At 36.6% G+C, this 72,089-nt stretch overlaps 2 protein-coding genes and 2 long non-coding RNA genes across 4 annotated transcripts; all 4 read left to right on the forward strand.

Moving 5' to 3' along the window:
• The first annotated feature begins 4,797 nt into the window (after positions 1-4,797).
• Positions 4,798-5,342, forward strand: LOC142640459 (non-specific lipid-transfer protein 2-like). Its single transcript, XM_075814571.1, has one exon. It carries the CDS (start codon positions 4,806-4,808, stop codon positions 5,157-5,159), a length of 354 nt encoding a protein of 117 aa, XP_075670686.1. The 5' UTR covers positions 4,798-4,805; the 3' UTR covers positions 5,160-5,342.
• A 26,651-nt stretch (positions 5,343-31,993) lies between these two features.
• LOC142622692 (uncharacterized) lies at positions 31,994-34,009 on the forward strand. The gene is made up of 4 exons (XR_012841945.1): positions 31,994-32,063; positions 32,169-32,291; positions 32,396-32,498; positions 33,998-34,009. It is a non-coding gene; the product is annotated as an uncharacterized LOC142622692 (long non-coding RNA).
• A 787-nt stretch (positions 34,010-34,796) lies between these two features.
• Positions 34,797-35,308, forward strand: LOC142622691 (uncharacterized). Its single transcript, XR_012841944.1, has 3 exons — positions 34,797-34,837; positions 34,930-35,067; positions 35,184-35,308. It is a non-coding gene; the product is annotated as an uncharacterized LOC142622691 (long non-coding RNA).
• Positions 35,309-35,337: 29 nt separating this feature from the next.
• Positions 35,338-36,480, forward strand: LOC142622690 (serine carboxypeptidase 1-like). Its single transcript, XM_075796218.1, has 4 exons — positions 35,338-35,454; positions 35,957-36,070; positions 36,230-36,284; positions 36,369-36,480. Exons 2-4 carry the CDS (start codon positions 35,970-35,972, stop codon positions 36,450-36,452), a joined length of 240 nt encoding a protein of 79 aa, XP_075652333.1. The 5' UTR covers positions 35,338-35,454; positions 35,957-35,969; the 3' UTR covers positions 36,453-36,480.
• Positions 36,481-72,089: the final 35,609 nt, after the last annotated feature.

Here is a 72,089-nt window from a genome sequence, read left to right on the forward strand (position 1 = left end):
GAAGATGATTAATTGTATAGAAGATAATGTGTTTGAATTGCAATGGTTCCAATATCAATAGGAAAGGAATTGTGATTAGTTTTATAAGCACATTGAATGTCCTTTTGCTCGCAATATGACAAAATGTAACTCTATGGTGGCTGAATTTTATACAAGTTGTAATTAAGAAAAGTAGGTTATGAAAATGAAGCCACAGTACCGGTGATGCCTATATAGAAGGTTACCTAGGGCATATGCTAAGATGCGCATGTTAGAAAGGGCCTGATGATAAAGATGTAAGAGGACGAGCTGCAACTTTCAAGAACTTATTAATTGTGCCAACTCCCAAGTCCAAACAAATCAGTAACTTCTATATCCAAGTTACCTAGGGCATAGGCTAAGATGCGCATGTTTGAAAGGGCCGGATGATAAAGATGTAAGAGGACGAACTGCAACTTTCAAGAGCTTATTAATTGTCCCAACTCCCAACTCCCAACTCCAAACAAATCAGTAATTTCTATATCTAAGTATGGAATGTAGGCGAACTTAGTTCTCGCGGCTAACCGGAAATTTAGGGGCTGTTTGGAAATTTAGGAGCTGTTTGGATTTGCTATTTCCATAACTCATAACTATGTTTCCATAACTCATAACTCAAAAATAGTGGGACTCATGGCTGAGAAGTCCGTTTGGATTTTGTTTCCAGTTTTTGTTTCCATCACTCAATTATCTGATTTTTAAGTGATGAGTTATGGAAAGTGAAAACACATTTTAGGTGTTTTTAGTTTTCATAACTCTATTTTCAATGACAGTTCTGTAATTAAAACTACATACTGAGCCTCACGGTCAGAGTCAGCCGCAACTTTTGACCTTTTTTTTTTATTTTTTTATTTTTCTTCACTAGGTTCGGTGAGTTTGGTTTCTTTATCTTTTTTTTTTTTTTTTTCTTTTTCATTTCACACCAGGTGGCTTCTTCTTCTTCTTTTTTTACTTTTCCCTTTCACGCTGGGTCTTGGTCTTCTTCATTAAGTTTTTTTTCTTCTTTCACTAGGTTTGGGTTTTTGGGTTTTTTTTTCTTCTTCTTTCACTGGGTTCGGGTTTTTAGGTTTTTTATTTCTTCTTCTTTCACTGGGTTCGATGAGTTTGGGTGCTGGGGGTTGAAGGGGAAAAAAAGAAGAAGTAAAAGTTGCACCAAGTTATAGGTATGGGGCCCACAAACAGTTGAAAATTTTGAGTGATGACAAGTTGAGTGATGGTGCCAATCAGATTTCGTGTAGGGAGTTGGGGTATTTTAAGTGATGAGTGATGAGTGATGAGTGACGAAAATTGAGTGAGGAGTGATAAGTGAGGAAAAAAAAAATTCCGAACAGGGCGTTATGGTCCCTAGTCCCTAGTCCATACTTTTTTTCTTTGGCTGAAAAGTCCCTAGTCCATACTTTGTCCCAAATGGATTTGGAAAATCCAATCTTCTATGGTTCTGGTAGGATTTTTTTTTTTAAAACCTTTTCAATTGGATCTCAAAGAAAAAGGCCAAAATTTTGTACTATTCTCCTATTATTCTATTTTATTTCAACATCCCATCTCAATTTACTTTCATTCTTCTTTGAGCACGATCGACCTCCATTAATTTTAAGAAATTTAGTTCTATAACTGAAGTTAGTTTCATTTCTAAACATTTTATACAGCATTGTGATAAGCAAGTAGCAATTTTTAGAATATATATATATATATATATATTCTATGGATTTTGTTAATGTGTGCCCTAAGGGCACACAATAATTATTTATTTTTGAAAATTTTTTTTTTTCGGGAATTGAAAAAGTATTGACAGCTTTTTCAATTCTTGAGAAAATTTTACCACAAATAGATGACTTAATATACACATTAACCAGACCTATATTCTATAGGTCAAAAACCCATTGTTGGTTGGTGTATTTTATTGTTTAGGGATAAGAGAATAGATTCATCTGAGAGATATGGATAATTTGGGTTGCAATGCATTGTAATGGAAATTGGCATTTTTTATAGCAACCACATCAATTGCTCTAAAGTCTTCTAAAATAGAAAAAACTACCAATTTTACACATTTTAAGCAAAAAAACACCCACATCAGTGGGTGTAAAAATGTGCAAAATTGTGCAAATCCATCCACGAGCTACAGTAACCGTGTATATTTACACGGTTATTGTAGCTCGTTTATTTATTATTTTATTAATTTCCGTTTGCTCCTTTTTTTTTTCTCTCTTCTCCGTGCTCAACAAACTCAGTTAACTTCTCCTCTCCTCATCTTCTTCTTTGTCCTCAGATGCACACAAACACAAACACACACACACACAAACACATCCATACAGACAAATCAACAGAGATACACTTGCTTAAAATAATAAAAAAACACACAGAGAGATAGATCGGTGCTTGATCGGAGCTTGAAGCCTGTGGGTCTTGCCTGTGGATCGGAGCTCGGAGCTCGTTGGGCTTGCCTGTGGATCAGAGCTCGTGGATCGTGGATCGGAGCTCATGGCTCGGAGCTCGTGGATCGGAGCTCGTGGATCGGAGCTCGTGGCTCGAAGCTCGTGGATCGGAGCTCGTGCTTATGGATCGGAGCTAGGGAAAGTTGATCGAGAGGGAGAGTTTTTCAAGGGAGAGATGGGTATAGAGAGAGAGAGAGAGCAACAAACAGAAATGGGTAGAGAGAGAGAGGCGCGTATATATATCCGGTTAGTTAGAGAAATAATAAAGAAATTGAGGAAATTGATTATCTAATTAAAAGAGGTGATAGAATAGATGAATTGATGTGAGTGTTTTGTAAAAATAGACGTGTAAAATAGAAAAAGTAAGTTTTTAGTATAAAAATGGATGTATAAAATAGAGGAACTGATGTGGTTGCTCTTAGAAATGAATATGTAAATGTTCGTTTATATCTCAAAACTGATTCTGAAAAAAAAAAAAAAAAACCTAAGATTATATCTCAAAACTAATTTTCAATCCCTCCTCTTGTTATGCCTCAATCTGAGCTCGTTTGGTTGTATTTAAGGCTAGGGAGGCTGTTACTTAAGTCAAGTATTAATTTCCGTCAGTTAAGGAATAGTCTTTCAGTCTTGCTTGACTTTTTTTTTTGGTAAATAGTCTCGCTTGACTTTAAGAATACAAAGCTGAAAGTTCATTATAAGGTTTAATCAGGACGCGGGATGCTTGAAGCATGTTGGATTCCTGATTTTGTAAGTACTATTTTAATACTACTTTCATACAAAAAATATAAATATAATTAAAAAAATCAGTTATATTTTCCCTTTCCTATAAACTTGTCTTAAAAGTATTTTTTTTAACAAAAGTTTGTATGACATTTGTTAATAAAATCTTATTTGTAACACGAGTTTTCAATTAATTTGCAAGACTAAATTATACAATATTACAATCCCATCTTTCTTTGTTTTTTATTTTCTGGCATTAATCCCATCTTTCTTCTAACTTAATTCTATAAGATAAGATATAATATATTATTATGTTTAAACTTGATTTATTAATAAAATATATTTTAAACTCTATTTTATTTTTATTTTTTGTAATTTATAGAATCGGTATAAACTTGATTCGGTAGCAATATATATACCAATATTAAAGATAATTTTTTGTTTGTTTGTTTGTTTTTTTTTTTTTTCAATCCCGAGTTAAATTCCAACGGGCTATTGTCTAAATGATCATTTCTAAGATTGAATTATAACATTATAGCATCTTAGATTTAACGAACTCATTCATACGAAGTTCTGGTCAAACACAAAAAAGAAAAAAGAAAAAGAACAAAGAAAAAAAAGAAGCTCATTCATGCGAGGTCGGACCTACCCACCAACCTTATTCCATTCAAGCGGAGAAAATAGTAAAATAGGCATAATTTTCTAACTATATAGTTAGTTGTTACGGTTTGCAAACTATATCTTTTACTAGCATCTCGAGTCTCAGAGGCTCGATTTTGGGTCAAAAATTGAGTTTTTGAGAGTTAATTTTTAATGTCTGATGTGGCATTTTTTTCCACGTGGAACCACCTGAAAATCGAGTTTCTATGACTCGATTTACAAACCCAAAATAAAAAAAATCCAAGTCTTTTGCCATTTGAAATCTACAGCCATCAAAATTCAAAAACCCATCAAAATTCATCCACCACCATGTGAAGATCAAGACTGAACAGAACCCAGCACGCACAAAAAAAAAAAAAAAAACCATTGCCCCAGATCCACGGCTGCCTGGGTCTCGCCGGCCGGGGTCGGGCGACCTGGGCGCGCCGGCCGGGGTCGGGCGACCTGGGCTCGCCGGCCCGGGTCGCGCGACTGGGCTCGCCGCCTGGGTCCGCGTGGGTAGGCGGCGGCTGGGCGTGCAGAGGAGGAGGAAGAAAGAAGCAGTGGTCGGCGGCGGCTGGGCGTGCAGAGGAGGAGGAAGAAAGAAGCAGTGAGAAGAAAGAAGCAATGAGAAGAAGAAGCAGAAAATGGAAGAAAGACTGGAGTGAAACGCAGATGGAAAAAATAAGAAGGAAAGAGGGATAGATATAGGACATAAATCGAGTTTCTAATTCTCGATTTCCAACTAGACGCCACGTGAAAAATACGCCACATCAGACAGAATTAGACCATAAAAATCGACCCTTAAAAACTCGATTTTTAGGCCCAAAATCGAGCCTCTTAGACTCGAGATGCTAGTAAAAGATATAGTTTGCAAACCGTAACAACTAACTATATAGTTAGAAAGTTATGCCTATTTTACTATTTTACCCTATTCAAGCAGTGGACCCTGTTACTTACAGCTGCTATAAATTGCGGGGGAGGCCTTAGCCAATAGCCATGTACCGTAGCCTATCTTCTCTCTCTCTCTCTCTCTTCATAGCTAGTGTAAGAAAGGTAAGGATGAAGAAAGCTTCATATGTTGTACTCTGTGCAGTGGTGGTGGTAGCCATGCTTCTATTTGAAGCACCACTGATGGCAAAGGCAGTGACATGCAGTCCCTTGCAGCTAAGTTCATGCATAGCGGCCATCACATCTTCAGCACCACCATCTAGCACTTGTTGCACCAAGCTGAGGGAGCAGAGGCCATGCCTTTGTGGGTACCTCAAAGATCCAAATCTCAGGCAGTATGTTAACTCTCCTGGTGCCAGAAAGGTCGCTAGTACTTGTGGTGTTCCCTTCCCTAGTTGTTAGGTTATAATTATTACATCTTTAAAGTGATTGTACTGGAAATATCCATATCCTATAGGAGTAATTCTCGTGGTAAAAATCAATGATGAATAATGTGAATGTTGTTCACAAGTACTAGTAAAACATATTCAATGAATAGACTTTGTCCTATAATGAATTTTATCCTATAGGAGTAATTCTCTCTCACTCTCTCATGGGTATGGGTGTGATTGTAACATATCATATTTTAATTTATCAATACGGTTGGTTTCACCGCTTCAGAAATATTCAAAGCATTTGTTCTTGGAGACGAGAATTAATTGGTTCCCCCTTTTCCCTATTTTCTTTCCAATCAATGATTAAACCACAATTCTACACCCAAAAAAAAAAAAAATGATTAAACCACAAACCTAAAGCGCACTAAAATCTAAGTGCTGATGATGTGAAGGAGCACCATTGCAATTTGCAAGACTATAATATCGATCGGAATTGGACTGAATGAGCTCAATAATTGCTGCAGGCTGCTTCAGTGTCACGATGTTATCACGAGTCACGACTTTAACTTTCAAAATGGACGTGTCAGAGTGATAGAGGTCAACACGTGGGAAGGAACGGCTGGTAGAATGGGAAGAGTGAAAGGACAATATCTGAACTAAGTGACAAAAGGGGTGAGGAGTGAGAGACAAGAAATTAGGCAGAGAGACAGATTATTGTCTAGGGAAAATATCTTCTTAGACTAGTTCGCGTCCACTGTTTTACACGAATATTTATAATTGGTAAAGAAATATACACATTTATTTTTTAAATGGAATGAAGAGAAAGACTTTACTAAAAAACTAAAACAACTGGTATACAGTCAGAACAGAAAGCTCCCTAAACCAATCAAAAAAGAAAATTACAGATGGGAGGCAAACTACAAGCAATCCTTGTTGAACCTGATAGAGAAAAAAAATGTGCACATTAATTTAAAACATGAAAGTGTATATATATATATATAGATGAAAAATTTAAATGAAAGAGTATCATTACCGTATTATTAAAAGGGGTGAAAGCATATTGTCCTCAAAAACTCATCAAAAGTCGAAATAAAAAGTACACAAAATATTGCAAAATCACCTCCACATCCAGTTAGCTATCATCATGGTCAAATTTTTGCAGAAGTCCTCCTTCACATTTAGTAACATTTGTATTTGTTAGTTCTTTTATTTGAACCCTCTCTCTTGACTCAGTTCCCCATTGTCACAATGGTGGTGGTTCATACTTTATGACTCATATCTGAGGGTTACTTAATCTTGACTTTAACCACACTCCTTCAACAAAAGGTTGCAGATCTGGCTATGGGACGTTGTTTGTTAATTGTGGGTAGTTATGAGTGGTCAATGGTTATAGTAGCTCTGAAGTCCCTCAATCTCGACCTCAACTTGTTTTTTTTTGGTCTGTGTGATCAATTTACTTTTCGTAAGCTTTTGAAAACGTTTTGTTTTTGATTGGGTCTTTTGATATTTTTTAGAATGCCAAATGTGAAGTATCCATCTTGTACAATCTAATGGAGGTTATAAAAAATAAAAATGTGTGTTATTGTTTGGGGGAGTTTTAGCGGAAAATTTTATTGTAAAATATTTATTATATGATGTATGGTAAAAAATTTTATTGTAATTTTCACTCGAGTCCACTGCTATCAATACTTTTATTATGAACAATTTTTTTAAGGAAATATTATAAACCAACTACAGGAAGATATTAACTTTTTATTTTATTTTATTTTTTTACTTTTTTAAAAAAATAAAGTTTCAACTTATGGTATTTGTTTTTGATGATTGTGCTAATTATCATTTGATCAAGACACCAATAGATTTTTGGTGTGAGCGAGAATTGAATCCTAAATTTCTTGTTCAATCATAAAAAACTTTACCAGTTGAGTTAACTAGAAATAACTATTTTTTCACATTAAATGTTTGGTACGGTTCAATGAAAATTGAATGGAAGAATCAAATCTTCAAGGAATTATTTATTCATTACACTATAGCTAATATAGATGAGAAAAGTTAACAAAAGTCTTAAGAGCATTAGTTTAGAAAATATTTTTATAAACTTTCTATAATAAAAGAAAATAAGCAAATGATTTTTATGACAGTTTCTTATATTTCTTATAAATTGGTATAAAAATTTTACAAAAATAGTCTATTAATAAATGCTCTATGAGCACTCTTGGACATGATATAGATTAGGTTGACCACATTCTAAATGCAGTTGGTTTTTTTTTTTTTTTTTTTTTGGGATTGCTAGTGGGTGGCATATTCAATGTGTTTCCGAGAATATTTCAGGGTAATTTAAGAAGCTAAGAAATTTGAGTAATTCTTAAGTACTTTTGGAGTATGGAGAATGATGCTCCATTCTCTCACATTCATGGTGGAGTTTATTCATTAAATTCATGGTGGGGTCTACCATAAATGTGAGAGGAGTTAGCACAATTTCTCTATACTCCGAAACAACCTAAGAATTTTTCAAGAAATCCAGGATAAGTCTAACAGACTAGTCATTTTCCTACTTTTTCCCTCTTGTTTCGAAGCAAAAATATCTACCAGTTATATTTACTATTTGGTTCCATTTTGTTCCTGAATGTTTCTTTGGGATCTCATCCCCATGGGTGTCCAATCCTCACCAAGAAAAAAAAAAAAAAAAAAATCCCACAAGGATAGATGGGTTTCAAGGTTTGTCAACCCACGGGATTCCACGTGATAATTTGATCTTGTAAAATGACTCACAATTATCCCTTGCCCCTTCCTATTCATTTACTTCTCATTATAGTTTTTAAAACGCAAGTAGTGTTTTGAATTGATTCTTTTTCTAATATTTTTTGAGACACCAGAAAAATTTATAAACAATTTTAAATATACACATATACAAAGAAGCATATATATTGTTGCAAACTTTTGATATATTCAACAAAAAAAATTGTATTTTATCATCACTTATATACAATAATATTTAAGAAAAATGATCTAATAAGCTAATAAGAAATACATCACTTAATATACAATAATATTTTAGAATTTTAACTAAATAAACCAATAAGAAATATATTCATAAGATCTTCACAGCTTCATGCTAAAGCTATAATCAGTGGTGGATCCAAATTTTTTTTTTTTCAAGAGGCCTAAGTGGGTAAGTTAGGTCGCTTTGATATGCCTTAACATGTACAGTATAATATAAGAGAAATATTATAATAATAAAAATTACATAAAAACTTTTTTTTTTTAATGACAAAGGTAGAAAATGTCCCAAAATTTTTAATTGCCTTAACATATACAGCAGAATATAAGAGAAATATTATAATAAAAAATTACATAAAATACGTTTTTTTTTTTTTTTTTTAAATTTTTTCTTATTGACAAAGGTAGATCATGTCCCAAAATTTTTAATTATGAAATCATAGCACTTATTTTAGGAAAAAAAATAGTATGCATTCGTATATCCTAACACTATATGAAAAATGAAAACGAGTAGTAAGATCAAAAAAAAAAAAAAAAGATAAAAGAAAAATGAAAAAAAAATTTTACTATATAGATTTACTTTGTTATATATTTTTATGAACATATCCTCTAGGTACTCCTAAAAAATGAGTTATACAAGGCAAATTAAAAGAAGTGAACATTAGAAAAACGAAACATTTAAAGAATATTGTAGGGATGAAGGGCCTAGATATAGGTATTGAGCTGTGGGCCGTGCTCAAGGACATCAAATAGTCTGAGGACAGGTATATACTAATGAAGGCATATAGGTCAATAGGCCATGGAAGAAGTTTGGTCATAAGGAGCTGGAAATATTGTCCAAGGAGAAGTACCTCCTTGGCTAAATAGACTAAAGGTCAAAGGTCCGACCCTTCATCAAAAACAAGGTAACAAGCAATCATGCTGGCAAGGATAAACATCTGATAGGGATAAGACAAAAGAAAGTGGGGAAATATCTGAGAAGAAAGTTGCTACCACCACATTGAATGCTCTGCAACCAACCCCCTGGTCGCATTAATATGGAGGTGATATCTAAACATTAACATTCAGCCTTACGGCTACCCACAAAGATTTCAAGAAGGTGCTAATGGGACAAGTATCAAAGTTAGCAATCTGATCTACACGTGGAGGGTTGAGATGAAGGAAGGAAGGGGAATATAAAGGAGAAAAACCCCATTACAAGGGAGGGGGGGGGGGATCTAAAAATCTAAGGAGAATCACTATATACTCAAGAGCTGCAATTTTGAAGTCTAATGAAGGCATACAAGTTAATAGGCCATGGAAAAGGTCTGGTCATAAGGAGCTGAAAATATTGTCCAAGGAGAAGTACCTCCTCAGTTAAATAGAGTAAAGGTCAAAGGTTCGACCCTTCATCAAGAACAAGGTAACAGGCAATCATGTTGGCAAGGATAAATATTAGATAGGGATAAGACAAAAGAAAGTAGGAAAATATCTGTGAAGAAAGTTGTTACCATTACATTGAATGTTCTGCAACTAACCCCTTAACCGCATTAATGTGGAGGTGATACCTAAACAGTAACATTTAGCCTTACAGCTACCCACAAAGACTTCAAGAAGATGCTGATAGGACAAGTATCAAAGTTAGCAATCTGATTTATACGTGGAGGGCTGAGATGAAGGAAGGAAGGGGAATATAAAAGAGAAAAACCCCATTAGAAGGGGGGGGGGGGGATAAAAAAATATAACTCAAGAACTGTAATTTTGAAGTCTAAGAGAAATATATAAGAACAAACCTTCCTCGGACTTGATTGAGGAGAACTTTTCTTGTTCAAGACTGTTTGATTTATGCTTTCCAATAACAACTAACCTACCGTGATCATTGTTCACCTAACTCATTGAAAGTTCAGTTTCAAGCCTACTCTCTACAAATTCATTGTTTTGGGCTATTTGGGCTATTGACCATCCATTTGTGGTTGCTATCCACCCATGTAGGGCATGGTTGGCCCATTAAACTCATGAGACTAGGGGCCTTCGAGTCTTCAACAATGCTACCTTGGAAATTCACACATAAATCCAACCACTTTAATGTCTCACTTGGTGACAAGTCTGTGTTACTTGGCTTGCCAGCCACACATTTTACTCAAATTATAAAATTAAAAAAAAAAGGAGAGGAGAGAATGGAGAAATTATATGGTCTTCATGGTAAATCATGTCACTTATCTACCATTCTACTAAAAGACTTTTACTTGTTTAAAATTGCTGAGTTAGTTTAACAAGGAAGTTAATTTTTGTTTAACGTTTATATTTGTATTTTATTTATTTATCATAAATTGATTCAACAATTTTAAACAGATTGAAATCTTTTATCGGAATGATAGACAAGTGACGTGGTCTACCATGAGAATTGTATAATTTCGATCTCCAAGGAGTGGGGGTCATATATCCGGTGGTACGTGTAGAAAAGGGGTGAACCAAGTAAAGTGGTACAGTCCCACCACATGTAAAAGTATAGCCTATATAGGTTATGTATTGTAACAAGTAACAACATTATAGAAACTTAGAAGCAAACAACTAGAAAACACAGATTAGAAAGAAACAAATAAATTTGAAAGAATATTTTGAAGCAATTCTCATACCTGAAAGGCAACGGTTGGAACGAAGAGGCTGACACCAATGAGCAGCTAAATACATAGAAATATTTTAAATTTTTTTTCCAGTGATGTGAACCAAAAAACAAAAAAAAAGGTTTTGAGCTTTATTTTTTTGTTTTTGTTTTTGGATTTTATGTTTTGTTTTGTTGAGAGAGTTTTCATCTTTTGGGAATGAGGAAAATTTTTGAGAATTAACCTTTCTTCTTTTTATATATATCTTTGTTAATTTTTATGGTGTACTTTATTACTCCTACGATGGGGATATTTTTTCCCTTTTTTTTCTTTGATGACTTTTTAAACTTATTTAGGGCTTGTTTGGTTAGAAGGGTGGAAAAGTGGGAGGATAAAAAATGGTGGGAAGATGGAAAAGTGGGAGGATAGAAAAGATTTTAATTTCCCTCATTTTTGTTTGGTTGGGAGTGAAAAAGTGGAGGGATGGAAATAATGAGTTTGTATAAATTTACTTATGTACCCTTGTTAAAAATGATGCCAAATTAAAACAAATAAAAGTGACAAACAACCAAAAAAAAAAAAACACAAAAGAAAGCAAAAGAAAGAAGAAAAAAAAAAGAATATGAACAACGTACACTTAAATCAAAAGGAAAAAAAAGAAAAAAGAAAAAAGAAAAGAAGAGGCAATGAGGGAATAAAAAAAAAAAGTAAAAGAGGAAAAACAAGAACAAGAGGAGGCAACATCTAGGAGGAAGGAAAAAAAAGGGCGAAGAAGAGCAATGTCCAAACAAAGCCTATGTGCAAGCGAAAAAGGGCATTTTTGTCCGTTAAGCAGTCTCATGTTGGAGAGAAAACTTTTTGGTTGGCTCGAGAAAAAAAACACCTGGGCCTTACAATTTATTTTCCTTTCTCCCCACTCAACCAAACACACTCTAAAAAAGTTTTCCTTCCCATTTTCTCTCCAAAGTTTTCAACCACCCTATTTCACTTCCAAACAAACACACCCTTAATATCTAAAATTTGGAGTTTAATTAATAGAGTTGATTTTATATAAAGGTTCATAGCTTGGACATTTGACAATTTATGCTTTATATAGAACCTTGCTCAGTCCAGTTGCATATTATCTCCTAACTACCTATAAGCATTAGGAATCTACTTGAGGCTATATATATATATAGGCACACGGACACACATTTTACTTCCTCTTTCTTTACTTACTACCTTTTTCCTTAAGACTTAAAACTATATTATTGCTGGACATTGGTTGTTATTGCACCTGACAACCAAATTAATATTCCTTTCTTTCTTCCCTTTTGTAACAAAAGATTTCTTAGAAACATATTAATTAATATTTTCCAACATGTACATTATGTGTGGAAAAGGGTTTTGTCTCAATTACATTTGACTTTTTGGGTACATTTCACTAGAGCTGTTTTGTAGTTTATGATTATAGATTATAGGGCACTGACATATGTGATAGTGTGGGTGTTTCTGTTTAAGGTTTGATTTTATTATTATTACTTTTTTTTGGGGGGGGGGGGGGTGTTGTTTGTGTGTTTGATTAAAAAATAAAAATCTTTATTGATTTATAATTGAAGTGCATCATTTGCCAATATTGCAGAAAAAACACAAACGCAGATCTTCAAGCCAAACAACATATGAACACATTCCATTGCTAGAGGAATGATCAACTGCATAGACCCGCAAAATTTGATATAATTTTGATAAAAATGTCATATTGATTATGTAGCCCAAGTTCAAAGTGCTGATGCTGGGACAGTCCAACAAATAATGATCATTCCAAAACACAAGGCTTCAAAGCAGCCTTAGTCGAAGATGAAACAGAAGGGTGAAGGGGAGTTGTTTTAAACATTTAGTAATAGGGGAATTGGTATAGTCATTGGATAAGGCTTTACATTTTGGTGATGGAAGTAGTTTAGTGGAATGGATTTGTGGTGTCTTGGATAATAACAAACTGAAAAGAAAAAAAAAAAAATCTCTTTCTTCCTTCAAATCTTTCTGGTTCTCTCAAGCCCAGCTAGGACTGACCTCTTTACCCCCACACCATTGTTGCTGGAGGTGCTCATCACTAGTGTCAGTCCGACAACCTTCCAGTCTCCACCCTAACCATGCTCCAATAGATCAACCACACCTTTATTCTAAAATCCAACCCCAAAAAAACTAATAAAAATTAACATGATTAAATCTAGTTAGGATATTATGATATTAGTTTTTTCCCTCTTTTCTTGATTTCTTTGCCAAATATTTCCCCTTTCTTTAATTAATTTTTTTTTGTTTCTTTGTTTTTTGCTATAAATAATTTCTTGTGTAATGTTTTGAATTTTTTTTCTTTCCTTGATTTCTTGTTTTTGTCCACAGACGTTTTTGTCCAACACAGAAGCTTTAAACAGTTAAGCAAACTGTGAATTTAATTGGCTTGTCTTGAAATAAAATTCATGCTAAAAAAATTTCACTTGCATTTGCCACTAAATACCTTGGAGCGTAATTTTGCTAAATTTGGATTGACTATGCAAATGGGTATTTGTTGGTGGATAATATATTTTGTTTCTTGTAGTTTAATTTTAAAAAAATAAATTGTGGCCCTTAATAGGTGAACTTGAGGGGAAAATATTTGCATTTTTGGTTTTTTGAATTGTTACCAATCATGCCTAACAAATTTACCCAAATTTTTAAGTAGTTCATTTAGATTTTTATATGTCAAGGCCTTCCAAAAATATTCTGGTGATGCTATTTTGGTTCAAAAGAATATTTGAAATTTTGATGATACGATTTTTCTTTTAGTAAAAAATTGTCAAATGTTTCTAGTTGAACTTTAATTTTTCTTGGGCATTTCTATGTTATACAGATATGGTATTCATTTATTAACTTTAATTCTACTTGGGCATTTCTATGTTATACAAATATGGTACTAATTTATACAATAAAGTAGAAATTGTAGCTAGATTTGGGCACAATTGAGCTTATGAGCAAGAGTTTGTTTTTTGCACTTTTTTATTTTCCATTTATTGTCGCAAAAGGTTATATGGAGTAATAACTAATAAATGTGTCTTGTTTTCTTGTTAACAGGACAAAATATTAGCCTTTGCTTCCATAAAGTTCAATGTATCTTTCCAGAAAATGTTTTGAAGCATTCCATGAAGTATCGACGCCATGTATCTTGCTGTCAATAGGCTAATTTTTAGTATCAACGAAACATTGAATGTATTCTTTAGTTTTGACACTTGAGTAGTTTCATGTTTATTTACAAAAACTTTTACAAGGATTTAGAGTACAAACCAAGAAGAATGTAATAGAATATAGTTATTCTTTTATTGATATTGATTTGAGAATGTAATAAAATGTAATTGATTGTGTGCCTTTTATTTCTAAATTCTTTTAATGCTTCAAATTGAACAATTTTTATGATCCTTGTACAGTCACAAATTGATACAAGAGTTTGATCCAAAAATAAATAAAGCTTTATTGAAATGTACACTTTGATTACAAGGCTATTATTTCATTCAAATACAACCTAAAAATATGCACATTCATGGAACCTAAAAATTACATTCACAAATCCTATAAGGATGCAAATTGAAGCTAAAGTGTAATGAATAAGATAATGCCTAAGCAAAATACTTACATTCAAAACAATTTTTGAATCATCCAACTGGCTACTAAAGGTAAATGTTGAAGTTTCTACATACATCCAAAACGTATATTTTTTTTACAACATTTCATCAGAATGGTAGAACTTGTGCAAGTGTGAGAACATGTGGTCTACACTATCATAAAACAATCTGAAATTTAGCATTAATCCCCCTTCAGTAGCTGTCTTTTCTCGCTCTGGTGATCAAACAAAGAATTGCATCCATTTAATCATGCCATTCAACCTAACAAAAGAACAAAGAGTGATTTCAAAATTAAACATATATCAAAATTTCAAACTAAAAGCAGGCACAGGTGAAGCTATAAGATCATTATCACTACTAATTATGTAAGTTTGTTGAGGGTTTAGCTTAGGAACTTCCTTTTAAAGAACTCAGCTAAAGGATCAACATTAACAGTGAAATACAAAGCAGATCATATAGTCTGAATGTTCAAGAGATACATTTAATTTCTTCGTAATCAATGACAAAATATAATAGTTGCATAGCCAAATTTTAAATGGGGGCAATCAGACAATAACAAATGTATTTTGCATTAAGGAGAAGCAGAGATGAGATATTCATCAACTAAAAAGAAAAAAGGTGCCAAAGCAAAATTACGCTCCAATAACAAAATAACTGAAAAGGGGTCCAAGGCAAGCTCCGAGGTATTTAGTGGCAAATGCAGTTAAAATATTTTTGGCATGAATTTTATTTTAAGACAAGCCAATAATTCACATTATGCTTAACTGTTTAAAACTTCCGTGCTAAACAAAAACAAAGCATAAATTGTCAAATGTCCAAGCTATAAACCTGAATGGTTTCTAAATAGCAAGTTAATATACTTGTCAGGAATCAGGATCAATGCATCACAACATTGTGGTGAGAGCATAACACTCCAGCCATAACGACAGTCATGTCACATAAGCTATTAAATAAACTCTGACCAAGAATTAGCTCACAAATAAGAGTGTGATTAGCAATGTAGCTAACAAAGCCAGTTGTACATAACATAGAACCATTATTCTAAGCTCACAAACATTGTACCTCATTACCTATTAAGAGCAACAGCTTATATCTTTTGTAAAGTTTTAGACCCCTTAAACACAAGTTGTTTGGCCTAGTTATTTAGCCAAGTGAATACTTAGGTAAATTAAATAGATCTAGATTAACACATATAAATCATATCATGTATATAATGCGGAAATATAAAGAACACAACGATATGATAACCCAGGAAAACCAAACAGGTAAAAAACCTGAGGAGGATTTAACCTAGCTATCCTCAAGGTAGAACCAGATCCACTATGAAAGAATTGAAGTTTTTACAATAAAACTTAGACCACTAACATCCTATTGCTACCTTGTGTAGAAAATTTACTACCATGACCACATGACAGCTGAGTCCACGGACTACTTCTTTCCTTGATTTGTTGCAACCACAAGTTCTCCTATTTGTGACTTTGAGCCACCACTCAAAGGTTTCAGATCTTCTTTAAGTTTTTTAAGCAGCAACTGAAGCGATCATCAAGTTCTTTACATGAATCTTGATCTTGATAATCCTAAGTATGTATGAAGGTAAACACCTCTAGATCTCACAAGAGATTCAACACACAGCACATCAAAGACCTCTAAAACGTAGCTAGGGTTTTTCCTTTTATACTTGGAGTAAAACGTAAAACCCTACATCATATGGGCTTGGGCTGAATTGGAAATTCTATAGAAAAAAAAAAAAACAATATGCGCGCGGTTCAATCGATTGAGTCTAATTTTCGATCGATCGAGCTTTGCAGATTTAGTCCAATAAATTCTGCAGTCACTCGATTCCAATTTTACAAATAAACATACTTTGAGCAAGTCTAAATCTAGACTCTATGTTTTGACATGGTTTGCCAACACATTACATAATGAAGTTCTAATAAATTAGTCCCTAAGGTCTTAGAACCTAATATCTTTAAAATGAACTACAAGAAACAAAATATATTTTTCACCAACAAATACCCATCTGCATAGTCAATCCAAATTTAGAAAAGGAACAGATACCTAAAAAAAATTAGGAAAAAAAAGAGAAATTTCATAATGATTTTTTAGCATACATCATGAGTTCATGACCAAGCAATATAATTTCTAGACTGATGTCAAAGACAACACCACACAACAACTACAAGTAGATACTTAATCAAAACACATTCAACCATACCCAAAAGCCCCAATTTTTCTGTTAACATGTATAATGTTGTGGGCTTTAGGCCCAACTAGTTTACTTGTATAGCACTCTTACTTATACTACACTCATATTTACTCGTACTGCACTCATATGCCTCCTATATAAAGGCACTCATGTATATTCTTTTAGTATGAAATACAATACTATTGAATTCAGTATTTCTAACATGGTATCAAAGCCAGTGCTCTAACCTTTTCTTAGCAGTATTGTCTTTATTGGTGTAACTCCATTCTCAATATTGCTTCCCCTGTCACAACAACTGCCACAACCTTTCGCCGTTGAACCTTTGAGTCTTCCAGACATCGTCCTCAGGTTCTGGACCTGTAGCAGCCGCCGTTAAGGAGTTCGAACACTGCAAAGACCACTGCCTTTTTCGGCACCGCTGTGAATATTGCTCCGAAAAATTTTCCGAAGGTACCACGAAGATCGTCTTACTCCAATCTACCTTTTCGTGAAAACCTCACAGTCATCGGAGGCTCCACACGCCCTCACGCGCCGCCCAAAGCTTCTGCACTGAAGATCACGCGCCCACGCGCTGCCACGCGCCGAATCCCTGCCTCCACGCGCCACCACTCGCCGCCACGCGCTGCCACGCGCCAGACCTGCTCCTGCTGACGTCAGCCCTAGGTGACGTCATCACGCCACATCATCGCTGACGCCATCCTCCAGTGCGCTGCTGACGTCATCACTGTTGACCGTTGACCGTTGATTTTTGACCGTTGACTTTTTTCGGAGTTGACTTTTTTGCAGTCCAAGTTCTCCTTACTCAGCTTTTTTGCGTAGATTTCTTTTTTTGCAATCCATTTTTGCATATTTTGCTTCTAAATGAAGCATAAGGACAGGTCTTCTTCCTTTTGTAACAATCGTCACCGACAATCCAGCAAACGTTTTTGCAATTTTTGCAAACGTTTTGGCCATAATATTGAGACTTGCTTTCAGCGCAATAAATCAGCTGTTTCAATTTCTGCTGCCACTATTGCTAACATTGAGAGTGTCCAACCAATGACTCCCGTCTCTGCACAGTCTAAGTCTTCAGGTCGCACTTTCACCATGACCACAGGTGACCTTAAAAACATCATCGCCAATGTCATTCGTATGGTTGGTAATGCATCTTATTCCTCTTCTCTCTCAGCTTTATCTGGTATGTCTCCTTCCTCTTAGCTTATGGATTCTGCTTGTTGCAATCACATGACACCTCACTCGTCCTTATTTTCTGAACTTAAACCTGCACCACACCCTCTTACTATTCGCACAGCAAATGGTTCCACAATGTCTGGTCATAATATAGGTTCCGTTTCAACCTCTAACCTCTCCGTTTCTGGGGTCTTTAATGTTCCTGACCTTTCTTACAATTTGTTTTCTGTGGGACAATTAGCTGAGTTGGGTTATCAAATTATATTTGATTATTCTGGGTGTATTGTGCAGGATCCATGGACGGGACAGGAGCTAGGGACCGGTCCCAGAATTGGGCGTATGTTTCTCGTGGACAACCTTCGTCTTCCACTTGTTGCTCATGTTTCTATTGCCTTAGCTGCTGCAGTTTCTTCTATTCCTTCTCTTGCTCTTTGGCATGCTCGACTTGGTCATGCATCTTCTTCCCGTGTACAACAATTGGCTTCTAGAGGTTTGTTAGGTTCAATGTCTACAGAAAATTTTGATTGTGTTTCATGTCAGTTAGGAAAACAACCAGCTTTGCCTTTCAATTCTAGTGAATCTATATCCATTGATATCTTTGACCTTATTCATTCTGATGTTTGGGGATCTTCCTCTATCTCTAGTATTGGTGGATCTCGATATTTTGTTGTCTTTGTTGATGATTACTCTCGCTATAGCTGGATCTTTAATATGAAACATCGTTCTGAATTATTGCAAATGTATTCTAATTTTGCAAAAATGGTTGAAACTCAATTTTCTAAACGTATCAAAATTTTTCGATCTGATAATGCTCTTGAGTACACTCAATATGCTTTCCAATCTGTTTTGCATTCCTATGGCACTGTTCATCAACTAACTTGTCCAGGTACCTCTCAACAAAATGGTAGAGTCGAACGAAAACTTCGTCACATTCTTGACACTGTTCGTACTCTTCTTCTCTCTACCAAAGTTCCTGCTCCTTTTTGGGGTGAAGCTGCTCTTCATGCTGTTCATACTATTAATCGCATTCCCAGTCCTGTCATCCAAAATCAAACTCCATATGAGCGCCTTTTTGGGTCACCTTTAGATTATCACCACCTACGCTCATTCGGCTCTGCTTGTTTCGTTCTTCTTCAATCACATGAGCATAACAAACTTGAGCCTAGGTCAAGACTTTGTAGTTTTCTTGGCTATGGCGAAACTCAAAAGGGGTATCGGTGTTATGATCCTATTTCTCATCGTCTTCGTATCTCCCGCAATGTTATCTTTTGGGAACATCGCCTCTTTGTCGAGCTCTCTCACTTCTGTGCTTCTCTATCTTCCTCTTCTATCTTAGATCTATTCCAGATGAGACACATATTCCTTCTGTAGCTGCTCCTGACCCTCCTATAGCTGATCCTGATCCTCTTGTAGTTGCTCCTGATTCTCCTATTGACTTCTCTGCCCAACCACCAGAAATCCTTGATCCCTTTCCTAGTTCCCCCTTTAATGAACAGGTGGAAGATGAACAGATCGAAGACGAGCTACCCAACCTTGATCTTGGTTCCCCTGCTCCTGCTCCTGCTCCGCCTGAAGATCATGCACAAGACATTCCACCTCGTCACTCAACTCGGGTAAGGTCCATTCCTGCACATTTACTTGACTATCATTGTTACACTGCCTTTGCTACACTACACGAGCCTCACACCTATCGTGAGACTTCCACTGACCCTTTATGGCAGATTGCAATGAAAATAGGAACTTGATGCATTATCTAAAAACCATACTTGGGACTTGGTCACTCTCCCCCCTGAGAAATCTGTGGTTGGTTGTAAGTGGATCTACAAGATTAAGACTCGCTCTGATGGGTCCATTGAGCGCTACAAAGCTCGTCTTGTTGCAAAAGGTTTTACACAGGAGTATGGGATTGATTATGAAGAGACCTTTGCTCCGGTTGCTCGTATCTCTTCTGTTCGTGCCTGTGGCTCTTCTTGCGCCGGTAAATGGGATCTTTTCCGGATGGATGTCAAAAATGCATTCCTTAATGGGGATTTAAGTGAAGAAGTTTATATGCAACCTCCTCCACGGGTCTCTACGGTAATCAAACAAGGTTTGTCACCTTCGACGTGCACTTTATGGCCTTAAACAAGCTCCACGTGCTTGGTTTGCCAAATTCGGCTCTACCATCTCTCGTTTGGGTTACATGGCCAGTCATTATGATTGCCTTATTTCTTCGTTGCCGACAAATGCACTATTTTACTTCTCTTATATGTGGATGATATGATCATAATGAGTGATGACCTTAGTGGCATTCAAGAACTCAAGGATTTTCTCGGTCGGCGGTTTGAGATGAAAGATCTTGGACATCTCGGCTACTTCTTGGGTCTTGAAATCACTCATTCTACAGATGGACTTTACATTACTCAAGCCAAGTATGCCTCGAACTCTTGTCTAGAAATTTGGACTCACCTTTGATAGCAAGGCCGTTGACACTTCGGTCGAGCTTAATGCGCATCCGACTCCCTCGGGGGAAACCATTGTCTAATCCCTCTCTTTACGTACGCTTAGTTGGCAGCCTAGTTTATCTTACTGTTAGTTGTCCAGACATTTTCTATGCTGTTCACCAGGTGAGCCAGTATTTGTCTGTTCCACGATCGACTCACTATGCTGCTGTTCTGCGCATTCTTCGGTACCTAAAGGGCACTCTCTTCCATGGTCTTTTCTACTCTGCTCAGTCTCCTCTTGTTCTCCGTGCATTTTCTGATGCCGATTGGACAGGAGATCCCACTGATCGCAGGTCCACCATTGGTTATTGCTTTCTTCTTGGTTCTTCTCTAATTTCTTGGCGAAGCAAGGAACAAACTCATGTGGCCCGTTCTAGTACTGAAGCAGAATATCGTGCCCTTGTTGATACCACATCTAAGCTTCTTTGGCTACGATGGCTTCTCAAAGACTTAGGTGTGTCTACATCCTCTGCTACTCCTCTTTATTGTGACAATAAGAGTGCCATTTATATTGCTCACAATGATGTCTTCCATGAACGGACTAAACACATCGAGATCGATTGTCATTTTATCCGTTATCATCTTGTCCATGGTGCTCTCAAGCTAATCTCAGTCTCCTCTACAGATCAACTTGCAGATATTTTCACTAAGTCACATCCTAAGGGACGCCTTCGTACTTTGGTTGACAACCTCAAGTTGGTCTCACATCCACCTTGAGTTTGAGGGGGGCTGTTAACATGTATAATATTGTGGGCTTTAGGCCCAACTAGTTTACTTGTATAGCACTCTTACTTGTACTACACTCATATCTACTCGTACTGCACTCATATGCCTCTTATATAAAGGCACTCATGTATATTCTTTCAGTATGAAATACAATACTATTAAATTCAGTATTTCTAACATTTTCAAACCCAAGCAAATCATCAAGCTTTATACTCAAAAAGGAAACCCAGTCACTAAACAAAATTCTAAGGGTTTCGGTCACTAAGGAGAGACCAAAATTTACCGGAACTATTGCCAGCAGTGGAGGTGTGGGACGCTATAGCTGTTAGCTGTAGCCATGGAGATTCGACAATGGTGTGATCTGATGGAAGAGAGTTTTTGAATTTTGGGTAGAGAAAGATTTGAAGAAAGAGAATTTTTTTTTTCAAGTTACTGAAAGGTGAAGAGAAGAGAGTAGAGAAAGGGCTGAAAATGGGTGTCACGCGGATCGCTGACCTGTCATTATTAGGTGTCAATTTGATATGTGTTGGATAAAAGCAATGGTTGGGATTGAAACTATTGCACGGGATCTCAATCTAAAAATCTCCTACCACCTTCCCTCTTTTTCCTTTTTTTACATCAGATAGTTGTCAGACTTCAAGCATGACTTTCCCTTTTCACCAAATCCACAATTTGGTACAACTTCTTTAAGGCAAAAACTTATGCAGAACCTGACTCACCATGCCTAACCTTTTGCAACTTCCATCTACACTTACACCCATGACACAACAGTAGGCATAGGAAAAAAAAATCAAAATACTGAGACAGAAAATCTGCAGGTACCTGGCGTTCAAAGAAGTGTTTGGTATTGTTGTTTCAACAATAGTTTTCAATGTTTAAACAACATTACATGTATTTTTACACACTTTTTCTCCACATGTATTTCCACAAAACAACAACAACATTACTAGAAATCTCTTACCAAACGGGCCATAAATTACTGAAAATATAAATCTAAACCCTTCTTTACTTATGTCATAAAACTCATTATATAAAACTTAGATTTGATGAAAGATAAGATTTCTTAAACCTTAAAAAATATCTATCATTATACGCTGACTTAATTAGCTTCAACCAAATTTTCTAAAAGCGCTCTTAATAATATTAATTATAAAATTAACCCCACAAATAAATTTACTTAAATACCCCACCTTTAAAGTCTATCTCTTTTTTTTTTTTTTTTTTTTTTTTTTTTCTGGGTATTACAATATATGTTTGCATGTTTAGGTTGTTAGGACATATGTGGATATTGTTAGAGACATATATTATGTAAATTGGCTAATCCTTTGACAAAACTCACTTTGCTTGTAATTTGGTAGATCTAGGATGGGTTTAGTACTTCAAGGAACAAAAGTTCAAGTTTAGTATTGAAATCATGCAAATCTGTTCAAGAAACAAGTGAAGAAGTACTGTTCATTAAGGCTCGACAGAAATCTTGACATATAGATATCTATCGAGATTTAATGACAAATCTTGACAGCTCCTCGACAGAAACAGTATCTATCGAGAATTACAAAATTCAGATTTCCATATCTGATTTCACGCATATCTAAGTGTATTTGTGTAGGGTTTCTTTTCTCACAACTCTAGACATATATAGATATTATTTTAAAGGCCATCACACAAGAAATCAGAGCATCCCTTCATGCATTGTGTGACTGGAAACAAAAGTTGACCTAGTTCATCATATTCTTTGAAGAAGCTACTGTGTTTTTGCGCCAAGGGTTTTGTAACCAAGGAGCTTTTTGATCTTCATCGTTGGATGAAGTGAAGAACTTTGTAGCTATCATTTTCCTTAAGTTGGTGTGTTAGTCACGTACTTGGATTCGTGCATCGATTGGTTAGTCACGTACTGGGAGCTGTGCATTGAAAGGAGAGATCGTCACGACATTACAAGTCCAATTGGGTATTGGGGTAAGGGTTCAACTATAGGTTGGTATAAGGTACTGAGATTCCTATACTTGTAACCGTTTGTTTTGATAATAGTGGATTCTTGGGAGTGGTGACCTCAAATTCACCGGGTGGGGTTTTGCCTCAGTGGTTGTTCCCATTTGTAAATAAATCACCTGTGTCAAACTTATTTTTCGCTGCATTTACTTTAGTTGGTGATTTGTTTATGCTACCACACTTATTGCATGTAATTGAATCTGATTAATTAACTTGGCTAATTAATTGATTAATTTACCAAAGGGGTCAATACATTTTTGGCCTATCGAGTGGTATCTAAATGGGCACACTCTGATTAGGGTTAATCTTTGCTGTGTGATCTATTAACCCCTGTTTGTCATGGATAGATGACAGTCTCTTATTATACCTCCTTTATTTGATAGCACTAACTATGCATACTGGAAAGTACGCATAAAAGCTTTCTTGCATTTTTAGATGAGAAGGTGTGGCAAGCTGTGGAGATTGGCTGGACTAAGCCAAAGGAAGTGCCGACTGATTAGGATGCTGCCAAGATCAAAGCGGTAAGCTTCAACACTAGAGTATTAAATGCTTTATTCAGTGTGGTTACCAATGAGGAGTTCAAGAAAATATCCTCTACTGAAACTACTAAGGAAGCATGGACCATCCTCTAGACAACCTACGAAGGGACTGACACTGTCAAGGATTCAAAGCTTTAAAGGCTTACTATGAGTTTTGAAGAGATTAAGATGGAAGAGGATGAGTCTTTTGATGAGTTCTATGCCAAGCTAAAGGACATAGTCAACTCAGCCTTTAATCTTGGGAAAACCATTCCCGAACCCAAGGTTATAAGAAAGGTACTGAGGTCTCTGCCTGAGAGATTTCGCGCTAAGATCACCGCCTTTGAAGAATCAAAGGATATTGATTCTATTCGTTTAATGGAGCTGGTTGGCAACTTGCAAACCTATGATATGGGTTTGACTAGACTTGGTAAAGGAAGCAAGGGAAAAAGCATGGCACTAAAGGCCAAGAGCAATGAGACTGATGAGTCTTTAGATGATGAAGATTCCATGATGAAGTCCTACATCACAAGGTAATTCAAGAAGTTCATGAAGAATGCCAATATGAAAGGCTTCGACAAGGACCGTAGGCAATCTAGATCCTCTCAATTCAAGAGTCAAGATAGAGGAAAGAAGGATGCTAAGGATGGTGGTCAGTACATTGTTCCCTCCATACCAAAGTGCTTTGGATGTCAAGATTTTGGACACATGAAACAAGAATGTCCAATATATCTCAAGGAAATTAGGAAAAGCAAGGCTCTTGCTGCTACCTTGAGAGACACCGAGCCTGATGATGAGTCAGAAGACAATGATGATAAGGAAATCTTGAATGCCTTCACTACCATAGTAAATCCTACTAAGGGGATTTTCAAAGAGGTGGATAAAGAAGAGGACTTGGTAGAGTCTAAGTTTGAGAAAATGGATGAACAAAATGATATCCATATAACCTATGCTAAGTTATACAAGGTTTCCAAGAAGCATGAGAAACTTTATAGGCTGGCCACCAAGAAGCTGAGTGATATGAAGCTAGATCAAGAGGAGCTCTCTATAAAGGTTGATTAAGCAAATCAAACCATTGGAGCTTTGTAGTTCGAGAAAAACTTCCTTGCTGAAATGTCAAAGAAGCTTGAAGTAGAACTGTTCCAGGTTAGAGCTCGATTGGAGAGGACTTCCAGTGCAAAGCTATCAGAAATCTGCTTTTGATAGAACCGGCTTGGGGTATGATTTCTCTTCTTCTAATATTGCCTTTTCTAGTACTACTATGTTTGTCTCACTTGCTAATAATGTTAATTTTGAGAACAATGAATGCAAAACTGATATAGCTAGTGAGAACGTAGACAAAGGCAAATCTATTTTAGGTGCACCCCTAAGCTTGAAATGAAAAAGACTAGAAACCCTAGGACTAAGAAGGTTAATAACAAAAAATCTCAACTGAAGAAGCCACATCTCTATCATCACTGTGGAGCTTTAGCGCATACTAGTCCAAATTGCTACAAGTGATTAGCCACTCAACAAAGCAATAGTATGATCTCATTTGGAAACCAGAATCAATTTCCATCCTCTTTTGCCCATCTTGGAGATCTTCTAAGGGCCCTTATGTTCCTTTCAAACTTGAGTGGTTTCAATTTTTCCACCTCATCTTTGGTTCAAGGGTTCGCATAAAGGAAATGTTCTTCCTCCAAAACTAAGGTTTGGAATGAAAAAGACTCTAAGTGATTTAGTCACTTATTCTCTCTCCCCCCTTCTTATGGTTATGCATTACTTGTGTGTTTTGTTTTGCTATGTTTGAGTCAGTCTAGTTTTATGCTATGTTTTGTTTAGCATGTTTTTGTTTGTTGGTTTATTTTCAGTTTTTGCTTTATTTTAGTTTTCATAAAAAAATTGAAAAATCAGAAAAATGCAAAAACAGTGTGTTTTGTGTACATTGGTACTTGTGTACTTTGGATAGTTATTGAAACAAAGTTTTCTAAACTTTGTATCTGTAGTAACTTAAATGAGCATTTTAATGCACAACTAAGAAAGTGAGCTTTGTGGCTTGTGTTTGTGATTAGTACGATTAAGTAATCTCTTATACTTAACACTCATATCACTCTTTGATGAGAAGGATTAAAAAATTCTAAGAGAAAGGCATAAATAACTATCTCACCACTAAAGCCTGTCAATCATGAATAACATCTGTATGTTTCGGCATAGCAAAATTGTGATATTTTGACCTAACATAATTGGGTATTTATTTTCTCTCTCTTATATGCCCATCCATAATATGCTCAAAAGAAAAAAAATATATGCAAAGAAAAATTAAAAGCAAAAATAATCAAAATGCTTTTAAATATGGTTGCAAGCGTGTTTCTAGGAGATGTGGGAGTTATAGGATGTACCTCAAAGGTGATAGTCCCCATTAAGAAGTCATGATTGTGTGTGAGTTAAATTGATTTTCTCATATCTCAAATTGTCATAACATGACAAAACTTGTGCAATCTTGCTATGGTTTTCACACACAACACGCAAATTTTTTGCTACTTTTGATATATGTGCAGGTACAATGTGATTTAGCCATCACAAGGGATACATGTGTTAATGTATGCTTACTAAACTGTCTTGACTTATTTTTGAAATATAAAATTGGTTAGACTTGTTTAGTGTGAAGGTGTGTTTTGGATCTATGAATGCTTTGCATTTTCTTGTTGAGAGATGTTTATGCAAGCTTAACATGTTGATTGGATCTTTGATTGAGTAGCTTGTTCGTTTGCATTCATTTCTATGTGTTTTTCCTCTCTTTGAAAAACTAGTTTTTATCAAGCTCGACAGCTTCTCGATAGATCCTCGATAGCTTCTTATTTATCGAGCCTCTTGGACTTCTTTTCTATACAGATCTTATCGCACATTCGATCCATCGAGCTATTTGGAATTTGTCTCGATTACTTCTTGATAGATCCTTGATCCATCGAGAAAGTTTCTGTTTGGCAGATAGCTTCTTAACAGCTTTTCAATCCATCGAGGTGATTTTGCCGTCGATAGATTCTCGACAGCACCTCAACAGATTCATATCTATCGAGATTTAGTACTCAACAGACAGATCTCGACAGATCCTCAATCCATCGAGCTACAATTTGTTTAAATACTTGAAGCGCGAAATCAGATCTCACTTTTTCATATCTCTCTCGACATATTTTCTTTTCTCTCCATCCAAACACCCTCTTCTCACTCAAAACCTCCTATCCACATGATTTTCGGCCTAACCTAGTATCAAATCACATGGTATGTTTCTCTAATCTCTCTTTGCTCAAGCATTTCGCGCATTAGACCTAGGTTTTTGTGGTTTTATGAAATTTTTGGGGTTTTTGAAAATTTTTGAGTTTTCTGTGAAATTTTTGGGTTGGGTGTTACTTATTTGATGCTATTTGATCATGCACTGCATTCCATTTGCATTTTCACAATGTTTCATGCATTTAGATGTGTGTTTGTTTGTTAAAAAATTGTGTGTTGATAGGTTTGGATTGGTTTGAACCCATGATGCAATTTTTTTTTTTTGCATGTCACATGTTCATGCATTTTTCATGTATACGTACCCTTCCTTTTCTATACATTTTTTCTGGGTTGTGATTGTGTTTTTCTGTTTCTCCTTCTCTCTCCTCGGATAGTTTGCGCATGGCACCCAAGAGAAAATCCACTCCATCTCGGAACCCTCTACGTTTCGGGACATCTTCTTCTGATTCTACTCCTACTCACATTCGGTTCCATGATGAGAAGGCCCATAAGGACTTCTTGAAGAACTTTTCTAAATATGGCATTCATCCGGAGCGTCACGTGATTCAATCGGATTTTTCTGATACTACTCTATCCAGTGTCATTCACACTCGGGGTTGGGAATCTCTGTGTGAGATACCCTTGAGTCCTATCGTGATCATATGGGAGTTTTACTCCAATATGCACGGTATCGATACCTCTGTGCCTTGGTTTGCTACATGACAGGCCAAGAATGTATTGACCCATTGTGATAAATTAATTGATTAATTAGCCAAGTTAACTAATTAATCCAATTAACATGAAAAACACGTGATAGCACAAACAAATCACCAACTAAGTTAACATGCAGCGGAAAATAAAGTTGACACAGTAATTTGTTTACGAATGTGGAAAACCTTTAAGGCAAAAACCCCACTAGGTGATTTTAAGGTCACCACTCCCAAAAATCCACTATTATCATTAACAAGCAGTTATATGTACAGGAATTCCAGTATACCAACCTATAGTTGAACCCTTACCCCAATACACAATTGGACTTGTTTTGTAGTGACATTCTCTCCTTTTCAATTCACGGCTCCCAATACGTAACTAATCAATAAATGTGCGGATTCTAGTACAACCAAATCACTAACTTGAGAAAGATGTTTGCTGCAAAGTTCTTCAGTTTATCAACACGATGAAGATCATGAAGCTCCTTGGTCATAAAACTCAACTGCGTACAAACCTAGTAGCTTCTTCAAGAGAAAGATGAACTAGGGCAAATTTCGTCTCTAGTCACAATTTGCATGAACAAAACTTTGCTCTACACTCGCGCAACCTTTGACGGCCCTTAAAATAATCCATATATATGTTTAGGGTTATGAGAAAAGAAAACCTAAACATGTACACACGGATTGGAGTGAAATCAGACCTGAAAAATTGATTTTCATAAATCTCGATAGATAGGGTATCTATCGAGCAGTAGTTGAGCATTGAGCTCGATAGATAGGGTATCTATCAAGCAGCCTTTTAAACCTTAATAGATGCTATCTGTCGAGCTTTAAAATCCAGCACTTCTTCACTTGTTTCATGGACAGATTTGCATGGCTTCAATACTTGTACTTGAACTTTTGTTCCTTGAAGGATTAAACACATCCTAGATCTACCCAATTACAAGTAGAGTGTGTTTTTTCAAAGGATTAGCCAATTTTAAATGACATATGTTCTAACATGATTCACATATGTCCTAACACTACACATATTAGAGGTACACGTATAGTAGTCACTCTAGATCTTGTATCCGAGATACTATACGTTCCGCGGGTAGCGCATCTTGACTATCCCGCTCTTCAGCGTCTGAGGACTATGTCCAAAGACGAGCTCATATCTCACTTTTGTGAGAGACCTTCCATATGGGGTGGTTGTTAAAACACCCCATGCTCGGACTTTTCAAAAGGTCCGAGATTCCTAAACATGGTGATGACATTTGTTCTATATCCACTGTCTCACTATAACTCCATTACAGAGCCTCGTGCTTAGTTTTTGCTATCCCTCCTTGAGGACCTCTCTATAGACTTTCCTTCTCATTTCGTTCTTTCTCTCATCGATGTTTATAGAGATACGACGACCTGTGATAAGCTCATTTTTCCTTTGGCTATCACGCAGATTCTTCGCCGTCTTTCTATCCCTCTTCCTAATTCTTCCTTCTATCCTATCATAGGAGCCATCTGCGCAGCATCTGTTCGACGGAGCGAGGCCTAACTTCGATCGAAGCAGCCACGGATAGAAACGACGGATCCTCTAGCTTCCACCACTCCATCCACCTCCGATTCTTCTTCTTCAGTGGGTGGTGTGACTTTTGTGGCCATCATGGCTTAGCTTGAGTGCATGGATGCTCGCCTTGACACTCTTAGTTATCAGTTATGTCAGGTGAACACTCGTGTTGGCCGTATCGCTCGCCGGTAGGCTCAGATGGGTGGCTTCGTCGCTTCTCCCTCTCCTTCACCCAAGGCTTCAGCGGATTAGGATGCTGATGATTGTATTGGTGATGATGATGATGATGAGGATGAGGATGCTAGCTCTTCCAGTGATGATGAGACGACCTCTTAGTGATGACTTACCCTTTGTCATTTGTGACAAAAAGGGAAAGTGGTTTTGGGATGAGAGTAGTCATGTAGAGTTAGCATAGGACATTTTTTTTGTTAGGGAGAGTTTTTTATTAGGGATGTAGTGAGGATTTTATGTACTTTTCTTTATCTTTAGTTACATTATCCTTTTGTACACCGGTCTTGTGACCATTTATTGATATCATACATTGTACTTATTTCTTATATATATGATGATGTATGTTGTTTTTCACATTTCTCTCCATGTGTTGTTTATTTTCTCTCTTTATACACATGTTTCTTTATGTATGCAATCTTTTATTTTTGTTTCACACTAAGATGCCTTGATGAGTTTTGTTTAAAGTGTTTCAGAAAGACAGGTTGTCAAAATCTATCATGCCATGAACTCTCTTCTTGCAAAGTTTTTCAAGAGTTTGAGTTAGGATTAGATTTTATTGTATTCAACAAGTGATTATGAGTTTAGTGATTTATGACTTTCTCATACTTCATTTGTTTGTTGTAGTTTTGTCACAAATTGCCAAACGGAGAGATTATTAGGACATATGTGGACAGTGTTAGAGACATGTTATGTAATTGGCTAATCTTTTGACATATGTTATGACCTATTATAATTGGTGTATAATAAAAAAAATATAGATGATGGTATGTGTAAGAGTAATATTACTCTATTCACAAACAATTGTAAAAAATGAGAAAGGTGGAGATACATTTTTCTAGAAAAATTTATAGTCAAACAAATTATCAAAATAAGGAACTAGACTACAATAAAAATTCTCTTATAGTTTTAGTTTTAGTTTTTTTATTTTTATTTTAATGAAGCATTTAACCTCTAATAAAGATGGATATGACAGCCACTATGATATATATTTGGGTAAATTCCACAAACCACCCCTGAGGTTTGTGATAATACCAATTAAGTCCAAAACGGAGGTTAATGGATTTTAGTGGTGTTTAGGGACAAAATAGTCTTTACGGACCAAATTGGTCAACTTTAGAAAGTCTTGGACTTAGTTGATATTAACCCAAACCTCAGGGGTGGTTTGTGGAATTTACCCAAATATATATCATAGTGGCTGTCATATCCATCTTTTTTAGAGGTTAAATGCTTCATTAAAAAAAAAAAAAAAACTAAAACTAAAACTATAAGAGAATTTTTATTGTAGTCTAGTTCCTTATTTTGATCATTTGTTTGACTATAATTTTTTCTAGAAAAATGTGTCTCCACCTTTCTCATTTTTTACAATTGGTTGTAAATAGAGTAATATTACTCTTACACATAACATCATCTATATTGTTTTTATTATACATTAATTATAACAGGTCATATCAATAATTATGAAAATATTTGTACGTATAAACTAATTGTAAGAGCATTCTCATTGGGTTACTTTAAACCTCAAAAAATGCAAAATAGATAACACTATTCAAGTATTCCAAAAGAAAAAAAGAAAAGATAACACTATTAAAAAAAAACACACAAAAAAACCATGCATCTGTAATCCATTTTGCAAAGCAATTTTTTTTTTAAAGTACAACTTGCTACAGTGTCATACATATTTACATATCCAATTTAGCATTGTGCAAGTTTTTTTTTTACAACTTACAACTTGCTTGTGTACATTAAAATATAATATTATTTTAATGTAGTGTATTGTAAAATAAAAAATGGGATATAGAGGGGGGTTGTAAAGTAAAATAAATAAAATGGCTTTTTCATAAACTAAAATGTTTTTTTGTTTTGTTTTTTTGGCATAACGGGATGGGAATTCTCTTACCACTTATTTTATCCCACCAACCCACACCAGTTCCACCAAAATGGATCACATTTTGGTTGACTTAGTTGAGTTTCTAGACTTGGGTTGGTTTAGGATTTGGGTTTGGGCTTAGGCTTGTCTTATTATTTAAGGGCCTTGTCCACACAGAGCAGTATTTTCTTAAAACCCTATAAATCTCCAAGTCATGACTTCTACCTTTTAAAGCCGACATAAGTATTTCCAAGTTCCAACTATTCTTAAGATTTATGTGATTTTAAACTCAAGTCTTTGAAGTCCTGATAAATTAGATCTCAATGTTAGTAAGGGTTAAAAATCTAGTTTTAAATCTTAATAATTTTATATTAGTTTCATGAGGTGAAAACAATATATCCACGGTAGGCGAGACTTGAAGAAGAAAGGTCAACTAGTTTTGGGCATGATTTATTATAATTCTAATTAAGTGTGGTAGAGGGTATTAAAATTCTTAACTTTTGAATGAGACTTTAGAATCTCGTGGACTATGATAATTGAGATATTCCAAAAATTTTAATTTTCTTTTATAAATACGATAGAACTTTAATTTATGGGGTCTGTTTTAGATGATTGCTCTTTATCATTGAGAGACACTAATTGATTTATGATGTATGTGAGATTTGAACCCCTAAATCTTTTATTCGAAGATAATAAACTTTTTCCAGTTGACCTAGTTGGAATTAAACTTCCTAATTTTGACAACTGTTAAAAATATTAAATTCTCATCTCATATTCGTGCCAACCAAACACAATCGTGGGGGTGGGGGTGGGGGTGGGGGTGGGGGTGGGGAGGACAATTTGTAAATGATTCAAGATTTCAATTAGTTCCTCGTGGCAACATATATTGTGTGTGATTTACAAATGATATTTCCTTTATGAAGAACAATCTTCTAAATGTATATCTCATATTATATAGGTCCTATAACCTTCACACTTGGAGATTACAATGGGAGCCTACCAACACTTAAAGATAACCCACGGGCATGGACGCAGGTATGAATTTAATTGCGTTAATTTGATCTTTATGCATATTTTATGTCAACCTAACTGTAACAAAATTTTAATCCATCTTACTGAAATATGATGATGGTTTTTTAGAGTCTTAATATCATATATATGGATGGACCAGTTGGTGCTGGATTCTCTTATTTAGAAAGCTTAGATGGCTATTATTTGGACGATTACGAATTTGCGGCACAAACTCATGAGTTTCTACGAAAGGTGTGTAAGAAAGTGGATACTAATAGAATATATTTGGCTAAAAAGATGCTTTTTTTAATAAAATTTTATCTAGTAATTAATTCCAAAATTTATTCAATATGCAGTGGTTGGAATTGCACCCTCAATTTTTGGAAAGTAAAATCTATATTGGTGGTGACTCGTATTCTGGCATTCCTATTCCAATGATTGTGCAAAATATAGTGATAGGTAATATTTGTGGAAAATGATCAAAGTTTTCTTGACTCAAACTCTTCTTATGTCTTTCTTTTGTTAAGGACCCAAGTCATCAATACTTGGCTTTCCTAGCCTAATAATTAGGTAAAGTTACTGAAATTTGGTGAAAGGTCTCAACTTTTCCTAGCCATTTTTTTTATAGTTATTATATATTTGATTTTTGTAGTAAGTCCCCCTTCCAAAACCTTATGCCCTCCCTTCTCCTTAGTAAGTCTAGCTAGCCTCACTCAAATAGCAACTATCTAACCCAAAAACTTAACAAAAATAATAAAAACATTCACAATGGTGATTGTATTTTAGCAAAATAAATTAGTTTACCACCAAAGAACCAAAAAATCATGTGTTATTGGAAAAGCTAAAGCTAAAATTTTTGCAACTACAATAAACTGGTATAAATATCAATTGACTGTAGCAAGTTTATAAAAATAAAATAAAATATTTTATTAAGATTATATCTCTTCCTTCAATTAAAAAACTCAAATTCTCTTTGTTCCTTTATTATTTTAATGAGTTGTTTATATTATATTAAACGAAGTGATAAAAAAAATAAGATATTTGATATTTAGTGTATTGTAAAGTGAGATGGTAAAGTAGATAAAAATAATAAAATACCTTTTTGAGATGCTAAAAGCTAAAAGTTTTAGAACCACTACTGTGAATGCTCTGACTTAAAAAAGTAAAAAAAAAACCTAGCTAGCTTGGTACTTAAAAAAAAAAAACATTATTTTGTATTTGTTTTTGTCTTTGTTAGTAAATGATTGCATCTTAATGTACTTAGAAACAATGATTTTGAGTATTTATAATTTTTTAATACCATATGAATGTCTATTTTGAGGGTTTTTTTTTTTTTTTTTTTTTAATACTCCGGCTCCAGCTAGCTTAAAATCCTCAATCCATTCCTATTTTATATCGAGTGTACCTCCCCGAGCCTTGGAGCTTGGTGGTTTTTTTTTTGGGGGGGGGGGGGGTGGCGGTAGTATGGTTTCAAGTAGTAGTAGAAGCATTTCTATCCAAAAAAAAAAAAAAAAAGAATACAAATAAAATTAGCAATTACTACTAAATAAGGAAACATACCGAATTTTTTGCTAACAGATGAACTAATATATGCTTATAAATTCATCACGGGACTTTTATTTAATAATTTTAAAACTTGGTTTAAAATAAGTAAGATCCTCTAAATTTGAAAAAAAGCTGTTTCATAATTCAAATTAAATACTGCTTTCAAAAAAAAAAATCAAATTAAATACTACAAATCTAAAAAAATATCTAAAAGACTAATATGGTAATACCATATTAGTGTGGCACCATGTACACACTTAATGAGGTACAAAATAGCCTAACTTGACCCGCCCTTATTATCACATGAACAAAAGCCAAGTAGCATAGATTTTTTTTTTTGGTGGAAATGGAACACTTATAACTTGCTAATACTCTTTCTAAAATTGGCATTTGATTTCATCATGGTGTTGCAGCTAATGAAGCTGAAAGCTTGCCACTAATAAATCTCAGTGTAAGAGATCTAACATTTTAACCAAAAAAAAAAAAAGAAAAAGAAAAAAAGGCAAATGACTTTAAAATGTTGTTCCTAGAATAACTTTATACTTTTTTCATTTTTTTCTCAAAATTCTTTGAAGCATATTCTGCATTTCGAAGTTTAGTTGATTAAAAATAATGTGAAAATGTCATCAGGGATATGTGCTTGGGAACCCAGTGACAGATTCATTCACTGATGTGAATGCAAGAATCACTTATGCTCATCGTTTGTCACTCATATCAGATGCACTCTATGAGGTAAATTGATGTTTAACAATAATGAGTGCTTTATCCAGTCAGGCTCAAAGCAAAGATTGATTTCTTTTGTTATTACTGCCAATTAAATTGTTGCTTTATGGTTCTTCAAACATAATATAATGCAAACATTTACTTCATAAAGCAAAACACGTGCTATGCATTATATTACATGATAGAGTCACAAGCAACCTTATTTGTCTAAACACTGCCTGGTTCAGTGGTTCTAACAGATTATTATATTGTATTCACTCTTATAAGTTGTGTTTTTAAGCTTCTATGGTGTAAGCCTGTACCAACATGTGTATAATTTTCAGTTTTTCATTTTTTGCCCTTCTGATAGTACTTCCTATTAGCTTGTATTGTTTCTTACTACTAATGAATCTCTTCTAATCAATGCAATTTCATCCAAACTCTTTATCTTTCATGCTTTACAGTCAGCAAAAAATAGTTGCAACAGCAATTATGTAAATATAGATGCTAGCAATTATCAGTGCGCATCAGATGTTGCTGCTATTGACGCGGTTAGAAGATTAAAACATTGTCCTTATTTAGACTTATTACATCATAAAACTTCCATATTCACTAAGAATTGGTTTGTCATTTGAATTTGCAGCTGACAAGTGACATAAATTTGGTACAAATTTTGGAACCATATTGTAGCAATGCAATCCCAGAACCAAATGTAGATGTAGAGTCGGTTCGAAGATTTCTCACAAAAGTTTCTAGTCCTACTGCTACACATTGGTGTCGTGTAAAACCCCTCTCCCTCTCTCTCTCTCTCTCTCTGTCAAACAAATTGTGTTGTGTATACCCGTATGTGTTATTTGTATCAGCAAATATCTAAGATATTGGTTTAATTGCTTTCAGAGCTATAATCATATGCTCTGCTACGTCTGGGCGAATCAAAAAAGCGTCCAAGAGGCTCTTGGTGTTCGACCGGTATGTGCACTCTTTTATCATATATCATAACAACTAGTCATAACATAGAATCACTATACCATTTTTGTGATGCTAAACAGGGGACGAAACACTTTTGGCAATACTGTAATACCACCTTAGCTTACACCAAGTCTGTCACTAATGTTGTTAGCTATCATCGAAATCTCACCAATGCCGACCTACGACTTCTGGTATACAGGTAAATCCAGCTGGATACTTTTGCTCTTCTGTTTTCATTGTTCACGGTGACATACTAGGTTTATTGCCCAAAATCCTCACTTAAAAACTGCAAATAAACTTATCAACAATATTCAAAATTAACAAATTCTATTAGTTATTGAGCACTTGTAATTGGCTGTCTCTTTATATGGGCCAGAGTCTCAGAAATTCTATCTAGGCAGCAAAAGTTCAATTCCTTGTTATTAATTTTCTTTTATTGGGATTAAGGCATACCTTTACTTCTACCATCTAAATTTGATTGATCTACCAGCATGTGTACAACAATAATAGTGCAAGCAAATCTCAATTAGCAAAACTACTGAAAATATAAGTTAGCAATATGCTCTGGATCCTATTAGAACTCTGCAGCTAAGCATGCTTGGGCGAGATTAATTTCGGGATGAGTGACCTCTCAAGCCTAGTGTTGCACCCTCTAAATAACAAAAATAGTACCAACTAATACAATCTTTTAATTCCTACAGTGGTGATCACGACATGTCAATTCCACACATTGGCACGCAACAATGGATATCGTCTCTCGGTTTGAGTACAGATGAGAGCTGGAGAGTATGGTCTCTTGACGGTCAAACTACAGGGTGGGTTTCAAAGTTTGTTAATCTCTTACAATTCCTCCCTCCCATTCCCCCCCAAAAGAAAAACCTCTCTTTTTCTTTCCTCCCCAGAACTCTCTCTTGCTTGGTCCATCTCAAGATATCAGGAGCCTAAAATATGTTCTCTTTCTCATGGACTTGCAGGTACACAAAGAAGTTGATCAGCTCAACTTTCACTTTGAATTACGTGACTGTAAAGGCAAGAAATATCCTTCACTAAACTGCCCTCTAAATATTGTCTGCAACTAGAATTCTAAAACAAAGTTTCATTTCTTTTTCACAGGGAGCAGGCCACTTTGCTGCAGAATACATGGTTAAGGAGTGTGCTGCCATGATCAATAGGTGGCTGGCCTATTTCCCTATTTAAGTGTTGACTGGTTGAAATTGATTTGGTAATCTGATAGTGTGGAAGCATGTTTGCTCACAATGGAATTTTGTTGAACTTCAATAATTAGTGCAGAATAAAAACACTTTGAAAAGTCTCTCTCTCAAATCACTTATTCCTATCTCTCACTAGATCATAACCATGCAAGACCCTTTCAAGTTTCATTCAATGACATGGATCTAGTTTAGGACTAAAGCAGCAATCCCAACACTATGATGTCTTTCTTGATCCAAGAATCTGATGCTTACGTTCCTATTATGATCACTAGTATGTGTAACGATAAAAGGTTAAATTTTAAAGTAGAATATATATATCAGAATATGGTAATGCAGTAAAGGGAAGCTTATCTGCTCCAAGATCAAATCAGTTGTAAGCAGTATGTTTAGACACATTCTAACAAAGTAGAATGAACTGTCTGATTCCCTAATTATATATTTACTACATATTAAAAAGCTCCTTTCCTAACATATAGCACACATCATTAGCAAAGCTTATGCATTACATGAAGTTGAGTTTACAAATAACCATAACTTAGCAATTCAATATTTTCTGGAACTGGAAGCAAAGATGGGGATTGAATGAAACCCAAAGGCACTTCAAAGGTAACAGCTATAAAATAACAAAATTCATCACATGATCTTCAAACTCAAAAGCAAACAAGTGGAATTTTATACCATTATTGATACATAAAAAATATGGAACAGATAGCAAAACATACAAGTGTGAAGTGTGCATAATTACAACATAAAGAACATGAATTCCAAAATACCAGGGACATACATACACACATATAAAAGGTAAAGCTTAGGTACACTTTCTTCTGTGTAGTACTTCATATTTCCAATATAATTAATCATGTGGCTGCAGTACATCAGTTTTGTCCATGTATATAAATCATCAAACACAAGCCAAAGTCTCAACAAATTGATATGCATCCAACCACCCAAATTGCAAAGAACTCTTAGTCTCATTGCGAATGGGAGTCATGTCACAAACCTTCTTAAAACTCGTCCCTAAAATGTTCAGGCATGAACTACATGGACCTATTAATACTATCAAAATAAATAAATAAATGGACCTACTAATATTTGCATACTTCCCTCCATAAATTGAAATTTGAGATATAAAGCCTTAAACCTTGCGATGATTATTGGGACTTGCACAAGAATACAAGATAGAAAATCCTAAAAGTTCAAAATTTGATTAAGGCATGATAGATGAATCTAGGGGTGCAAAGTGCCTTTACATTTACATTTCAAAATTTGGAATTGAAATTGCCTTTAAATTTGATTCTCAAAAGAGAAAGTGCCTTTACATTTTGTTGGGAAATTATATTAACCATGTTCGTGTGGTGCATAGTGCAAACTCTCTCTCAAACCAACTAATCAGAATGATAAGGGCATGTTTGGTAGTAGTTTTCAAGTATTGTTGTTCAAAATAATGTGAAAATTGTGATTTAAAAATGTGAAAACAATAAGGGCACTAGCACAACTAGTTTGTGTATATACAATATGCTATTTTGAACTATGGAAGATGAAATTCTGAAAAGAAAAAGGTGGGGGTTAATTCAAACTATAAAACGTAACAATATATTTCATGATATTAATAAGAAAAAAAAATTTTCAGCAGCCCTCTTTTTGTGTATGAGTTCCCCCCCCCCCCCCCCCCCCCAAAAAAAAGAAAAAAAAATAGAAACCTCAAATATAATAGCTAGAGCTTATGCCACTTGACACATTTCCTAAGACTCCCTTCATTTAGACTTTTACCTCAACAAAATTTGCATTTATGTCAAATTATTCTATATAAGAAAATATTTTTATTTGGAACACTTATTATTTTTTGGATAAAGTTTAATTACAAAATTATATGTAACTGGATCCTTACTCAATATCTTTTTTATTGGAAGTGAATTTGACAAATTTAGGCTACAACTAATTCTGTAGTTAAACTTTGTCCTTATTTTTATCAAATTTCATGTTAATAAATGTTATTTATTATTCGATCATTAGACTTACATTTCTCTTAATTGTAAAATGAAAATAAAAACTAAAAATTAAGGGTCTGGTTAAGAATTTAAAGGTCCTTAATACATTTGTTAATTGAATATTTTACGTTTGTAACTCAGTCACTGACGCTTTAGCTAAGAAAGCGAGTTTTGATTTAGGATTACATGTATGGTTGGAATACCTACCCTCAGACTACTTGTTTTACGGGATGTTCATTAAGTTTTAGCTTTGAATAAATTCCCAAGCTTCTTAGTTTGGTTTCTCAAAAAAAAAAAAAAAAAAGAAGAAGAAGAAGAATATTTTACGAAAAATTTTGATATAATTTTTATGAAAAATATAAAATAAAAAAACTATCCGAAAATAAGTTTTTTTTTTTCATAATTTTTTTTTCTCTTTTTTCTCTCCCTCGTAGGAGCGTTTCTCTCGGCGTGGTGCGAGACTTTTCTATCCCCTAGAGTGGATTAGGAACTCTCCCTTGGATTACTCTTCCCACTGAGGAGTATCCATACAAAATCTCTGAATGGAACAAAATATTATTGAAAGCCTTTAGAGTCTACAACTCACAAAGGAAGAGGAAGAAGATATCTTTATATCTAGCGCTAGTAGACAAGAGTTACTTGAAGAATGTTCACTAAGCCTATTTGGGCGTCTATTATCAGATCGACAACAAAAGCTGTGAGCCCTTAAAAGTACTCTCAGATCAATGTGGAAGATGGGCTTAGATCTCAGAATCGTAGAAGTTGGGAATAACACCCTCCATTTCAAGTTTAGCTCAAGGTATCAAATGGAGTGGGTAGAAAAAAGTGGTCCCTGGAACTTCGACAATAACCTTCTTCTTTTATGTCGATGGCAAAAGGGACTAACTCTAGCCAACATCAGCTTCACCCATTCCCCTTTCTGGGTTCAAGTTTGGGGATTGCCATTTGAGAATATGACAGAGGAGGTTGGGAAGGAGATTGGCAATAGGCTTGGCCATTTCATTGAAGTAGACAAGAGGTCCTGGCAAGATGATCAAGCCAAATTCATGCGAATAAATGTGGATCTTCCTATTGGAAAACCCTTGAGAGGGAGGGGAGGCATATTTCGAATATAGAAGGGGAAAGAGCGTAGGTCACTTTCAAGTATGAGCGGTTACCCACTTTTTTTTTTGACTGTGGTGTAATGGGGCATGACAACAAACACTGCCAGCTGAAGATGGACAGGCAAAATGCTAACCCTTCATATGGGGACTGGCTTAGGGCGGGAGGAGCAAGCAAAGGGGGGCATGAAAAAATAAGACCACCCATTAGTAGAAGCAATGAATCCAGCAAAGATGAAAATATTGGAGGAAAGGCTCAGATTGAGCCAAAAAGGGGCAAAGCTTTAGCTCATAACAGAAGCAGGAATTTCGAAATGCAGAAAGGAAGCTAGAGCCTTGGTTTGCAGACTTCGAAATGTCAGATCCTCCATTAGCAGAAAATCTAGATGGATGGGATAGAAGAGAAAAAGAAATACAAGAATTAAGCCAAAGAGAGGAAGCACGTGAGGGGCAAAAGGAAACTAATTTAGATCTTGTCAAAGACTTGTTCAAAAAGAACGACGATGCTTTCTCAAGTGTGGGCCAAGCAACAAAGCCCACTGAAAAAAACACAAGAAGTCAATAGCCTTCTTAAGAGTAAACCTGAGCCCAAGGAAAATAAGAGACGAAATTTGCTCGAGACGGGTGCAGAAAAAGAAAATAAAGCCTAAGGTAAGGAGAGGTGGAAATAGGCGGCTAGAGAAAAAGGCAAAGCCCAGGATTCTGTAATACTAGCCTAAACCCCCTCAGTTGGCACAAAAAGGGAAAAATTAGAAGAATCTGAAGATCTAAATGAGAGGCCTCGTAAGCGTGTCTGTGCCATGCTCTCTTGGTTGTTAGGAGCTTTACGAGTTACTGATGATGGTATCAGGAATTGGAGTGCTTGGACAACATCAGGACAACCACTTGGCTCAATGTTTTCTCAAGACACCAATGGCTTCTTATACCTATATAGCGAAGCTCTTAACTGCTCTTTGAGAGGGACAAGCTCGGTCTCCCTGTTGGATTTAGAATGATGAGCATGAAGAGAGGCAGCATGTGGAGGCACCTTGCTCCACATGATGCCCCAAGGCCATGGCATAGGTGAGCCATGGTGGGCAGAGATGGTATGGTGATGATGGGCCGCAACAGGTGGTGCTGACCCTATGTGATGATGCATGACATGGTGGCTTGGCTGAGAGTGGTTTGGCTAAGGGTTGCTTTGTGTGTGGGCTTGGTAGCTTGTGTGCAAGGCAGTGCTGAGCTACTGTGATGATCATAGGCTGTGCAAGGCATTGGGCTAGTTGGTGCTGGCAGAATGCATGGACTTGTGTGAGTGGGCTGATGGCAGTTACTTGGTGTGCTGCATATGGACATGCTATGTGGGCTGTGATGCTGATGAGAAGGGCTTAGGCAGGGGCCAAGTTTCTAAAACGTGATGGGATAATTATGTGTGGGCTGCTAGAGCATGGGCAGAGGCCTCATGAAGTGCTGAGTGATGGGCTGGCATATGCAGAGTGTGCAACAACTATTATTTGCAGTTACCAAGTAGTTCTTAGCTTGCTAGATGTTCAGACCTGCTGTGTAGGGGCTGAAAACGTAGAGAGCAGGCCAAGACAATGTTAGTTAAAGGTGTCCTAAGTCAGACCACATGTGGCAGCAAGTTTTGGACATGGGGCAGTTACTTGGCAGTAACTGTCGTGACAGTTATTTTTGTGCATATAGCCTAGACTGTTAGGGTTGTCAACAGCAGAGTGCGTATTTTGCCTCAGAGAATTTCGTGTGTATTCTCCAAGCTTCCTTTGTACTTGAATATTGAGTAATAAAGGTTGGGGTTAGTGCCCTGTAAATACTGTGTGTGCTGTGTGTGTGTGTGTGTGTGTGAATTCCCTTGATAATTCTGTTTTGAGTGTTCCTGCAGTGTGCGTGTGTGGTGTATTGGCTGAGACTAAGTGAGTGACTTAGTGCCATCACAGGCAGAAAATCTAAAGAAAAATTGACCCTGTGACAATTGGTATCAGAGCTTGGCTGCCATGTCTTCGGACACCAAGGCAATGGTGACTGTCTTGGAGAACATACTCAGAGTTCTTAAAGAAGGGGAACAACTTTCTATGTGTGACAGATGTTAGGATTAGTGCCCTTAAATCCTATTGTATGATGCTATGTATGATATTATGTATGACATTATGTATGACTTAATATTGTGATTGATAAAGTTATTTTATTATTATCTAAAATAATGGTAACATGAATATGAGACATTATCATATAGTCCATGAGATGCGTTGTATGTGATTTATGTGAAAAGTCACAGAAGATGTAAATCACAAGTTCTTTGTAAACTCAGAATTTATAGTTCGTAGTCGGTGATGAAATTGGGCATTTCATCTGCGAAGACTATAACGTGTCAACTAAGATGATTTGTCTTGATCATGGAAGTGAAGACTTCTAGTTGATATGTTGATATGTTTTAAGAGTTAAGACATATTGAACAAGACCGCTGTGAGATTTATTATTCTCCTAACGACTGTCAAATGAATAATAAATCTCACGACTTCTATTTGCATGAACTCTTAATCCTAAGAGAATAATGGACCTGATCATGAAGTGTAGGTTGCTTTGCTATATCAGGAGTGAGATCTAAAGTTACGGTTAAAACCTCAGTATGTTGGGCAGCCACATTTAGTGTTGATGGAACATATATTCTCAAGATAGAATTCATAGTCTCTTGATGGAGATATAAAATATTCCCTTGAGATAAGTTTAATGGGTTCAGTTATTCAGAGAGTTAGGCCTAACCACTTTAGTAAGAAATTATTGAAGTATATATTTATGAAATTGGATTTTATAAATATATAATGAATAACTTTAAAGAATTAAACCGGGTACTCAAGGATGATATGTAGTAATTTACAAAGTGGCAGTCTATATTTATGACTTTGTGTTACTACGAATATTTTATGAAGGGGTTATGTGTATAATAAAGTCTTGGGATATAATTTATTAATAAGGCCTAGAGTGCAATTATATTTATATAGTGGTATTAAATATAATTAATGGTAACTTTGGACTTGTCAAGAGTTGACGGAAAAGCCCAAGGCCCATTGGAGCTAGTGTCTTATTGGTCCCTTTTGGTCCCACTCCAAGCCACACACTAAAGCCCAATTGGAAAGGCCCAATAGGCCAGCCCAATTAGATAATCAGTTAGTTATAAAGGGAGAAACATACAGAATTTTTAGAAGAAAAGATTAGAAAAGAAAAAGAAACGGTGTGTGAGAGAGTATGAGACACACTTTCATTCTCCCTTTGAAAAACTGATTGAGAGACCACACATCTTGGGCATAAAGTGGAATTGGAGTGAAGATTAAAAGTGTTCCCAAGTGCTTCTAATCTTTGTTTTGAATTTCTCCACACCAAGGTACGCTATCTTGTTCTTAAATTCTGAAATTTATGTAGTGCACGTTATCAATCATGAATGAAATAGATCCTAGTTCGTTGCTTCCGCTGTGGGTTTTGCATGAGATGCAAAACCAGAATTTTTCCTTCAACAGATTGGATGTTGTCTTTGAAAAAACTACTGTGGTGAGGAATGATCTTGCAGAATAGAGGGATATTGTTTTCACTCATGTTGAAAAGTTGGCTACTGCATTGGACGCCCAGAACTAGGCAACAAGGGAGACCCAACGCCAACTTGAGACAGAAATCGCTCTGTTGAAGAGAGCAATGAGTGGCATGCCTAGGGAGGAGGAAGTGGCCACCAAAATGAAGGTGCTTGAACTAAAGCCTTTTAATGGTGCTGGGAATGCCGAGGATTTGGAGAATTTCCTGTAGGATATGGAGCAGTATTTTAAGGCTGCCAAGGTGCCTAGTCAAGAGATGGTGACAATTACTAGCATGTATCTTTCAGGGAATGCCAAGTTATGGTGGAGAACCCGTGTGAAAGATGATGCACATGCTGGTAGAGGCAAAATTGACTCGTGGGAAGAAAGAATTGAAGGACCAATTCTTGCCGACCAACACTACCTGGGTTGCAAGAGATGCCTTGAAGAAATTGAAACAGATTGGTACAGTGAGGGAATATGTTAAGGCGTTCAGTTCTTTGATGCTGGATATCAAGAACATGTCAGAGAAGGACAAACTGTTCAATTTTATGTCTGGTTTGCAGCCTTGGGCACAGATGGAATTAAAGAGGTAGGTTGTGCGTGATCTGCCTACTGCTATGTCTGCTACAGATGCCTTAGTGGACTACAAGTTTAGTAAGCCCAGTAGGGAAGAGGAAAAATGTAAGTCCAAGGACAAAGGCAAGGAGAAGAAAAAGAAGGATGGCAAGAGCAAGGGAGAGAGTTCTACCTCTTAACCAAGCAAAGAACAGCTCAAGCTTAATGCTGGCTGCTTCATTTGAAATGGTCCTCATCATGTAAGAGACTATCCAAATGAGAAGCTTAATGCCATGATTGCTGAAGATGGTGGTGGGTAGTCCGATGAAGAACTTCCGAGCAGAGTGAACCCCTTACAATTGCTGAATGCACTACGTGCAGAAGGTACTTCTAGGGGTCTGCCTTATGTTCAAGTGGATATGAACGAAAATGGGGCTGAGGGTATGCTTGATTCTGGTGCTACCCACAATTTTGTTGTTGATTGAATGGTTCAAAGGCTTGGTCTGAAAGTGAGCAAGTGTCCAAGTAAGATCAAGGCAGTAAACTCAGAGGCAAAACCTCTGTTGGGGATTGCTTATGGAGTGAAGTTGAAGGTTGGCGAGTGGATAGGAAAGGTGAATTTCCTAGTCATGGAGTTCGATGATTTCGATGTGATTCTGGGTGATGAGTTCCTAGTAGCTGCTAAGGCTGCCTTACTGCCATTCATTGGAGTATTGTTAATACTTGATGAGAAGCAGCCCTGCTATGTTCGTGTGAGGCGTGGGGCAGGAAATAGCAAGATTAGCAAGGGGAAAGAACTAATGGTTTCAGCTATAAAGATGAGCATGGGCTGAAGAAGGGTGAGATGACTTACTTGGCTACATTGATCGAAGTGAAGTAGGACAAGTATGTCAAAGTTCTAGATGTTATGGCTGAACTGCTGGGGGAGTTTGCTGATGTTTTTCCTCTAGAACTGCTTAAGACCCTTCCACCAAGGCGTGCAGTTGATCATAGAATCGAGTTGGTTCCTAGATCAAAGCCTTTTTCGAAGGCCCCATACAGAATGTCCCCAATGGAGTTGGCTGAGATGAGGAAGCAGTTGACAGAGCTGCTAGATGCAGGCTACATTCAGCCCTTCAAGGCTCCTTATGGTGTTCTTGTTCTGTTCTAGAAGAAGCAAGATGGCTCTTTGCGGATGTGTGTAGATTATAGAGCCTTGAACAAAGTGACTATGAAGAACAAGTACCTAGTCCCTTTGATTCAAGACCTCTTTGACAGATTGAGTGAAGCTATTTATTTCACAAAACTGGACTTGAGATCATGCTATTGGCAAGTGAGGATTGCTGAAGGGGATGAGCCTAAGACTACTTATGTGACCCGGTATGGTTCTTATGAGTTTTTAATTATGTCTTTTGGTTTAACAAATGCCCTTGCTACATTTTGTAATTTGATGAATGATATCTTCTATGAGTTTGTGGATTGCTTTGTTGTAGTTTACCTAGATGACATACCAATATATAGTGAATCCTTGGAGGATCACTTGGAACACCTTAGGAAGGTGCTATCCAAAATGAGAGAACATCAATTGTATGTCAAGAAAGAGAAGTGTGAGTTTGCCCAGTAAGAGATTTTGTTTTTAGGGCATAAGGTCAGTAAAGGTCTAGTTATGATGGATGAGAGGAAGGTGCAGGCTATCCTTGATTGGCCTCCACCAAGTAAGGTTGCTGAGTTGCGGTCTTTCCTTGGATTGGCTAACTATTACAGGAAGTTTATTCAAGGGTATTCGAAGAAGGTGGCTCCTCTAACAGATTTGCTGAAGAAGGACAAGAAATGGGTGTGGACAAATGCATGTCAAGAAGCTTTTGAGAAGTTGAAGGTTGCTGTATCGAGTGAGCCTGTGCTGCGTCTGCCAAATTTTGGGTTGCCATTTGAAGTCCATATTGATGCTTCTGACAATGCAATTGGTGGTGTGCTGCTACAAAAAAAACATCTTGTTGCTTATAAAAGTAGGAAGTTGAATGAGGCATAAAAGAAGTGTTCAGCTCATGAGAAAGAGATGATTATAGTGGTGCATTGTTTGCTAGCATGACATGTGTATCTACTAAGGCCTAAGTTCATGGTGAGAATAGACAATGTGGCTAAAACCTTCTTTAACACATAAAAGAAGTTGTCACCCAAGTAGGCTAGGTGGTAGGAGTTGTTGCAAGAGTATGACTTTGTGTGGGAGAACAAACCAAGCAAGCATAATGAAGTAGCAAATGCACTTAGTCACAAACAGGTGCAAGAATATGTGGCTGCCTTGACTAGAGTGGAGTCAGACTTTGTGGATAGGATCAAAGACAGTGCTAAACTTGATGCTACCTATCAAAAGTTGGTGTAGGATGTGACTACAGACCTTGTGAGGCGTTACTAGCTTGAGGATGGGTTGTTGCATGCCAAGGGTGGCAAACTGCTTGTTCCAAGTGGGAAGATCTAGAGGGAGTTGCTGAAGGAAACTCATGATCCATTGTTAGGACATATGTGGTTCACTTGTTAAGAACATATGTTGTTTTATGTAATTGGCTAATCCTTTGACAAAACAAACTTTACTTGTATTTGGATAGATCTAGGATGTGTTTACTACGTCAAGAAACCTTGTTTCAAGATCAAGTGTTAAAGCCATACAAGTCTGTCCAAGAAACAAGTTGAAGAAGTGCCTGTCATTAAAGCTCGACAGCTGGCTCGACAGCTTCATCTATCGAGCTTTTATAAGTTGTTCCAGCCTCAAGGCTCGACAGCTGCTCGACAGCATCTCGACACCTCTACCTGTCGAGGTTCAAGAAAAACAGTTTTTTAGATTTGTTTTTATTTCAATTTGTGGATATGTCTTTGGGCTTTCTTTTCTCACAACCCTAGACATATAAAATGATTATTTTAAGGGCCGTCAAAGTAGACATAAGTTGCACAAGCATTAAGCAAAGTCTGTTCAAGCAATTTGTGACCGGAGACAAAGTTTGCCCTAGTTCATCTCTTTATGAAGAAGCTGCTGTGTCTATGCATCATAGGGTTTTGTAACCAAGCATCTTCTTGTTCTTCATTGTGAGGATGAACTGAAGAACTTTGCAACCAACATTTTTCTCAAGTTGGTGATTGAAGTCGCGTACTGTGATCCAAGCAATTGGTTAGTCACGTACTGGGAGCCGTGCATCAAAAGGAGAGATTGTCACTATAGAACAAGTCCAATTGGGTATTGGGGTAAGAGTTCAATTGTAGGTTGGTAGAAGGTACTAGGATTCCTTTACTTGTAGCTACATGTTTTGATAATAGTGGATTCTCGGGAGTGGTGACCTTAAAATCACCTAGTGGGGTTTTTGCCTTAGAGGTTTTCTTCATTCGTAAACAAATCACCATGTCAAATTTATTTTCTGCTGCACTTTAGTTTATTGGTGATTTGTTTGTGCTACCACGCGTTTGCATGTTAAATTGGTTAATTAATTGAACTTGACTAATTAATCAATTAATTCATCACAAGGGGTCAATACGTTTTTGGCCTATCAAGTGGAATCAGAGCAGACACACTCTGATTAGGGTTTAATCTCTGTGTGTGATCCATTGACCCTTGTTTGTTATGGATAGATGACAATCTCTTATTATCCCTCCGTTATTTGATGGGACTAACTATGCATACTGGAAAGTATGCATGATAGCTTTTTTGCAGTCTCTAGATGAGAAAGTGTGACAAGCTGTAGAGATTCGCTGGACCAAGCCAAAGGAAGCATCAGCCGATTGGGATGAGGCTAAGATCAAGGCGGTAAACTTCAACAGCAGGGCATTGAATTCGTTGTTCAATGCAGTCACAAATGAGGAATTCAAGAAGATATCCTCCACTGAAACTGCAAAGGAAGCATGGACCATCCTCCAAACAACTTATGAGGGAACAAAGGTTGTCAAGGATTCGAAGCTATAGAGGCTCACTACAAGCTTCAAAGAGATAAAGATAGAGGAGGATGAGTCATTCGATGAGTTCTATGCTAAACTCTAAGACATAGTGAACTCTGCCTTTAATCTTGGAGAAACTATCCCAGAACCCAAGATTATGAGAAAAGTGCTCAAATCTCTGCCCAAAAGATTCCATGCCAAGATCACTACGATTGAGGAATCAAAGGATATTGATAAAATTCCTTTGACAGAGCTGGTTGGAAATCTACAGACCTATGAGTTGGGTTTGTCTAGAATTGAAAAGACGAGCAAGAGCAAGAGTACGGCACTAAAGGCCAAGAGCAGTGAGACGGAAGAGTCTTCAGATGATGAAGATTTTAAGATGAAGTCCTACATCACTAGGCAATTCAAGAAGTTTATGAAGAATGCCAATGTGAAAGGCTTCAACAAGGACCGTAGGCAATCTAGTTCTTCTCAGTTTAAGGGATAAGACAAAGAGAAGAAGGATGCTAGGGTTGACGGTTAGTACACTGTTCCTACAGGACCTAAGTGCTTTAGGTACCAAGGCTTCAGACACATGAAACATGAGTGCCCAACATATCTCAAGACAATTGGGAAAAGCAAGGCACTTGCTGTTATGTTCAGCGACACCGAGCCTGAAGATGATTCGGACAATGAGGATGACGGAATCTTGAATGCCTTCACTACCTTAGTTAATCCTATTAAAGGAATTGTTGAAGATGTAGATGAAGAAGAAGAATTGGTGGAATCCAAGTTTGAGAAGATGGATGATCAAGATGACATTCACACAGCCTATGCTAAGTTATATAAGGTTTTAGAAAAGCATGAGAAGCTGTATAGGTTGACCACCAAGAAGCTTAGTGATGTGGAGCTTGAACGTGAATAGCTTTCCTTAAAGTTTGATGAAGCAAATCAAACTATTGGAGCACTAAGGTTTGAGAATAACTTCTTGGCCGAGAAGACTAAGAAGCTTAAGGCAGAAATATTCCAAGTTAGAGCTCAGCTGGAAAGGGCCTTAAGCACTAAGCTCGATGAGATGCTCAGTTTTCAGAAATTTGCTTCAGATCGAATAGGTTTAGGGTATGATTTCTCTTCCTCCAATATTGCTTCTACTAGTACTACTGTGTTTGTTCCTCCTAGTAATAATGTTGAAATTGAGAACACTAATGTTAAAACTGTTTTAGCTAGTGAGAACATAGACACAAGTAAATTTATCTTAGGAGCACCCCCTAAGCAGGATAAGAAGGAAGTTAAAAACCCTAGGGCTAAGAAGGCCAACTCTCAAAGGCCTAAACAAAAGAAGCAGCATCTCTGTCATCACTGTGGAGCAGTTGGTCATACTCGACCAAATTGCTATAAGTGGTCAGCCACTCAAAATAGCAAAAGTATGTTGGCATCGGGAAACCAGAATCAGTTTCCGTCCTCGTTTGCTCCTCTCGGAGATCTTCTCAAAGCCCTCATGTTCCTTTCGAACTTGAATGGTATCAATTTTTCCCTCTCATCGCCGGTTCAAGGGTTTACGAAAAGGAAAGGTTCTTCCAAGGTGTGGAAGGAAAAGGGTTCCAAGTGATTTAGTCACTTTTTCTCTCTCTCCATCTGTTTTGGTTTTGCATTACTTGTGTGTTTTGCTTTAATGTTTTAAGTTAGTCTAGTTTTATGCATTGCTTTGTTTTGTTTTACATGTTTTTGGTTGTTAGTTTTTCAGTTTTAGTTATTTTGCTTTTGTTTTAAAAATAAAAATAAATAAAAAATTGAAAAATTTGGAAAAATACAAAAACAGTGTGTGTTTGTGTACATTGGTTTTTGTGAACCTAAAAATGGCCATTGAAACAGAGTTTTCTAAACTTTGTATCCGGTTGTAGCTTAGATGAGAATTCTTATGCACAACTAAGCAAGTGAGTTTTGTGGCTCTTTGTTTGTGATGAGTAAGGTTAAGTGATCTCTTGTACCTAACACTCATATCACTCTTTTTGACGGGAAGGACTAGAAAATCCTAAGAGAAAGGCATAAATAACCATCTTACCACTGTTACTCGCCAATCATGATATGACATCTATATGCTTCTGCATAGCAAAAGTGCAATGTCAATGACATCTGTATGCTTCGGCATAGCAAAAGTGCAATGTCAAAAAGCTTAACATAATTAGGTATTTCTTTTCTCTCTTTATATACCCATGCATGATTTGCTTAATAAAAAAAATATATGCAAAGAAAATAAAAGCAAAAAGAACAAAATGCTTTAAAACATGATTGCAAGCGTGTTTTCTAGGAGATGTAGGAGTTATAGGATGTACATCAAAGGTGATAGTCCCCATCAAATAGTTATGATTGTGTATGAGTTAAAGTGATTTTCTCATATCTAAAATCGTCATAACATTGAGACACTTGTGCAATCTTGCGATGTTTTTCACACACAACACGCAATACTCTTTGCTACTTTTGATACATGTGCAGGTACAATGTGATTTGGCCATCACAAGGTTTACATGTGTTGATGTATGCTCACTAAACTGTCTTAACTTGTTTTTTAAATATAAAATTGGTTAGACTTGTTTAGTGTGTGTGTGTGAGTTTTTGGGAGCAAAACATTTAACTCTTTGTTAATTGAGAGGTTATAATGTTGGTTGGATCATTGGCTGTGTTGCATGTTTGATTGCATTTATATCTGTGTTTTTCTTCTCTTTGAAAAACTGTTTTTAAGCCATCTCGACACCTCTCGATACCTGACTTATCTGTCGAGCTCATCAATTGCATCTTATTGCAATCTCGATAGCTTGTGGATCGATCGAGAAACCTCCTGGTCTATCGATAGCTTCTCGACAGTTGGTGGATTGATCGAGCTTCTTTTTCATGTCTGATGTTTTGTTCCTCGACACGTCCTCGATAGCTACATCTGTCGACACTTGTGTTCTCGACACCTGACTTGATACCTCTCGACACCTCTATCTGTCGAGATTTACTAAGGTTTTATATAAAGGTTCTTACGCTATTTGGACTTCATTCTCTCGATCTCTCTCGATCTGTCCGCACCTATTCATCTCCCAAACACTCTTTTCTCTCTCAAAACCTTCAACCCACGTGATTTTCGGCCTTTCTTGCTTTAAATCACTTGGTATGATCTCTCTTTTTCTCTTTCCTCATGATCTTTTCATGCATTCATACCTAGGTTTTGAGTTTTTGAAAAATTTTGGGGTTTTTCAAAATTGTTGAGTTTTGTGAAATTTTTGGGATGGGCTTTTACCAAACTGAATTTCAAATCTCATACCTTGCATTACATGAGCATTATAAGTGTATTATCATGCATTTAGATCTGTGCAATTTGAGTGTGTACTGGTAGATTGGATTCGGCTGAGCCCCTAATGTCTTTTTAATTGCATGTCACATGTTCATGCATTTTTCATGCCTATGTTCTTTCCTTTCAATATCATTGTTATTTTAAATGTGTTGGGACTATTCTGAGTGTTTCTTTCTTCCCCCTCTCTCTCTAGTTTACGTTAGTGCGTCAATGGCACTAAAACGTAACTTTGCTCCATCCCAGAACCCTCTGCATTCTAGGGCCTCTTGGTTCTCTGATCCTACCCCTTCTTTTGTTCGGTTCCGTGATGAGAAAGCCCAAAAGGACTTCTCGGAGAACTTCTCTAAACGAGGTGTTCATTTGGAACGCCAAGTTATTTTGTCAGATTTTGTCAACACTGACCTTCCAAATGTCATTCACAGACGGGAATGGGAGTCACTGTCTGACATCCCGGTCACATGTCCTTCCGTGCTAATCCAGGAGTTCTACTCCAACATGAATGGAACTAATACTTCAGTACCTCTCTTTCATACTTGCGTTCGAGGTACGCCCACAGTAGTCACACTAGAGTTGGTATCCGCTGTGCTTCGTGTTTTGCAGGTTGCGCATCCTGACTACCCCGGTTGTGAACGTCTACAGATTGTGTCCAAAGACGAGATGATCTTTGCTTTTTGTGAGCACCCAGCTGATTGGGGTGAGCATTAGTCTACATCATGTCAACTTTTTGCTAAAGGTCCTAAATTCTTGAACATGGTGATGACTTTTGTGTTGTATCCTCTCTCTCACTACAACTCCATTATGGAGTCTCGTTCTCGTTTTCTGTTGTCCCTTCTTGAGGACCTTTCTATAAATTTTCCTTCACATTTTATTATTTCTATCATAGATGTGTATAGGGATACGGCTACCCGTGATAAGCTCATCTTAGATGCCAAACCCGTTATTTCTCCGTTATGTGTGCCATTGACTACGCTACCATTAAACGGAGCGAGGCGCAGTTTCATTTAAGGCGGTCCGATTTGGCAGCTCCTCCCACTCCTTCGGCTCCTTCTACCTTCACTCCCTCTTCTGCAATGGGAGGTGTGACTTTGGATGCGATCATGGCGCAGCTTCAACGCATGGATGCTCGCCTTGATACACTTTATACGGAGTTGTATCAGGTGAGCACCCGTGTTGGCCGTATTGCTAGACGGCAGGCTCGCCTTGGTGGTTTTGTGGAGTCTTCCTCTCCTCCTTCTGAGGCATCTGAGACACCTGATGATGGTTCCGGCGATGATGATGATGAGGATGGAGAGGCTAGCTCTTCCAGTTCTGACAAGATGTCTACTTGACACTCTTACCCTTTGTCACTCGTGACAAAAATGGGGAGTAGTTTTGGATATGAGAGTAGTCATTCTTAGGGGAAGAGTTAGGATATAGGGATATTTTTGTTAGGGGGAGAGTTTGTTTGTTTTTGAGGGATGTAGTGAGGATTACATTTATATTTTCTTTTCTTTCTTGTTGAAGATACATTGTTCTTGTACCGAGGTCTTGTGACCATTTTTACATACATGATACTTATCTTAGATATATATATGTGATGATGTATGTTTTATTTCACTTACCTCTACATGTGTTGTTTCTTTTCTTTCTTTATACACATGCTTCTTATTTTTGTATGCGATCTATTATTTCTGCTTCACACAAAGATGCCTTAATGTGTTTTGTTTAAAGTGTTTCATAAATACAAGTTGTCAAAGTCTACTTGCCATAAACTCTTTTCTTGCAAAGTTTTTCAAGAGTTTGTGTTAGGATAGATTTTATTGTATTCAACAAGTGAGCATGAGTGGAGTGCTTTATGACTTCTCTCATATGTTCATTTGTTTGTTGTGGTTTTGTCACGGATTGCCAAAGGGGGAGATTGTTAGGACATATGTGGTTCACTTGTTAAGAACATATGTCGTTCTTTTATGTAATTGGCTAATCCTTTGACAAAACGCACTTTACTTGTATTTGGATAGATTTAGGATGTGTTTAATGCGTCAAGAAACCTTGTTTCAAGATCAAGTGTTAAAGCCATGCAAGTCTGTCCAAGAAACAAGTTGAAAAAGTGTTTGCCATTAAAACTCGACAGCTGGCTTGACAACTTCATCTATCGAGCTTTAATAAGCTGTTCTAGCCCCAAGGCTCGACAGCTACTTGACAGTATCTCGACACCTCTAGCTGTCAAGGTTTAAGAAAAATAGTTTTTCAGATATGTTTTGATTCCAATCCATGGATATGTCTTTGGGCCTTATTTTCTCACAACCTTAGACATATAAAAGGATTATTTTAAGGGCCGTCAAAGTAGACACAAGTTGCACAAGCATTGAGCAAAGTCTGTTCAAGCAATTTGTGACCAGAGACAAAGTTTGCCCTAGTTCATCTCTTTGTGAAGAAGCTGTTGTGTCTGTGCACCATAGGGTTTTGTAACTAAGTATCTTCTTTTTTTTCATTGTGAGGATGAACTGAAGAACTTTGCAGCCAACATCTTTCTCAAGTTGGTGATTGAAGTCGTGTACTGGGATTCGCGCAATTGGTTAGTCACGTACTAGGAGTCGTGCATCAAAAGGAAAGATTGTCACTACAGAACAAGTCCAATTGGGTATTGGGGTAAGGGTTCAACTGTAGGTTGGTAGAAGGTACTGAGATTCCTTTACTTATAACCGTTTGTTTTGATAATAGTGGATTCTAGGAAGTGGTGACCTTAAAATCACCCGGTGGGGTTTTTGCCTTGGAGGTTTTCCTCATTCGTAAACAAATCACCGTGTCAAATTTATTTTCCGCTGCACTTTAGTTTATTGGTGATTTGTTTGTGCTACCACATGTTTGCATGTTAAATTGGTTACTTAATTGAACTTGACTAATTAATCAATTAATCCATTACAAGGGATCAATATGTTTTTGGCCTATCATCCATAATGGGCAGGACATCTGGATAAGGATAGAATGTATGCATTACGATCCCATTCTTACTATTGCCCTAAGATGGAATTGGATATTGAGTTGTATGTGAAGACTTGTCTAGTCTGCCAGCAAGACACGATCTTAACTCAAAAGGAAGCATGTTTGTTGCAGCGTCTTCCTATACCAGAAAGTCCATGGGTTTTAGTTTCAATGGATTTTATTATTGGTTTGCCAAAGTTAAGGGGATGGGTTCTATATTCGTGGTGGTTGATCGATTTTCAAAGTATGCTATTTTTATGGCTGTACCAAGTATATGTACAACAGAGATAGCTGCTGATTTGTTCTACAAGAATGTGGTGAAATACTTTGGGTTGCCTGAAGACATTGTAAGTGATAGAGACTCTGGATTTATTGCTTGATTTTGGACTGTTCTGTTTTAGTTAATGGGTTCAGATTTGAAGTTTTCGACTACTAATCACCCACAAAAAAATGGACAAACAGAACGAATCAATGTTGTGTTGGAGGACTATTTGAGGCATTATGTGACTGCCAGCCAGAAGAATTGGCTAGATTTGTTGGATTCTACACAGTTTGCCTACAATCTACACAAGTCTTCATCGATTGGGATGAGTCCTTTCAAGTTGGCTATGGGGCAGCAGCCTCTCACACCTCATGAGATTGCTAAGCAGCATTTAGGGGGCAGGTGTCCTGTAGCGTACAGATTTGCCATCAACAAGCAAGAGTTGATGCAGGAAGCACAAGATAGCTTGTTGAAAGCACAAAGGAGAACGAAGAAGTATACTAATGAAGGGAAGAGGCCTGTTGAGTTCTAGGTTGGGGACAAGGTGTTGTTGAAATTGACTCCATAGATTTGGAGGAAGTTCAGAAGTGAAGCAATTCACCGAGGTTCAATTCTTAAATATGATGGTCCATTCGAGGTTGTAAAAAGAGTTGGAGCTGTGGCTTACAAGTTGAAGATGCTAGAAAGATTGTAAATTCACCCAACAATTCATGTGAGCTTCTTGAAGCCTTATCATGGGGATGGAGAGGATCCTACAAGGAATGAGGCAAGGCGTGCCCCGCCTACTGTCATGGTTCAGTTTAATAGATAAGTGGATAGAATTCTCGACAAAAAGGTGACAGGTTATTGAAAGGGAGGAAATATGATAACATACTACTTAGTGAAGTGGAAAGGGGTTGATGAATCAGAGGCAAGTTGAGAGAAAGCATTTACATTGTGGCAGTTTGAGAAAGAGGTGAAGGCATATGAGGATACCTTACCGACGAGGACGTTGGCTTCCTCTGGTAGGGGTGGTTTGTTAGGAGCTTTACGAGTTGTTGATGATGGCATGAAGAATTGGAGTGCTTGGACAACATCAGGATAGTCACTTAGCTCAATGTTTTCTCAAGACACCAATGACTCTTCATGCCTATCTAGTGAAGCTCCTAACTGCTCTTTGAGGGGGACAAGCCCAGCCTCCGTGCTAGATTTAGAATGATGAGCATGAAGAGGGCAGCATATGGAGGCACCTTGCTCCACATGATGCTGTTGGATAATCACATGTTTGTATCGCATACAAAACATATGCAGCGAAAATTTAACGGATCTACTTCACTCGCAATCGATAACATGCACTATGTAAGTTTCAGAATTTAAGAACAAGAAAGCGTACCTTGGTGTGGTGAATTTCAAAACAAGGATCAGAAGTATTTGGGAACACTTTTAACCTTCACTCCAATTCCACTTTACGCCCAAGAAGTGTGGTCTCTCAATCAGTTTCTAAGGGAGAAAATTAAAGAGTGTCTCATACTCACATACACACCATTTCATACAACTTACCAAATTTTGTATGTTTCTCCCTTAATATCTAATTGATTATCTAATTAGGCTGGCCTTTTGGGTCTTTCCAATTGGGCTTAAGTGTGTGGCTTGGAGTGGGACCAAAAGAGACCAATAAAACACTAGCTCCAATGGGTCTTGGGCTTTTCTGTCAACTCTTAACAAGTCCAAAGTTACCATTAATTATATTTAATACCACTATATAAATATAATTGCACTCTAGGCCTTATTTATAAATTATATCCCTAGACTTTATTATACATGCAATCCCTTCATAAATATTCGTAGTAATACAAAGTCATGAATATAGACTGCCACTTTGAAAATTACTACATCTTAATTCCTTGAGTACCCGGTTTAATCCTTTAAAGTTATTCATCATATATTTATGAAATCCAATTTCATAAATATATACTTTAGTAACTTCTTACCAAAGTGGTTAGACCTAATTCTCTAAATAACTAAACCCATTAAACATATCTCAAGAGAATATTTTATATCTCCATTAAGAGACTATGAATTCTATCTTGAGAATATATGTTCCATCAACACTAAATGTGGCTGCCCAACATACTGAGGTTTTGACCGTTACTTTAGATCTCACTACTGATATATCAAAGCAACTTACATTTTATGATCAGGTCCATTATCCTCTTAGGATTAAGAGTTCATGTAAATAGAAGTTGTGAGATTTATTATTCATTTGACAATCATTAAGAGAATAATAAATCTTACAGCGGTCCAGCTCAATATATCTTAACTCTTAAAACATATCAACATACCAACTAGAAATCTCAATTTCCATGATCAAGACAAATCATCTTAGTTGATATGTTATAGTCTTCGCAGACGAAATGCCCAATTTCATCACCGACTACGAACTATAATTCTGAGTTTACAAAGAACTTGAGATTTATATCTTCTGTGACTTTTCACATAAATCACATACTATGCATCTCATGGACTATATGATAATGTCCAATATTCATGTTACCATTATTTTAGATTATAATAAAACAACTTTATTAATCACAACATTAAGTCATGCATAGCATCATACAATAAGATTTAAGGGCACACATCCTAGTAGATGTCCCAAGGCCATGGTAGAGGTGAGCCATGGTGGGCAGAGATGGTTTGGTGATGATGGGTAGCAGCAGGTGGTGCTGACCCTATGTGATGATGCATGGCATAGTGGCTTGGCTGAGGGTTGCTTTGTGTGTGGGCTTGGTGGCTTGTGTGCAAGGCAGTGCTGGGCTGCTGTGATGATCATAGGCTGTGCAAGGCATTAGGCTGGTTGGTGGTGGCAAAATGCATGGACTTATGTGAGTGGGCTGATGGTAGTTACTTGGTGTGCTGCATATAGACATGCTATGTGGGTTATGATGCTGATGAGAAAGGCTTGGGCAGGGGCCAAACTTTTAAAACGTGATGGGGTAATTATGTGTGGGCTGCTAGAGCATGGGCAGAGGACTCATGAAGTGCTGAGTGATGGGCTGGCATGTGCAAAGTATGCAATAGCAGTTACCAAGTAGTTCCTAGCTTGCTGGATGTTCAAACCTGCTGTGTAGGGGCTGGAAACGTGGAGAGCAGGCCAAGACAGCATCAGTTAGAGGTGTCCTAAGTCAGACCACATGTGGCAGCAAGTCCTGGACATGGGGCAGTTACTTGGTAGTAATTGCCGTGACAATTATTTCTGTGCATATAGCTTAGGTTATTAAGGTTGTTAACAGCAGAGTGTGTATTTTGCCTTAAATAATTTTGTGTGTATTCTCCAGGCTTCCTTTATACTTGAATATTGAGTAATAAAGGTTGGGGTTGATGCCTTGTAAATACTGTGTGTGCTGTGTGTGTGTGTGAATTCCCTTGATAATTTTGTTCTGAGTGTTCCTATAGTGTGTGCGTATGGTGTATTGGTTGAGACTAAGTGAGTGACTTAGTTCCATCACAGGCAGCAAATTTAAAAGAAAAATTAACCCCGTGACACTAATGATGGTAACCAATTTGGTGAGTTATTGGCGGTGGTTGCAATGCAGCACCGCCATGAGCAATGAGGGCTCTAAGATAGAATTGCCGGGGGCTTGGGAACCTCCGGTCAATTAAAGCACTGCGAGAAATGGTGCAGTGCTGGGATCCCAACATAGTCCTTTTAATGGAGACTAAATTAAATAATAAAGCCATGAAAAGGGAAAAGGAGAAAGCTTGTTTTGTCTTTGGTTTAATTGTTCCTAAAGTTGAAAATTGTGGAGGAATGGCAATGCTTTGGAAGAAAGAGATTAAGTTAGAAATTATGGGATATGCTGGAAATTTCATTGATGCAATAGTTACTGATGAGCCTTCTGGTTTCAAGTGGAGAATAATCGGGTTTTATGGGCACCCTGAAACGCATAGAAGATAGGAGTCATGGGAGCATTTAAAAGCCCTGAATAAAAGACTCCAACTACCATGGATTTGTCTGGGGGATTTCAATGAGATTTTATTAGCAAACGAAAAACTGGGAGGAGTGCAAAAATCCCAAAGGCAAATGGAAGGATTCAGGTTAGCAATCAATTCCTATAGTTTCAAGGATTTGGGGTACACTGGTCCAAATTTTACATGGTGCAATATGCAGGAAAGGGAAGACAAAGTTTATCTAAGATTAGATAGGGCTCTTGCATTGCAAAACTGGATTGGTAAGTACAAAAAGGCTCAAGTCCACCATATAGTGGACTCAACATCTAACCACTTTGCTCTTCTAGTCTCGAACTCATTTGTCCCTCAACCGCCTAGGAAATGCCAGTTCCACTTCAAAGAAATGTGGATAAGAAAGAAAAAGTGTAAGGAGATAATTGAGGCTGTCTGGAAAAATAGTACAAGCCAAAATACCCCTAGTGGTATGGCTAAGAGACTTAACCAATGTGCAGCAGAGCTTAATAGTTGGAATTTGGCCACTTTTGGGCAAGTACCAAAGCTAATCTGAATCATAAGAAAGGCTCTCAATAATTGGTGCAATTCAAAGGAGGACATAGATTGCATAGTTGTGTCATATTTTGAGAAATTGTATACCACATCCTATCCAACCCATGTAGCAGAAGTGATAGCCACAATATCTACTAGAGTAACCAATGAAATGAATTAGATCCTTACAAAGGAATTCATAAAGGAGGAGGTGGAAAATGTCCTCAAGTAGATGCACCCCACAAAAGCCCTTGGACCTGATGGTATGTCTGCTGTTTTCATTCAAAAATATTGGAATGCAGTGGGTAATGATGTTATTTGTATGTTTCTAAATGTTCTTAACTCTAATATGCCAATGGCTGAGATAAACAGAGCTAACATAACCCTAATTCCAAAAACAAAAAACCCTACTAAGATGGCAAAATTTAGACCTATAAGTTTAAGTAATGTGGTCTACAAGCTTATCTCTAAAGTCCTTGCTAATTGTCTCACAACCATCCTCTCTCAAATCATTACTAAAAATCATAGTGTTTTTCTCCATAAGTGGCAAATCATTGACAATGTGTTGGTTGCTTTTGAATTAATGCACTATCTTGACCATAAAAGAGATGGAAAGGACTGTTATATGGCTGTCAAGCTCGACATGAGCAAAGCATACAATAGAGTTGAGTGGGTTTCTTTGAGAAAGTTATGGAGCGAATGGGTTTTCATGAAAGATGGATTAGTCTTATAATGAGTTGCATTAATATTGTTATCCACTCTATTCTAATTAATGGGGTGGCCCACGAGTGCACTGTTCCTTCAAGGGGTCTTCGTCAAGGAGATCCCCTTTCCCCTTACTTGTTTCTCTTATGTGCAGATGGTTCTTCATCTCTCATAAATGATGCAGCAAGAAACAATATGCTCAATGGTGTCTCTATATGCAGGGGATGTCCCATGGTTACCCATTTCTTCTTTGTTGACAATAACCATCTCTTTTGCAAGGCAAGCACACAAGAGTGTCAGAACCTTATGGCAACTCTTGACCTCTATGAAGCAGCTTCCGGACTGTTGGAAAATTTAGACACCGGTTGATAGAATTAACAAGTTTTAATTCTAAGTTGTTAATTAGATTTATTATGCATAAAACTTGTTAAAACAAACAAACATCAATATCATGTCAAATATAAGTGCAGCGGAAAAATAAATAAGACAAGATATAATGACCCAGGAAAACCAATGAAACCAACCGGTTTCACAGTAAAAAACTTGGGGGGAAACCTTCCCAAAAAGCAATCCATTATAGTAAAGAGACGTTTCAGATCTAGTACAAAACCTTTGTCCCTAAACTCTACAATCCCCGTAAATGAACTCACAGCAGAAACCTTCTATCGCTTCAGAACCTCTGAACTCTTTAATATATGAACGCCGCCCTTTGATGCACGGATCCCAGTACGTGACTCACTCCTTTGCATGAATCCCAATATGTGACTCACTCACTAACTTGAGGAAGAAGAGTGTTGGTTGCAAAGTTCTTCACTTCATCAACAATGAAGATCAAGAAGCACTTGGTTACAAAACCCTAAGGCGCAAAGATGCAGTAGCTTCTTTTTGAGAGAATAAGGCTTCGGTCACCTTTTGCATATGTTCTCCTTGTATTCTCTTATATGACGGCCTCTAAAATAAGCCTTATATATGGCTAGGGTTGTGAAAAAAAGAAACCCTACACAAATACAAAAGTTTGGCCCAAAAATCAGATCTGAAAATTCTGATTTCCATAACCTCGATAGATACCTCGATAGATAGCATGTGTCGAGCCTCATTAAACCTCGATAGATAGCTATCTGTCGAGCAGGTGTCCAGGAGGTGTCCAGCTTTAGTAAACACCTTTTCTTCACTTATTTCTTGGTCCAATCTTCATGGCTTTAATACTAGACTTGAACAACATGTTCTTTGAAGTATTAAACACATCCTAGATCTACCCAAATACAAGTAAAATACGTTTTGTCAAAGGTTAGCCAATTACATAAATGAATGACATATGTTCTAAACAAGTGAAACACATATGTCCTAACACGGGCAAAAGCTAAATGCTGATAAATCCTTAATCTTCTTTAGCAATAACACCCCCCTAAGCTAAAAGCTAAGATACTGGAAGTCATGGGTCCAATGCAAGATTCGAAGCACAACAAATACCTTGGACTGCCTTCCATCATTGGGAAGTCCAAAAAAGAGGTGTTTGTTGAAGTGAAGGAGAAAGTTGCAAAAAAATTGTCCGGACAGAAAGAAAAAATGATATCTATTAGAGGAAGAGAGATTCTCATAAAGGCAGTAGCCCAAGCCATTCCAAGATATACCATGAGCTGCTTTCTCTTCCCTAAAGGTATCTGTGATGAAATTGAAGGCATGGTGAGAAGCTTTTTATGGGGGCAAAGAGATCAAGAATCAAAAATAGCATGGGTCAGTTGGAAGAATCTTTGCAAATCCAAGCTAAAAGGAGGCATGGGATTTAGGAACCTCTAAGCTTTCAATCTTGCCATGCTAGCAAATCAAGGGTGGAGATTGCTCTCAAATCCCCATTTGCTAATAGCTTGGATTTATAGAGCAAAGTATTATCCACATGGTGATGTCCTTAACTCAAAACTTGGATGCAACTCATCATATGCTTGGCGTAGTATTTTTCAAGCTTTGGAAGTCATAAGGAAAGTCACTCGATGGAGAGTGGGAAATGGTTGGCTAATACACATTTGGGAAGACAAATGGCTTCCCACCCCTCCTACCTACAAGGTCATTTCTCTTCCTAGACCTTTTGATGATTTTCCAATGGTCTTGGCCCTATTAGACCACGAAACCAGGAGATGGAAAGCTAAGCTTATTCTAGCTGTTTTTCTTCCCTTAGAAGCTGATACAATGCTAAACATGCCATTGAGTTACAATTTACCAGAGGACAAACTCATTTGGACTGGTAATAGAAGAGGAGATTTTGCAATTAAGAGTGCATATTACATCGCCCTTAGTTTGGTGGAAGCTGAAGAGACTAGTGCAAGCTTATCTGGAGATTTGATAACTCCCCTATGGAAGAAAATGTGGCATCTAAAGATTCTAGTAAAAATAAGAATCTTTGCTTGGCGGGCCTACATGTTTGGCCTCCCAACTAGATTGAACCTAAGAAGAAGAGGGGTAAACATTAGCCCTAGGTGCCCTATCTGTGATCAAGAGCTGGAATCCACAATCCACACGGGTCTATTTGTGATCTGCTTATTTTGCTAAAACTGAAAACTTTTTGCTGAAAGTATTATAGATAAAGATAAAAGTATTATAGATAAAAATAAAGTTAGCTGAAATAGTACAATAGGACCCATGAATAGTACCGAAAAGTGCAGTAGGGCCCATAAATAGTAGCAAAAATTAGTTAAATAGTAAAATAAGCTGGCTTTTTAATTTAGAACCAAACGCGCAAATGTGATTTAGAAAAACAAGTGTGGGACAGATGGGAGGGGAGTCGTATGAATCTGAGAGAAAGTTAGCTTGATATTACATATATGGAGAAAGTTTCTTTGCAATCTAAATTGGAGGAAGTTTCTCTGCAATCTAAATTGGAGGAAGTTTCTCCAAACTACAACGTGTCAATATCAGAGAGTGACACCTGTCTAACCCAACTAAAACTCAAATTCAAGAGATGACTCCCGTTAACTCAAACGTTAGCCACTTTTCCATATCTTTTTTTATTAAAAAAATAATTAATTATTTCTTACCACCATCACCTTAACACTCAGTCCTCTCTCTCTCTCTCTCCTTTAACGAAAATCAGTTCCCCATCTCTCTCTTTTATTCCAAACCCTTTCTCCCTTTATTTGATCGTTTTCAGCCCCAACCAATGCTACCTCCGCCGGTCCCCCCGATTTGTCTCTTGTCTTCAACGATTCCACCCATCTAGCACTCTCTTCCATTCCACTCATCGAATCCCTCATTTTGCTGTTCCCATCCCTCACCCGCATTATCATTGTTGAGAACCACCCCTCCAAACCCTTCTTTTTGTGGCAATCCCTGTGTGATGAAGATGATTATTTTCACGATTATATTAGTGACGAAGACAAAGATGATTCTTTTCGCAGTTATCTCTATGACAAAGACAGATGATTTTGTTCGCGGTAATCTCTCTAACAAAGAGAATGACGACTGCTTAACCTTTTTCGAGGTTTGTTTTCCATTAACAAATTTGAGATTTGTATGCATGATTTTGTTATTTCTGTTGTTGTTCATTTTTTGTGATTGATTTTCAAAGTTTGAATATTGGAGTTTTCCTGATTTTAGTTGAGTTTTGTAGCCCCTAGTATAGGTGGAATTGTGTCTAAAATTGATGTTGTGCTATCTATTTAATTTTCCTGTCAGTTTTTGTTGGTAGTGATTATCAATGGTAGTTGGGTTTGTTGTGGCTAAACTTTGATTACCGGTGGTAATTGGGTAGGGATACTAGAAGTTGTGAAGGAGGGTGGCAGGATTGTTAGAGGAGGATTTGATGGTGGAGTTTAGGTTGTCAACCGACTGTTGTACAAAGGAGTTTCTTGATTGCTGGGTGAGGTTTTAGGAAGGATTACAAAGAACATAATGAGAATGAAAATAAAAAATTGACAGGAAAATTGAAAGGCCATTACATACTTGTGTTAAAAATAATTAGCCAATACCCCCTATTACTGCATAATTCAGAGCAGACTTAGGGGAATGGTTTCAAAGTTCAAACTCATGCTTAAGTAATATGTGGATTTTCATAGTTTGTGGGTAGGCATTAAAATTGTGATGTGTTAATTAGTAGTTTGATAAAAAAAAAATATTTGTATTATATGTAAATGCATTACGCATTTTCTATGCAATGGTTGAATAGGGAACCAAAATGCAATAGGCTGTTATGTTTGGATGGCTTACTTGAAATTCCTAATCCTTTATCCGGCAATTTATGAAGTCTTGTACTTTGTATTTTGAAAGAAAAAGTCGCTGCACTTGTTCTTAATTGTAGCTCTTAGGTTTGCAGCCTTTGTTATTGAAAGCAAATACCAAGCTGGGAGATACAAGCTGTTAAGAAAAACATTGTTTAATGTATTGTGATCATGATTGTCAAAGGCTTAAAGGTGCTAAGTCAAGTTATTTTGTCTAATCTATTGTCGTAATTGAGATTTTGAAAATTGGTGATGCTAGACGTCTATAAAGGCTTAAAGGTGGTATAACGTTCAAACTTTCTTTTTTTCTTTGTAAATGTTAAAACAAGTTTCTTTGAATAGATTAAAGTTTAAATCAAACTAGAGAAAAACACTAATCAAGAACCATAATGTATAAAATGGCATTGTTGGATTTTCCTTTGTGAAATTTTGCACTAAACTTTGTAATGGACTTCGCAATGTTACAAATTTGAGTGCTACTAGTTCGTTTATATAAAATTCCCATTATCCAAAAAAAAAAAAAAACCTTGGGCTATTTGACATGTACATGTGGTTTGAGTATTGTATATGGAATGTGCGTTAGCTGATATTCTTAGAGATGGGCACAACTTAAGCCATAATGCAAATATCATTGCTGAAAAGTGGGAGATATTTGCCTCAATTTTTCACCTCTACCAACAGTGAATTATGCTAAAAATGGGAGATATTGCCTCAAGTTTGCACTAGAGATTGGCTGAAATGTTGTTGAATAGCCTTTTGGTTTCCTTTTAGTAGTTTGTTTTGGAAACTGTCTTGGCCTGTAATTGCTTGTATTCTTGTTAACATTGGATAGCTTGTTTTGGTAATTGTACTTGGCTTTGGATAGCCTATAAGTACTTTCTCTATTCATTTTTGCTTAGTTCAATAAAATATTCACTTGTTTTGAAGAAGTTGCAAACATAACGTGCAATCTGACAAGTCATAAAGCTTCTATAATATACCACTTTGTTCTAGTTTCTAGATTCTGCAGCATGAAATAAAGCCATCTTGAAACATAAAATCCAAAAATAAACACCACCTAGCAATGAAACAAAAAAGGCATATACAAAACTTTTTCATTACATAATATGCAGTTATGCACATATGGATCTTAACATATAGAAATGTACATTTCCATTGCATTTAAAAATATTTGTCATTTTACATATATCATTAGTGTCTAACTAGAAGCTACTCAAAAATGCAAATATGAAACCTAACATGTTTGAGTAGCTTCATTAGTTACAAAACTTGTTAGAAATTATTTCCAAAAAATTGTCCAATATATTGTTGTCCACTAGCTGTCATTTGTATGTGCAATATATTGTCCATTAGCTGTGCAAAAAATTGTCCAAAAATATTGACTAGCTTGCCAAGTATGACATGCTCCACAAAAATATAATTCAAAAAGTCTCCAATATGGTGCTCTTCAAGGATTATAAATTATCATTAGGAGCTACTGAAACCTGCAAATATGCCACCAAATATAAATATATGTATGAAAAAAAAAAACTTAGGAAAAATATTGGTTCAAGTTGTAGCAAAAATTACAAGGAATATGCATACCTGATTTATCTCAACAATTTGTCCAACAACATAGTCTTGTCCAACCAAATGACTACAAAAGACAGATTCCTACATTTTACATTTTAACAAATTTACATCAATGACATGTTTATCTTATTGTTTCAGGTAGTCAATTAGGCTTTGTTATGGGAAGGAAACATTTCCTTCTTCTTTTTTCCTTCTTAAAGAGGAGGGCGGGGGGGGGGGGGGGAGATGCAAGATTAGCTTATAAATTCCAGTTTCAATTCTAACACACATTCATTGCTTCCCCCAAGCGCAAGAGATGGATAAAGCATGACCAGATTTCCTATGAAAAAGAAAAACAAACCTTACTGAAATTGTGGAACTTCTTAAATTACTATCTATCAAATGGCTAAGTTGCCTATCACATGGATGAGCTTTACCAATTTTCCTAAGAAAATATCATGAGTTTGTGGAGTCTTAGTATGATAAATGACCTGCCTATCACATAAATTTGAGTCATGTTGGTTAGTGGGGTCAATTGAATCACAAATTTCAAATCTGCTTGGACATATATATATTGTCAATGCCTGGTGATACAGTCACCTCTTATTCGTTATCATAGAAGTACCAAGAATAACTGAGGGCACATTTCCTTGCTCCCCCTTCCTTTATTTTGTCATATGAAAAAGAGGGTATATTTGCACGGTAAACATTCCATTAGCATGCTAACATGAAATTTTGTTTCAAATTTTTTACAGGGAGATGCTATAAATTGTAATAAAGTTTTTGTACTAAATCTGTCATCTATTTCTTTGATATACTTTTGTAGCAATATACTACTTTCCATAACATGTTTCTCATGAAAGCTGGCAGATGGAGCAACTTGGCAATTATCCAGGAAATGAAAATGCACAGTGATTATTATTGGTAGGTTGAAAAGTACTTGAAAAATCAAACCCAAAGATTCATAACTGAGTGAAATTATCCACCAACTGTGAAACTTGTTCAACATTAATATTTTCTTCAAGAGAATTAATGTCAACCGAGGAATTGGCCTATAACATGTGCAAAGAATAATTGTCACATAAACTTTTAAAAAAATTATAGACATATAGATTCATATATTATAGTCCAATGTAGCATATCTTACTTTATTTAGGCATCCAAGTGATTGAACTTGTCTTGACTCACATGCCTTTTTTCTTTGAGATTTAGGATTCCTTGGCCATTCTAACACACCTTTCAACCTTGATTTTGAACGTCCAACAGTAGGTTTTGTTTTAATCCCACGTATATAATGAAAAGTTATGTTCTCATGGCATTGGCATCCATTATCACCTTGTGAAAGATCCCTAAGAACAACTTCATCATGGACCTCTGTCTAATCCTCCATGCTAAGGGAATAACATTTTTTCCTCATTTCTTGCAAATCCTTCAATAATGTGTCAAAACATCTTTTGGCATAATCATACATTATCTCAGACTCTGTTGCAAGTATAGAAACTTCACGAAAATTGTGACATAAATGAGAGTAACGCTTTCCCAATGACTCTTGAGCATTACCTTTAATATCAACACCATGATAGTTCTTGATAAAACCAACCTTTGTATCTTGTGTCCATCTTTTTAATATATAATGAGTTGGAAGTATCTTAATGTTTTTTTTGTCAAGAACCTTCAAAGCATGGACACAAAGAATTCCTACAAAGCTGAACTTCATGCAACTGCACTGAACATTAGTTGTTAAGGATTCATATTTAACCTGGGGCCCTTTAGTTTTCTGCCTATATTTAACTTTGTATTCAATGATAGTATCAAATTTACTAACCTTGAAAATTTTACAATCCCCCATCTTCATATATTCATCTTGAAAGATTTTGAACATTTTTGGAGTGAACAACTTTACAGCAAGTCTCAACATCTCTACATCAAATTGTAAAATTGATGTTGTCTGCCTCCATTTGAACTCAGCTTGTAGTTCTTGACGTCTCCTATCAGCCAAGATTCCAGACTAATGTCCCAAAAAAGGCAAAAGATTATATTTTGATTTCAAGTATTTCTTCAACACATTGTTCATTGACTCACTACGTTGGGTGCTTTTCATATCAACAGTAAACATATGCCGACCATATACCATGGCCCATTTTTCTTTTAGATCAAATATCCCACACAACCATTTATTATTAGTAAGATTATATTTCTCAAGCATATTATTCCACGCACAGGACTCACAATAGGCTACAAAAAGGGGCCAAAATTTTTTCCCAGGGTCGTTGCCCCCGAACCCCCCCAAGCCTCTGCTTCATGGACTAAGCCTCAAAAAATCTCCCATTAAAAAATTGTAACAATATTATTTTGGTTCAATTAATAATCTAAATCAAACACAACTAGACTCCATAAAGCCCAACACATAGACTATCCAACTAAACTAAGAAACTAAAAGGGAAACCAAAACAAAGCTACAACTTCTGTTTCCTCCACATCTAATTACTCTACAACTTTTGTTTCCTCGGAAAATGTCTTTCTATACATTCATCCATTTTACATGAATTAAAGGGTCATCAAGAGTGTTTAGGTGTCTGAAATCACAACAGAAGTTCAAAAGCTTTACTAAATGAACCGATGCATAACAACAGATCAATGACATGATTAAAATTGCAAAATAGTGTGACTGATAAATATCAAAGTTCATTTTTTGATATGGTTTTCTTTTCTATCAACCCCATATAAATTTTACTCAGAATTTGACAATGATGGTTGGGAAGAAATTATCATGTCCCACCTAAAAAAGTATAATTTCCTAACAGATTAAGTAAAGGAAACAAATACTTCATCAAAGATACAAAACTAACATTTTCATATAGTTAACATAACTCCAAATAACAAAGAAAGCCTCAAATCTAAGCTAAAATCAGTACTTGTTTTAGTAAGTAAATGCTTTTGTTTTCTAGATACCTAGTTACAAAAAAGAACAAAACTTAGGTACACTTGGTTCAATGTTGTACCTTATGATCTCCAATTAAATTTAACTATGTATTTGCCCCTAAATAGTTGAATTTAATTAGTGAACCTAAGTAAAACTGTAGCTGTTAGGACATATGTGTTTCACTTGTTTAGAATATATGTCGTTCGTTATTTATGTAATTGGCTAATCCTTTGTCAAAACGCACTTTACTTGTAATTGGATAGATTTAGGATGTGGTTAATACTTCAAGAAACAAGGTTGCAAGATCAAGTATTAAAGTCATGCAAGTCTGTCCAAGAAAACAGCTTAGAAGTGCTCTTCATTAAAGCTCGACAGCTGGCTCGACAGCTGTATCTATCGAGCTTTAAGAAGTTGTTCTAGCCCCGAGGCTCGACAGCTGCTCAACAGCACCTCGACACCTGTAGCTGTCGAGACTTAAGAAAAACATATTCTAAGTTTTGTTTTGATTATAATCTGTGGATGTGTCTTTGGGTCTTCTTTTCTCCTAACCCTAGACATATAAAAAAATTATTCTAAGGTCCGTCAAAGGGTGGCAAGTTGCACAAGCATTGAAAAATCCTTGTTCATGCAAATTGTAACTTGAGACGAAGTTCTTGCCCTAGTTCATCTCTCTTGTGAAGAAGTTGTTGTGTCTTTACACCGTTGGGTTTTGTAACCGAGCATCTTCTTGATCTTCATCGTGTGGATGAATTGAAGAACTTTGCAGCCAAAAATCTTCTCTAGTTAGTGATTGAAGTCGCGTACTGGGATCCGCGCAATTGGTTAGTCACGTACTTGGGAGCCGTGCATTGAAAGGAGAAACAGTCACTATAGAATAAGTCTAACTGGGTATTGTGGTAAGGGTTCAACTGGAAGTTGGTAAGGTACTTGGGATTCATTTACTTGTAACTGCTTGTTATGATAATAGTGGAGTTTCGGGAGTGGTGACCTTAAAATCACCCGGTGGGGTTTTTGCTGTGTAGGTTTTCCCCATTCGTAAACAAATCACCGTGTCATTTATTTTCTGCTGCATACTTTAGTTTATTGGTGATTTTTTTATGCTACCACGCGTTTGCATGTTAATTTGATTAATTAATAACTTGGCTAATTAATCAACTTAATCTATCACAAGGGGTCAATACGTTTTTGGCCTATCAAGTGGTATCAGAGCGGGCACACTCTGATTAGGGTTTATCTTTGCGTGTGATCCATTGACCCCTGTTTATCATGGATAGAGGTCAGTCTCTTATTAAACCTCCATTGTTTGATGGTACTAACTATGCATATTGGAAAGTACGCATGAGAGCTTTCTTACAGTCTCTAGAGGAGAAGGTATGGCAAGCTGTGAAGATAGGCTGGACCAAGCCTAAAGAAGCGCCGGCCGATTGTGATGAAGCCAAGATCAAGGCGGCAAACTTCAACAGTAGAGTATTGAATGCCTTATTCAGTGCGGTCACTAATGAGGAGTTCAAGAAGATATCCTCCACTGAAACTGCTAAGGAAGTATGGACTATCCTCCAGACAACCTATGAGGGAACAAAGGCTGTAAAAGATTCGAAGCTACAAAGGCTCACTACAAGCTTCGAAAGAAATTAAGATGGAGGAGGATGAGTCATTTGATGAGTTCTATGCCAAGCTCAAGGACATAGTGAACTCACCTTCAATCATGGGGAAACCATTCCTGAACCCAAGATTGTGAGGAAAGTGCTCAGATCTCTACCCGAGAGATTCCATGCCAAGATCACGGCAACAGAGGAATCAAAGGATATTGACAAGATTCTTCTGATTGAGCTGGTTGGTAATCTACAAACCTATAAGCTAGGGTTGACAAGAATTGGCAAGTCGGGTAAAGGCAAAAGCTTGGCACTGTAGGCCAAGAGCAGCGAGACAGATGAGTCATCAGACGATGAAGACTCTAAGATGAAGTCCTACATCACCAGGCAATTCAAGAAATTCATGAAAAATGCCAATGGAAAGGGCTTTGACAAAGACCATAGGCAATCTAGCTCCTCTCAATTCAAGAGTCAAGATAAGGGGAAGAAGGATGCTAGGGATAGCGGTCAGTACACTGTTCCAGTTGGACCCAAGTGCTTCGGATGTCAAGGGTTTGGTCATATGAAACTGGAATATCTCACATATCTCAAGAGCATTGGGAAGAGCAAGGCACTAGCTGCTACTTTGAGCGACACTGAGCCTGAGGATGATTCCGACAATGAGGATGACAGAATTTTGAATGCCTTCACTGCTACTATAAATCCTACTGAAGGGATTGTTGAAGATGTGGATGAAGAAGAGGAATTGGTGGAATCCAGGTTTGAAAAGATGGATGATCAAGATGATATCCATACAGCCTATGAGAAACTATACAAGCTTTCTGAGAAGCATGAGAAACTCTATAGACTAGCCACCAAGAAGCTCAGTGATGTGGAACTTAACCGTGAGGAACTTTCCACAAAGGTTGATGAAGCTAATCAAACTAGTGGGGCACTGAGATTCTAGAACAATTTCTTGGCTGAGAAGATCAAGAAGCTTGAAGCAAAGCTGTTTCAAGTTAGAGCTCAATTGGAGAGGGCATCAAGTGCGAAGCTGGATGAGGTGCTCAGTATTCAGAAATCTGCTTCTGATCGAACAGGATTAGGGTATGAATTCTCTTCTTCTAATATTGCTTCTGCTAGTACTACTATTTTTGTTCCTCCTGCTAATAATATTAAAATCGATAACAATGATGTTAAAACTGATTTAGCAAGTGAGAACTTAGACAGGGGTAAATCTATCTTAGGAACACCCCCTAAGCTTGAGAAGAAGGACACTAAAAACCCTAGGACTAAGAAGGCTAACTCTTAAAAGCCTAAATAGAAGAAGCAGCATCTCTGTCATCATTATGGTATTGCCGGTCATACTCGACCAAATTGCTATAAGTGGTTAGCCACTCAACAGAGCAATGGCATGATAGCATCTGGATACCAGAATCAGCTTCAAACCTCTTGCTCCTCTCAGAGATCTTCTCAAAGCTCTCATGTTCCTTTCGAACTTGAACGGTTTCAATCCTTCCCCCTCATCACCGGTTCAAGGGTTTGCTAAGAGGAAAGGTTCTTCCAAGGTGTGGAAGGAAAAGGGTTCCAAGTGATTTATTCACTTTTTCTCTCTCTCCCCTTCTTGTTTTTGTTTTTGCATTACTTGTGTGTTTTGCTTTAATGTTTTTGAGTCAGTCTAGTTTTATGCATTGTTTTATCTTGTTTAACATGTTTTTTTTTTGTGTTTTCAGTTTTGTTTTATTTTATTTTTCAGATAAAAATAAAAAAATGAAAAATTGAAAAATACAAAAATAGTGTGTGTTTGTGTACATCGGTTCTTGTGAACCTTAAAATGGCCTTTGAAACAGAGTTTTCAACAAAAAAAAAAGCCTCAATTTTCCTTCCTTTGTTACAATGATTTCCAATCCAAACAAATAAAACCTCAAAAAAAAAATTCCCATTTAAACATTTTCCCCCAGAAACTTCTTTTAAAATAAAATCCACAAGAATCAAGAAAAAACCCAAAAGCAAATGTGAACCAGCTAAATTTGATCTGGTTGATTTATTTGTCAAGTCAAAATCAGTTCAAAAAATTTTCTCAAAAAAAAAAAAATCAATTCACAAAAAGAGTTAGTAAATTAAGGTATATTTAAATGATCTTTTTTCTTGTACTCTTCTAATTAAATATTGACTACCAATAAAATCATTTAAACTTCCTGGGTTATATTTTCAGTTACAATTTACTTAAAAAGAGTTTTCACCATGATCAAAGTTTAACTACAACAACCCAAATACCACCAGTAATCACTAACAACAAAAACTAATAGGAAAATTAAATAGAGATAGTACAACATATAAGTTTTAGACATAATTCCACCAGAATTCGAAGCTACAAAACTCAACTAAGATTAGGCAAGCTCCAATATTCAAACTTTGAAAATCAATCACAAACAATGAACAAAAATAGAAATAACAAACCAATGCATAAAAATCTCAAATTTGCTAATGGAAAACAAACCTTGAAAAAGGTTGAGCAGTCGTCTCTGTTTTCATTATAGAGATTATTGT

Source organism: Castanea sativa, chromosome 1 (genome assembly GCF_040712315.1).
Source record: "Castanea sativa cultivar Marrone di Chiusa Pesio chromosome 1, ASM4071231v1".
Classification (NCBI taxonomy): Eukaryota; Viridiplantae; Streptophyta; class Magnoliopsida; order Fagales; family Fagaceae; genus Castanea; species Castanea sativa.

Excerpts from the sequence above, each read along its gene's own strand:
- LOC142640459 (XM_075814571.1), top strand. The coding sequence starts at position 4,806 with ATGTACCGTAGCCTATCTTCTCTCTCTCTCTCTCTCTTCATAGCTAGT.
- LOC142622690 (XM_075796218.1), top strand. The coding sequence starts at position 35,970 with ATGTCAATTCCACACATTGGCACGCAACAATGGATATCGTCTCTCGGT. Across the intron at positions 36,071-36,229 it reads CTTGACGGTCAAACTACAGG|GTACACAAAGAAGTTGATCA; the intron begins GTGGGTTTCAAA and ends ATGGACTTGCAG. Across the intron at positions 36,285-36,368 it reads TGAATTACGTGACTGTAAAG|GGAGCAGGCCACTTTGCTGC; the intron begins GCAAGAAATATC and ends TCTTTTTCACAG.